The sequence below is a fragment of the Peromyscus eremicus genome, chromosome 19, assembly GCF_949786415.1.
Source record: "Peromyscus eremicus chromosome 19, PerEre_H2_v1, whole genome shotgun sequence".
Classification (NCBI taxonomy): domain Eukaryota; kingdom Metazoa; phylum Chordata; class Mammalia; order Rodentia; family Cricetidae; genus Peromyscus; species Peromyscus eremicus.
The window spans coordinates 4,618,482-4,690,570 of record NC_081435.1 but is presented as its reverse complement, the minus strand read 5'-3'; positions in this window follow the sequence as shown (position 1 = coordinate 4,690,570).

Sequence of the window (72,089 nt, the reverse complement as noted above, 5' to 3'; positions counted from 1 at the left end):
AACAGTAGCAAAAATATATATTCATTATAAATCAATGTAATCACTTCTTTGCAGATTATATACCAAAATGGTCTTTTTCAGATTCATATACAGCAGATTGCAAAATTATAGTTAAAATTGCTAAAAGTTTTTTTATAAAGTTAAGAATTGTGATAAACATATGAAACCTCACCATCAAAATATGATGGAAAACAAAAATTACAATGTAATTGTCACCAAAACAAAACAAGAATAAAGAATCATCCAAGAAAGAAATTAACAGGAAACATGTAAGTTCAACAGTTTAGCCCTTTGCTTAGAGGGAAAAGATAGATATGAAAATCTGGAAGAAAAACCTTGAAAGCGTATAGTTATCTATATTTTCCTAAACTAATTTATAAATTTAACAAAGTCACGGTTATGCTATCATTTGTCAGCTATCCCATACCATTTGGTAAAATAATTCTGTTTCATATCCTTGTACCAAAAAAGAAATAAAAGCCAAAACAAAAATGAACCCTTGAGGTTCACTAAGCCTTGCCTCACAGCCAAGGCATACTGTCTTCAGTCTCTTCCTTTGGGGCGGGGCGGGGCGTGCATATTTGTACACGGGGAGCTTGGGGGTCAACCCTAGCTATTACTCCTCAGGTTCAGGTTCTGTTCATCTTACCTGGGCCTGGAGCATGTCTATTTAGTTAAGCCAGCTGGCCAGTAAGCCAGGACTCTACCTATCTCTGCTCTACCTTCCTGTGTTGATGCTGGGATAGAACTCAGAATCTCAGGCTCATACAGGGAGTGCTTTCCAGCTGTGCCCCAGATCCCTGCCTCTGCTCTCTCTTCAGACCCATCATGGAGTCACCTATTGCCCCCCACCAGCCCTTACCATCCCCGTAATACTACAGCCACTTATAATTCTGCAGAGAGAGCCCTGGAGGTGGAGACAGAGGTTACTCAGAGGAGGCAAGCACACACTGGGACACGCATTTGAGATTTGCTTGTCACTTTCCAAACACGGGAACTTTCTGTGTAATTCCACTTTATTCCTGAAAGTCCCCAGGCAGATACAACAATGGGTCAGGGACTGGCGGAGCCTCTACTGAATTTTTTAGGCTGAAAATGGGAACTGAGGTGAGAGTCCCACTCTCACTTAGAGACTTAGGAAATCCTAGATGGCCCCAGGGTAGATGCGGTCATGACAAGTTTTAGTATAGGAGAAAGAAGTCAGCCTTAAATAAAATTTACAGTGCTGCACTTATTTCTGCAGAAAAATCTTTCAGACCATCCTTAAACCATTTTCCAAAATCTCAGTTTGTTCATAGTTAACAAGGGGCTCCATGAACACAATTCACTGGTCATGAACTTGTCTAGTAAGAAATCTTATGAAAAATTCTTATTAAATTGCATGTTTCCAAACATTTGCCTCTTCCATGTTCTTTGAGCATGAGAAAGCCATAATCTGAAACCACAGCACTGATCAAATGTGGTCACAAAATTAGCCTTCATCATGATTCATCTAGGTACTTTTAAAAGTTCCAGATAGAACGGCAGTGTATTCCAAGTGCTGAAAAACTTTGTCCTCTGCTACCTGCAGTCCTGAACTAAGGAAAAGAGTCTTATTGATAGATAGACAAAAACAGTAGCCAAAAACAGGAGGAAGTAGATAAGTGAGTGTGGGCAGAGTTTTCCTGTGCCGCAGCTGCCGCTTGCAAATAAACATTCAGAGACTTATGATTAATTATAAATGCTCAGTCGGTAGCTAAGTCTGGTTACTAGCTAACTCTTAAACTTAAATTAACCCATTTCTATTCATCTATGTGCTGTCCCAAGGCCCGCGGCTTTTATCTCTCTTGCATGTCCTGCTTCCTTTCCATCTGACTGGCAACTCCTCTGACTCTGCCCTTCTTCTTTCCAGTGTCCTTAGTCTGGTTCCCCTGCCCAATCTCTATCTATCCAGCTATTGGCCAGTCAGCTTCTTTATTAAACTAATCATAATGACATATATTTACACAGTGTAAAAGAACATTCCACATTTCCCCCTTTTTGTCTAATTGAAAAGAAAGGTTTTAACTTTAACATAGCAAAATTATACACAGCAGTTATTGAGTAAGAATTATAGTTACTATATCCAGTCCATTTTTACTTGGCAAATTTACAGAAAATGCTATTTATGTTATCTTTGTGAGTCTAAAGTTTTATACCTAATTTACCTTTTATCATAACTAAGGAAAACTTTAAGTATAATTATTTAGTCTTCAACTCCATCAAAAACCCCAGAAGGGTAAAATGTTACCTAATGACAGGGACATCTAGCTGCCTAGACAGTCACCCAAAGTTCTTCTATAACATTGGGACATCCATCTTTAACTACAGGCCTAGTATATCTGACAGACTTATTTGAGAAGCAGGAAATTTTGAAGGACTGTCCTACCTTGTCTTGGCAAAGTTTGGCAGTCACTTTCTTTTGTGTCCTGCTGGTCCAACTTGGACAGTATAGTGTCAGCAATTGAGGCAAGGGTAGTTTCTTTGCTCAAGTATCTAGCTTTTGCCATAAAGAAAGTAAATTCCATATGGAAATTCTTTGATGCCCATCATCTTGTTTGAAGTAAATTGGTGCTGCCAGGAGCAGACATGTCTCACTGTCATGAAAAGCCTTATGTTATTAAACATTTAAATTCTGTATTCTGTATGTCTTTGAAGTTTTTGAAGACCATTTATCTATCTAAATATATCTGTGTATGTCCTTGAAAACATAGCTACCATGACTCTAAGTTTGACTATTATAGGTAATTATTAATCTATATTTCTTAACTATACATTTCATTTTTAAATGAACTGCATAAACACAATACCCCAAACAAGAGTAGAAACATACATATAGTATAACAAAATTAACTTTAAATTTGTAACAATATGCCAAAACCCATACCAATGTAAAATATTTATAATTAATTTTTTTTGGATTAAAGTAGATTCAATGATCTACCTTTTTAATCTCATCATTTTTACATTATATTTCCTTTTTTTCTTTCAGAAAGAGATCTTTGAATCTAACTCCTTTGTTTAGTTTTTTTTCTTTACCATAACCAATAATAATTCATAACCCCCCCCAACACACACACACATACAAAGACAAACATCCATAATCTATCTTTTGGGAATGGTGTTGTTGTTTTCTCCAGACTGCTTCCTGTTGTTTGGGGGCACTGGCATCTTTGGGGGAACCTTGAGAAAATCAGGATAATTGTTAAGTCTTGGCTGGACTATTTTGTGAGGCTGGATCATCTTAGCCAGCAGTCTTGAAGTTGTTCTGGATGCTGGATCACCTGGGCCATCCATTTTTATTGGTGTCTGGCCTCCTTGCTCTGAAAATACATACACTTTTAAAGGTAACATACATATCTTCAATAATACAAGTATAACCTGCGCATTGTACAAAAGTCAGGCAAAGATGATTTGTTTTGTTGTTTTATGTTTGAGCAGATAAAATACATATCACATGTCTTGTAGTTCTTCTAGGTTTATTTCTTTATGTCTATATTCAGGATTTTCAGGGGGTCTTCCTCAATCAAACTTGATCATCTTTGACCTTGAATGAATCCATAGCCTTTTATTTTCTGTGGAAATAAAAACATAACCTCCCCTCCAAAGCAAGACACATTTTGACTTCCATTTTGAATTCAAGATATTTTTACAATATATAGATTGGTTTAATCTAGCAGCTTTCATAAACCAGTGTCTCTTAGCAGCCAAAAAATTTAAAGACAACACAATAACATACAGGATCTACACTCTCTGTATTTTTATCGTTACATAGCTTTTATTTTATTACTTTACTCCCTTTTTAAGAACATTATTTATTATTTTAAAACTATACACACACACATACACACACACACACACACACACATATATATATATATATATATATATATATATATATATATATATATATATATATATACTCTTTTTCTTCTCTCTCCCAAGCCTTTGTACATTTTTAAACATACCATAACTCATTTAGAGTTTTTTTCTGTCTGGATCTGTCTTTACTGAACGTCTGTAACCTTTTCTGTCTACATGAGCAAAACCTCAAACCCACCATCCAGCACACTGGCGAAGTTCACACTGGTGGCTCAAGCCCATAAGGCAGCAGCTGGGAGACGCCTCTCTGTACCACGGCCCATGTAAGAGACTGCAGGAACCCACCAAGAAGCTTAGCTCAAGGTGTGCTGGCAGCTGCCAGGAGATCTGTCTCTTTACTGTGGCCAGATTGAGAGACACAAAACCAGGAAGCCGGGTTTGGCTCCGTTTGTGTGTGTTTAGGACCTTTTAAAAGCTTTTCCAGATCTTATGTAGATGTAGGTATGCCATGTTGGAATGCCGTTTGTACTCAGACTTTTCTTTCCCACCAGCCAGTTCCCGAATAACCACATAGAAATTTAATATTAATTATAAATGCCCAGTTGATAGCTTAGACTTATTACTAACTGACTCTTACAACTTAAATTAACCCATTTCCATTCATCTATGTGCTTCCCCAAAGCTTGTAGCTTTTATCTCTCCTGCATGTTCTGCTTCTTTTCTGGCTGGCTGGCTACTCTCTGACTCTGTTCTTTTTCTTCTCAGTGTCCTTAGTCTGGTTCTTCTGCTTAACCTGATCCTGTCCAGCCATTGGCCAGTCAGCTTCTTTATTAAACCAATCACAGTGACATATATTTATACAGTGCAAAGGAATACTCCATAGGTGAGTAAGAAGGATCAGGAACTCTATATTAGAAATTTGTTATATGAACACAACAAACAGGCATATGTACCTACCTGAAAAAAATTCATGTGCATGAGCCATACTTTTATCTCACTGGGAAAACAGCATATTCAAAGGCTGTTAATATCGTTACTACCATTTACTAAATATCTTAGTTGTGTTTGAGCTATGCTAGGTGAATAATTTACGCATATTTTGAATATTAAATCTTCACATAAGTATTATTAACACTTTTATTGTGAAAGAGAACAAGGTCTAGAGATTAAAGGACTCACATAGGAAGTAAGTGGCAGGAAGGGCATTTAAACTCAGGAAATTTTGTCTCCAACTTCTTCCTTTTACTCTTGCCCTGTTTATGGAACAACAAAAAAGATGACTCCATTATGATGAATTTAAAGTGTGCAAGATCATGAAAGAGCAAACCAAGACTTAGAAGACATAAGAGGCCAAGAAGGTGGTTTTAGGTCAATTGTCCCCAAAGTTTAGTACCTAGAACATTCCCTTGAGACAGTTTTAAGATAATAATCCCAACACATTTTCTGTCTTCTAATTGTATTGTTTTGTATTTGGTTTTTGAGATGGTACCAAAATATTTTTTTTAAACTAACACTGGAGTGACTTTGGTACAGGCAGCCATTGACTCATCTAAGAGGGACAGGCAGCCACTGACTCAGCTAAGAAGTACAGACAGCCACTGACTCATGTAAGAGGTCCAGGCAGCCACTGACTCGCCTATGAGAAACTCTACTTCTTGCTGTGGACCACAAAGGATAGACCATGCTGCTCTAGCGTTAACACCTTGGCAAGCAAATCAATTAATCATGGAGCTTGCGTCTAAGAGTATATAGCTTCACTCCTTATCTGAGAGGGATATATTTTAAGGACCAAGCCCCAAGGAATGCTTGAAGATGTCGGTGGTGTGTGTGTGTGTGTGTGTGTGTGTGTGTGTGTATGTGTATATTTTATACATTTTTCCCTTAAAATAGTACTAACAATACACAGCAAAATAGAATCATTAAAGCAATAGAGTGTAATAAAAATTAAGAAATAAATTGTTTAGTTCTGGAGTTTTGGGATTGCGGTTGACTATGGGTACCTGAAAGTGTGGAAACTACAGAAAACAGACTTACTATATTTGGGAAAAGAAGGTGGGAAACTGTACAGGAATTTATTTCTCCAACGATCAACAGGTAACAGATGTGAAATTCATTACAGCCCTGGTAAGTGAGCATCAGTGGTGAGAACAGCTCAAAGAGTCATATAGTCAAAACTCAGCAGCCAGGGCTGCTCGCCTGAGTGTTGTGTCATTACCATCACTTTGACATTTGATGCAGCCAAAATAGCTGTTTTCTGGTTTGTATCAGAAAGGTTAAAAAAAAAAGGAGAATTCACCCCAACCCCCACTGTGATGTAATCAGCCAGTATATATTTTCTGAATATCAACTATGCCCTAGAGTCAGCAGAGAGACTAGGACATAAACTGTGCGTTAGATATTCATGTCCTAGAATTCTAGCCAGAGAACATCCAGAAATCCTCACAGCCCAGTGTGACAATTACTATGCATACTTTAAAGGAAGAAAGGAGGGGGGTCAGTGGAGAGATTAGGCAATCCTTGTCTTGTGCTGTAACTGCCAAGGGTCTGAGGCTGCTGATAGGCTTGGACCAGATATTGAGAGACATAGATGTACTTTCCTATAGCCTAAGGCCCATCTATTTAGAGTCTTTGGACCCTGAATATTTTGCTAGATAAATAATTTCAGGGGATCCCTGTAGCATGAATCTTAAAAGTTCTTATTAATAAAATCAAACCTGAGCCAGGTATCGGGGTGAACACTGGAAGATCAGAGACAGAACAAGCCACAGCTAACCTCACCTGGCCAACTTCTCAGCTGGTCTTGTTTCCTCAGACTGGAAGCCTCTGTGTCCTCATATCTGAATGGCTCTCAACTGAACTGCTGCTAGAAGCCTGAAAGCTTAACCTGCCAAATGCTTCTAGTTTCTGGTCCTCATGCCTTATATACCTTTCTGCTTTCTACCACCACTCCCTGGGATTAAAGGCATGAGTCACCATGCTTGGCTGTATCCTTGAACAGATTGATTTCTGCCCCTGGAATGCTAGGATTAAAGGTGTGTGCTACCACTGCCTATCCTGAGTATCTAGTGGCTGTTCTGTTCTCTGACCCCAGATAAGTTTATTAGGGTACACAATATTTTGAGGAACACAATACCACGACAGATCCCTAAATCTCCTGACATTTATTCCTGTACTTCCTTGTACGTTTTTAGGAAGTTCATCCACAGTGTCAAACTTCTGATAGATTTTTGGATCCCCTTCCAAGAAAGTTTGCAAAACTTACAAAGAGTTGACATAGATATGTCAAGAAATTGTGTCATATTTGCCTTTGAAAATACAACTCTGACTGCAGAGTGGTAAAGGGGGCATGTGGAAACAGGCTTTTTAAGTGATATAGGTAGAAGATAAAGAGTACATGTACTAGAGAGCAGAGAAGGACATAAAGAAGAGGAAATGAAGTTGAGAGCCACGTCTATGGACTTGGAACTCATATATTCTACAAAATGGATGGTGAAGAATGAGGAATCAAGGATGAGTTACACACACCTTACTTTAAAATTTAGTAGAAAGTTCTTTAGGAAAAGAAGAAATCAAAGTTTTATCCAATGGACACTATTGGCTACTGAACTCCATTTTATTAAGTTAATGAAGGGAGGTTGTGGGAGGAGGAAAGGAAGAAGATATAAGAAGAGGAAAAGGGGAAAGAGGAAGAGGGGAGGTGAGGAGGAGAAGGAGGAGATGGAGAGGGAGAAGGAGGAGGAAGAGGAAGAAGAAGACAAAGAAGAATGAGAAAGAAGAGGAGGAGGGAGGAATGTTATGAAATATTAGTTTAAGATGTGTTACGTTCATTTATGCTGTGGAATATTTGTTTAATGATGCAATGATGTGTTGCATTCTTTTATGTTGCATTTGTTTAACTCTGTAAAGCTCTTTTACTTTGCCTGCCTAAAACACCTGATTGGTCTAATAAAGAGCTGAAGAACCAATAGCTAGGCAGGAGAGAGAAATAGGCAGGGTTGTTATGCAGAGAGAATAAATAGGAGAAATCTAGGGAAGATAGTAAGGAGTGAGAAAAGAAGAAGGAGAGGAAGACATCAGGGGCCATCCACCCAGCCACACAGCCACACAGCCATCCATGGTGTAAGAAGGAAAGAAAGATATATAGAATAAAGAAAGGTAAAAAGCCCAGAGGCAAAACATTCTTAAAGAGAAACATGAAATTTATGTTAGAAAAGCTGGCTAGAAATATGCCAAGCTAAGACCAGGCATTCATAAGTAGGAATAAGTCTCCATGTATTTATTTGGGAGCTGGTTGGTGGGTCCCCAAAGAGTAAAAAAAAAAGTAACTACAAAAGAAGAAGAAGGAAGGAGGAGGAGGAGGAGGAGGAGGAGGAGGAGGAAGAAGAAGAAGAAGAAGAAGAAGAAGAAGAAGAAGAAGAAGAAGAAGAAAGGGCCTCTCAAGACATTTTTAGGGTAGAAGCTGATAACATGAAATCCATAGGCCACTATAAAACATGTGTTTTTACTCTAGGTGTAGTTGTAAGCCAATTGTAAGGTGTGATGATTAATCTTCATTGGTGGCCCAAATAGATTAGATGCCACCTGGGAGACACACCTCTGGTGCCCCAGATTGAACACAAAAGAAAAAAGAAAGGAAGCCAACTGAATATCAGCAGCATTCATCTGATATCTGATTGCAGAAACAGTCATGCTTTGTCCTTATATTTTCCCTGCTGTCACGGAGTATATCTCCTTTAACCATGAGTCAAATTAAAACTTTGCTTCCTTCCTTAAGTCACTTCATTTTAGTAGGACCATAATGACTGCAATAGAAAATAAACTATAGGTAGATAAAATGGCAAGTAGAGAAAGTGCAGCAATTCTGGTGAGACAGAATGATAGAATGAGTCTAGTGTCATGGAGAGAACAGGTTGGATTCTGAATATATTTTGACGATGGACCTAACCAGAATTCCATTCAGATTGGATTGTAATGGAGGTGTATCAGGAAACACGCGCAGGTTTGCTCATTTTTTGAGTATTAATTATAAAATATCAACTTGTCATTCCAGAATGATGCCAAGAAGTCAGTTGGATGTATGAGTGTGCAATACATTAAAGACTTGAGACTTGTCAATAGATGTGTGTTGTTAAGAGCCATAGGAATGGGTGTGGTTATGTCGTGTGTGTGTGTGTGTGTGTGTGTGTGTGTGTGTGTATGTGTGTGTGTGTGTAAGCAGAAAAGAGGGATCAAGGCATTTTTATATTAAGATCTAGAGAGACAAGAAGTGCTACGGGATGTCTTTCTGTACACTGTGAACATGTGTTGCTCTGATTGGTTGATATAAAGCTGCATTGGCCTATGGCAGGGCAGGATGGAGCCAGGCAGGAAAATCCAAGAGAGATAGTGAGAGGAAAAAGGAGGGTAAAGGGAGACACCAGACTGCCGTCCAAGGAGCAACATGTAATGGGATGCAGGTAAAGCCATGGAACATGTGGCAATACGTAGATTAATAAAAATGGGTTCATTTAAGATGAAAGAGCTATCTAGCAAGAAGCTTGCCATAGGCCATACAGTTGACAGTTAATATAAGCCTCTGAGTGATTATTTTATAAGCAGCTGTAGGACCTCAGGGCCAGTCAGGACACAGGAAAACTTCCAGCTACAAAAAAGAAACTATTCTTTCAATGGTTTCCATCCTTAGACATTGCCCATCATCAATATCAATGTAACATCTAAGAACTGGTGTTTGTGGTGAGAATGCACCAGTTCAGCAAGTCCATCGCCTGTTAATTACCTCATGATTATTTGTTGATTTTCTCATTTTCTGTGTGGAAATAACAAAGTGCCTGCTTCATAGGCTTGTTGAGATTACACAACGTACTTAAGATACCCAGTATGATGTTGACACATATATACAACCAGTAAGTGGTACCTATGGTTACTGATATTTCACCTTTTCTCTTTCCATTGACATGGAGCCAGAGAATACACTTTTTTTAATAGTGATACTCAGAATTGAGCCCAGGGCCTTACACATGCTAGACAAGAGCCCTATCACTGAGCCTCATCCCTAACTCTCCAAACAGATAGTGGTGGTGGGGTGTAGCAGAGTCCCAGTTATTGGTCCACATAAATCACAAAGAACATGAGTAGTTGAGAAGGTTCTAAAATGCCTTCTTCTCCATCATGCAGTTACCTTGCCATTCTCCCAATACACCTTTCCCAACCCATGCTATTCATTGGGCATCAGAGCACGCAACACCAAGGGTTGTATTTGTTGCTTTTATTACCCTGAGGGCAGTTTGCTACTAAATCGACATCTTCTTAATGCTTGGAGGACTATTTTGCTGTCCATGAGAGTAATTTGAAATGCAAAGCCTAAAAATCTGAACAAGGAGCCCTCAGGTAGTAATGGCTGAAGAGTAGCCAGTTGCGGGGCTACCAGCACATGTCTATATTCTTCCTCATGACCCCTTCTCTGCACCAGGCTGGGCAGTCAGAGCTCTGTTTGCCTCTGATGCTCAAGAAGCAAAGACTGAAGTGTGGTAGCACCACACTGCAGATCCTACACAGTCATTCTTGCGCGTCATCATAAAAATAATATATGCATGTGAATTAAAAATAAGTGATGACAAGGAAAGAAATATTGGAAAAATATAATTAAAAATATGCTAACAGCTGACAGATTAGTGGGTTCAGGGAAAAGAATGAGACAGTAAGAAGACAGCTCTGAAAATAATGAAGCAGCTGAGAGTGAAGTTAATGAGATTGAGAAAGTGAAAAAAGAGAGAGAGGGAATTTACAGCACTATCACATACGAAAGATCAAAAATCACAACATGGCTTGAGTCTAATCTCTCCCAATTAAGGTGAGGCACCTCAGCCCCGGGGCCTTGCTTCCAGGCCACTGAACGACTTAGTGCCCCCCACCCACCCAGAAAGCAGATTGAATGGTCCATCCACAGCTCAACACGTCACTCATGTGTGAAGATCAGGCTGTCTTTATATATCCCAGTGGGTCAGATGCAACTTCTGAGCTATAAAGGAGACAACCAAATTTTCTTAAAAAGAAATAAGGCCATGCAATTGTCAACTGTTTATCTCCCAACTGCAAGACCGTGAACCAGAGGGGACTTTCCAGAAATTTCAATGATAGTGTGTTGTCTTATGCATTATTTGGAGGATTTTCAAATTGCTTCTCCTTCAATTTACACTTTATATAATCTAGCATTGGTTCATATTTAATGCCAACAATCTGTTGTCAATTACTGTTTTAGGCATGAGAATACGAAGAGGAACTTAGCATCCTGTCCCCTCAGTGTCCTTGTCCCTTCCACTAGGAGAGGAACATGCACGTGGTGATCACAATATAAAGTGACAGACACAGTACAGATACATGCTGTACAGGTCAAGAGTTCTGATACTGGGGTGTTAGTTGAAGGGGAAACACCAGAGGAGGCCACAGGATGAGGATGAGAGAGTCTGCTGCTTTTTCCAGGGGCCCAACATCTTTGACTTGGGTAAGTGTTACTCAGAGAGTAACACAGAGGAGGCTGGACACCTTCCCAGACCACGAAGGACAGTGAGTACCAAATGAGACATTCACACTTTACTCCTAATGGAGTGAAGCCCTTTGTACAGCATTGAGGGATGATGTGAACAGATTGGAACTTCAGAATGATTATTTTGACTGAAATGCTAAGGGTGGTTCCAAGGGTGTCATAATGCAATTAAAGGGAAGATAAAGTCGAGATAAAAGACAACAGATCCTAAAATTAAGCCAGTGGTGGAGTGGGCAAAAACAAGAAAGGAATGGAACAATTGAAGCCTGTCATGTGATTAGCCAAGTCTGGAGTCCAGTTATAACGAAAGACGAACAAAACAGGCCTGGAGTTGGAGGAGATGTATAAAGATGTGTAAAGTTATTCATGAACATGAGAATTTCAGGAAGAGAGACATGGTATGCCAAAGAACGAGTTTAGAGTTTTCTAATTTATTTATTTGAAAGACGCATTTGAATTAAAGAACAGAATGAATATTTATTAAGTTCTTGAGAAAAATTCAGCCTAGAGCTATAGATCCTAGGAAACTGAATATATTAGTTTGTAGTTAAACCATAGAAGAGAGCGAGGCTTTCCTCAGTGCAGGAGGAGTGAGCAGAAGGGCTGACGACATGACAAGGCCTTTGGGGGCTAGTGGAGGAGGGGACTGCATAGACCAGTGGGGGAGGGGACTGCATAGACCAGTGGAGGAGGGGACTGCATAGACCAGTGGAGGAGGGACTGCATAGACCAGTGGAGGAGAGGAGAGGACTGCATAGACTCCTGGAGGAGAGGACTGCATAGACTCCTGGAGGAGGGGACTGCATAGACTCCTGGAGGAGGGGACTGCAAAGCTGAAACAAACAAGAAAACAGAAGAGTGAGCTTTAGAAGCCAAGATGAGCCCTTGTGGAGAAGTTCAGTAAAACCCCACTTTGTCCCCAAAGAAAGGGTGAAATGGTCTAACGACGTGAAGACAAGTCAGAATGAAACACCTTTGCTTTTACCTGCTTTAAGATAGTGGGGTTCGAGTTTGAAAACGAAAGTTACCTGCCTGGGATACCCGGTAAAGGGACAGAGCTCAATGAGAAAGATGACATGACTAGCAGCGTCCCGGAAGAGAGAACGGGACACATGGCGTGAGCAGAGACAAAGCACCTGAATACAAGAGAGAGAGATGACACTTCTCACCCTGAGTCCAGTAACAAGGCGGGATGGGCCCACCAGTGAAGCTGGTCCAGGGACTCCGAGTGAAAGGTCTACGCATCTACTTACTTTTGTGAAGAAATGGAGGTGGGCTCCATTCCTCTGGGACTGTTGAGGTGGTTATTAGTTCCACAGTAGCCATGAAGAACTGATGAAGTAACACATGTCAGAATCTTGGTGCCCAAAGTCATGCATAATAAGCCATTTTATTATTGTTATAATCAAGAACCTATTTTCTCTTCCTATACTTTTCATTTTTGCTTGAATATTTTCCACTTTGACACCTTGAAACCCGCTCATATCACAACCACTTCCCAGTATTCATCACGTATGTACTATGAGGTCAAGACCAATACACACTTTATGAAGTCTTCAACTATCCCAATCCACAGTTGCACTGAATTCTGAGTACTTTAAAGTTCCACCTTACTCAGGCTAATAGTTAAACTGTGCCATGCACAAAATGAAGATTTTGGTTAGGCTGTGCTAGGTTGTACTGTGATAACAAATCACTCTAAAGCTTCAGTGGCCTAGAACTAACAAAAAATGTTTTCCTAGCTCATGCTGCAGCTCCAAGGGATGCACAGGGAAGTCCTAGACGATCAACACATGCTGATTCAGGCTTTATGCTCTTTCATCTTGAAATCTCCTCCGTCACTGCTGCATTGGACAGGACAGGACAGGATAGGACAGGGCAGGAAAGTGAGATATACTTCAGCTGTCTATCAGAGGCTGGAATCACTCTGTGCTATTCATCCTTTCCGTTTGCAGAGTCAACACAAGTCAATGAATCCAAAGAGCTGAGGAAAGCAGGCAGCTACTCATAAAGGCAGAAAGTCCAGGAATATTGGGGGATATCAGAAATATCTCCCTTAAGGAAAGCGGGCTGGTGGGTTAGATTTGTGGTCACTGTGATAGAACGTCTGACATAAACAATTCAGCGGAGGAAAGATGAACCATGTTCATGGTTTGAGGCCACAGACCATCTCGGCAGGGAGAGTGTGGCCAAGAACAGCTCACATTGCTGGGACTGGGAGGGAGGGGGGTACCTGTGTTACAGTGGAGCTTTCTCCTTTCTTCCCTTTTTATCCCATCTGGACCCCCAAGCTTATCAAGTGGTGCTATACACATTCAGGAAGAGTCTTTCCATCTTAGTATTCTCGGGAACGCCAGCTCAGACACATCCCGGAATGTCCCTTACTGGTCTAGATGCTTCTCAATCCAGTCAAGTCAATCAAAGTTAATTCTCACAAGGGTAGAATTTAAGGCTCTTCCAGATGTTACAGTCATTTCTATGTATTTACCTCTTCTGTCAGGTTTAGAAAAACCTTGAGTGCTGGTACTATGTCAAATACACCTGATTAACCTCAGAGCACAAAGCTTAGAATTAGGCAGGAGACAGTTACCTGACAACTCTCTGTAAGGCATTTAGATTTAACAACAAAATTCACCGTTAGTCATATTGCATCTATGTTGCATCTGCAATGTTTGAGAAATGCACATTAGTTTCTTTGAGAAGGCATAAGAGATGAAGTCCTCATTCTAAAATGAAAATTTTATCTTCTAACTTGATAACCAATTTTCTGAGAACTAAGTGATGTGTAAATACAGGCAAAATAATTTAGCACCCTTGAAGGCAGCTGGGAGTGAGCTTACTTTTTAGAAAATGCTTTTCTCTAATAGAAAGCAAGTTATTTCATGACATTGCATTTCCTGTGGAATGATGTTCGCAGTTTATAGCTGGAAGATGCAATTGGCCTCTTCAGATTGGTTTTGGTCAGAAGTAAAGTCAGAGTGTCATCCCATTGCTAAAGGAAGCCACTAAAAAGTAATGGGTCTGTGAAAGGCTGAGTTTTAAAAGACCAGCATCAATTCTGTCTCTTTATTTTATTTTGTAACTAAAGAAGTCAAAAGGAAAGAATTTATTCATTGGGAACGATTTCCCATGGAAATCTCCAAACTCTGTGTGTGTGTGTGTGTGTGTGTGTGTGTGTGTGTGTGTGTGTGTGTGTCTTACATATGTGTTCATGTAGGTGTACTGAATGCATATGAATATAGAGGCTAGAGATAGTATTAGGTATATTTTCCCAAATCACGTTCTGCCTGTTTTTGTTTTGTTTTGTTTTGTTTTGTTTTGTTTTGTTTTGTTTTGAGATAAGCTTCCTCATTGACCATAGAGCTAATCCGTTTGGCTATACTGACTGGCCAATAAGTTCCAGGGATCTGCCTATCTGTGACCCACTTCCCAGTCATGGGGTTACAGGCATGTCACATCTGTCTTTTACACAAGTTCTGAGGAATGTAAATTAAGGTACTTACATTTATGTAGCAGACACTTTACTGAATGGGCTGTCTCCTCTATCCCCATATCTTCAACCCTCTGATTGAAATTAAAATCTTCTGTTTGTAAACTGACAAATAAGGATAAGTAAACTATAGAACAATCTGGAAAGACTGAGAATGGACACGGCTCTAATGCATAAAATTGGAAAGCGAGGCTGAGACTGAAGGTGATATCCAATTCTATCTTGGACAATCCGCGTCGGATGTGTGAGAACAGGGGGAGGGTTGGAGAGACATGGGTCCACAGACTGGCTCCAGGTGAAGGGTCATCTGAAAGGAACTTGGAGAATAAATCAAGGCTGGGTAATACCCTATAGCCAAACAGAAGGTATCCACCACAATACTCCAGGCCAGTTGCTGCCCCCTTCATGGTAAGGCCATGAGCTTAATAGGTTGATGCACTGCTGTGGAAGATCTGGCTAAAAAGATTCCAGTTGGTCAGACAATAAGACAAGGGGTTGGGGAGGATGTGACCTGGGTCTCAAAATGAAGCTCACAACAGTGAGTTACAGGGGCTTTGCTAACAGAAAAGGAGACAAAGGAAGTTGGTTTCATGAACCCTGTCCCCTGGTCTCTTCATCCTTCAGATACAGAAATAGAAGGATTTTACTCAAGTTTGCATAGCATGGACCTGGCGTGATATGGGCTTACTAGATATCTGTAGAGCCAAGAAACAGATAACTTCCATAAGACATAGCAATGCCTAGGAAGATTTTGTATTATCGTGAAATTTGTTGCCAACTTACCAGTAATCTTCACAAGTCCCTTAGACTGAGATTTTGGTTTCCTTTGGTGATGTGGGCAGGAGAGCCAGCCAGATCATTGACACCCCTTTATGCTCTGTTAGCCTGGGAAGCTGTATGGACATTCAGCCCTCAGGCTTCATCAGGAAGCATGGATTATTCATGGGAAGTCTGAGATGAAGAGCAAACGATTGCCTACTGCATGACGGTTTTTCTGACCTTGTTGAAATAGGGAGTTGAAGGAGAGGAGTGGAGAGGAGTGATCTGTTATCTGGGCCACTGTGGTGACCAGTTTTGAGTTGACCTCTGCTTTTCTTGAGCACAGGGACCCATGTTCATATTTTATGTGGTCAACAACTGGTGCAGTGCTCTTAATGAACACATGTATGTTTACCCATTAAGTAGGACTTAATTACACTATTTCCTGAAGTTTCTTTCCTCAAATGTAAAAGTTGGCCAGGTATTCCTCCTAATTTTCTGTACCTATTACCCAAAGACCCCTAAGTCCCCCACACAAATAAAATCTCATGAATAAAAGATAAAAGATAACTCATCTCATCTTCCTTCCTCTTTGCCACAGGTCCATGTTTACTGATTAAGAGTCATCTGGGATGGCCTACACAGTGTAATAAAATACAGGTTCCCAGGTATTATCCAGAATTATTGAGTTATAAATTTCAGAAGGAATTGGAAAGGATTTTAAGAAGCCCTTCTTGGGTAGATGAGAAGGAAGAAACAGGATACTGGCCCCAGGTTAGTCTCTGGGATGACTGCAAGTCAGAATAACATCTCATCAGTGCAGGACAATACAGGTTAAGATTTGGGCATCTCAGGAGCATCAAGGAGCCGCTGTTGGTTCTTTCCTCCAGTGTCTTTACCATCTTAGGAGACCACTTCAGGTGCCCTGATCTGGTATATAGAATGTTAACAGTGTGTGCGCCACCAGGGTTCTTGGGAGGGTGAACAAATGCGAGCAACACAAATAGCTACATGTGGAATTGGGACATATTTATGCAGTTGAGGATTGTTCATTTTTCATCTCTTCCACAACAGAGTTTCACAGTCAGAAGCACCAGAGTTAACAGTAAGTTTTATTTTCTTGTAATTTTGAAATACACAGAGCAGAGATGAGTCAGCATCCATCTTTATCATTCTACAGAAGGCAGCAACGTCTTTTCCATGTCCTGATTCTTGTCATCTTGCTAGGACCATCTGCAGGGACTGACTGGTAGCTGGAGTATTCCTGTGTCCACCCGGCTCCTGCAGCCACTCAGACCCAACCAAGTAAACACACAGAGACTTATATAACTTATAAACTGTATGGCCATGGCAGGCTTCTTGTTATCTGTTCTTATATCTTAAATTAACCCATTTCTATAAATCTATACCTTTCCACGTGGCTTGTGGGTTACCAGTATCTTACATCATGCTTCTCCCCATGGTGGCTGGCAGCATCTCTCTGCCTCAGCCCTCCTGTTGCCAAAATTCTCCTCTCTCTTTGTCCCACCTGTACTTCCTGCCTGGCTACTGGCCAATCAGAGTTTTATTTATCAATCAATCATAGCAAAGTATATTCACAGCATACAGGACATCCCACAGCACTTCCCCTTTTCTGTTTTTTCAAAAGGAAGATTTTAACTTTAACATAGTAAAATTACATATAACAAAACAATTATCAAGCAAGGATTACAGTTACAATATCTAGGCTATTTATAATACCTACTCTATTTGTATTTGGCAAAATTAAAGCTATTCTATCTGTCCTATATTTGTGAGTCTAAGGTTTCATATCTAACTTATCTTTTATTATAACTAAGAAAATTATATCTAGTCTTCAACTACATCAAAGACCTCAGAAGGATATAATACTATCTGAGAAATGGGAGAAGCAAGAAAGAAACTTTCGGGAGTCTTGCGAGAGTAGACAGAGACAGCTGGCAGCCTGGACAGTCATCCAAAGTTCCTTTGTAAAGTTGGGGCATCTGTCTTTAGTCCACAGGCCTAGAGTCTCTCAGTCACTTTTCTCTGTGTCCTATAGAATGTTTGGCAGTTTCCTCTGTGAGGCAGGAACCTGAAGGACCATTTTGTCAAGCAAAGTTCAGTGGTCACCTTCTTATGGGTTCTGCATGTCCAGTTGATCAAGAACAGTTTCTTGCCCAAATGGCTATTTTTGCCAAGAAAATAAACTCCATATGGAGTGTCTTCGATGCCCATCCTCCTCTCTGAAGTAAATTGGTGCTGCCAAGAGCAGATATGTCTCACTCTCTAGAAAGTCTAAATTTTTAAAGCATTTTAAATATCATATTCTGTATGTCTTTGAAGTATTTAAAGATTACCTACCTAATTGAATTATATCTATGTATACTTAGAAAACTTAACATGACTACAAGTTTGACTATCATAGAAAACTAATTATTAATCTGTATTTTTTAATTATTTATTACAATCCAAATGAGTTACATAAACATAATACCTCAAATGAGAGTAGAAATATATGTACAGTATAACACAATTAAGTTTAAACTTGTATAATAAACTAAAATCCATAGCAATGTAAAACATTTTAAACAAATTGTTGTTCTTTAAAAGCAGGTTCATTAATCTACCCTTTCATCCTACCACATCTACACTATCCCCTTTTCTTCTTTAGAAAGAGATTGCTTTAACTCAACTGCTTTAAATAAAAATATTGGTTTATCTCTGTCACACACCAGAGGGCTCTTCTGATATAGGACACAAGAATCTCTTAACCTTTTGTTTTAGGAATATGCTTGGGATTAGAGAAGGAGTGAGCCAATTTCATCTCCAAAGCTAGCTTGGTATATTTGGGAATTTGGGCATAGCTTCTCATACTACTTCCTGCTGGATGAGGGCACTGTATCTTATGGGGACACAAAGAAAATTTTAGGATCATGGAGTAGTCCATGAGGCTATATTGTCTGAGCCAGTTGCCTTTAAACTGTTTTGGATGTTGGATCATCTGGGCCATGTTGTCACTGGAGACCTTTCAGGGTGTCTTGGGTGGTCAAACCTGATGTATCTTAATCTGGAACAAATCCATAGCCTCTGGCTTTCTATATAAACAAAAGCAGAGCCTCCTTTCCAAAGCAACATATCTTTAGATCCAAATTTTAAAGTCAAGGTATCTTTAAAAATATACATATTGGCTTAACAGCTTTTACAATCAAATGTCTTTCTACAGTTAAAAATCCCAAAGACAACACAATCCAGATTCTCTGTATAATATCCATCTTTACGTAGATTTTTAATACTACCTTTACTGTCTCTTTAAAGAATTTATTTTTAAAAACTGTCTATTTCTTTATATAACTACATATATTTTTTCTCTCTTTCAAGCCTACATACATTTTTACATACATTGTAAACTGTTTAGAGGTTCATCCTATCTGAATCTGTCTTATTGTGAATCTATTGCTTTAAACTGCAGCATTCTAAGACTGAAACAGCAGCTGTGGCTGCTGGCTCTGCCCACCTCAGCTTTTCAACAGAGTGGTGGTATGTTTACCGGCAGCTCTGGGAACCATGCTCCCACTGACTCTGGGAAGCAGTGGGTCTATGATTCCATCCAGAAGCTTGTAGCCCAGAAACCTCTTTTTTTTTTTAACTAGCAAAAGCTATATCCAACACACAGCATAGTGTGCAGCTTGGAGACACCTCTGTGTAACTTAGCGTAGGTCAAGCCTGCACGCATGAACCCGTCATGCTCAAACCTGCAGGCTGCTTCTAACTTGAGAGAGACAACTAGGAAGCTGTTTTTAGCTCCGTTTTAGAATATTTTTTCTCAGGTTTTAGGTGGAAACTCTTGCCCCATGTTGGGCGCCACTTGTAGCTGGAGTATTCCTGTGTCCACCCAGCTCCTGCAGCCACTCAGACCCAACCAAGTAAACACACAGAGACTTATATAACTTATAAACTGTATGGCCATGGCAGGCTTCTTGCTATCTATTCTTATATCTTAAATTAATCCATTTCTATAAATCTATACCTTTCCACGTGGCTTGTGGGTTACCAGTATCTTACATCATGCTTCTCCCCATGGTGACTGGCAGCATCTTTCTGCCTCAGCCCCCCTGTTCCCAGAATTCTCCTCTCTCTTTGTCCCACCTATACTTCCTGCCTGGCTACTGGCCAATCAGAGTTTTATCAATCAATCTTAGCAACATATATTCACAGTATACAGGACATCCCACAGCAGTGACTGGAGCGCAACTATCGTGCATGTTACACATTAAATTCTCTTGAAGTTATTTTGGTTCTGCACAAATACCCTATAAAGGGTCTGGAGCTATTATTTAGATCATGTCTGACACCATGGAAGAGGATTTCCCCTTTGCCAATGCCATTTTCTTCATACTTTTCCTTAGAGGAGGCTCTCCTTCCTGGTTGTTGGAGAAGACAGTTTAGTTCAAGAGATATTTGTGCAGGACATTGGTAAGCTGTTGTGTGTACAGAAGGGACACACAAAGTGACAAGCTAATGACGGTGCTCTCAATGTGACATGACATTGCTTATAAAAGAACAGGGTGCACGTGAGATGCCGATGGGGGTGAGATGAAAGAACAGAACTTATTTCACTAACAGTTTTTGGACTGGGTTGTGTGTTGGTGTTCACAGCCGGGCGATGTTTTATCATCATTATTGACTTAGGATTCATACCTTTCCAACAAGTTTTAACTGAGAAGAAAAGGTCCACTCTAAGTATGACTGGCATCTGCCACTCTAAAATGAGGGCCCTTTGCTTAAATGCAAAGCGGAAAAAGAGAGCAAGAAGAGCACCGGCGTGCATCACTCTGCTCCCAGCTGCTCCACAAGTGACAGATACCTCATGTGACAGTGAGAGCCAAAACTCTTGATTCTTCTCCTTCCTCAACATGATGTCTCACACTGTGGGCCAAAATAAGCCCTTCCTTCCTTAAATTGCTTTTCTCAGATATTTGTCACAGCAATTAGAAAAATAACTAATGAAAGCCTCAAAAGTAAAGGGGGAAGGAGAGACCTGGAGTTGTCTGTTTCATACAATAATAGAGTAGCCATGGAAACCATAAGAAATCACTAACTTGGACATTCAGCACAAGACTCACAAAGCAGCACTCTCTCACACTGAAGGCACATGGAACAGACTGTAAGAATTGCACATCATCAACAGTTTGCAGAGGTTCCCTGTGATCTGTGCTCTGATGGTTCCTCCTCAACTGTGCCTGAATTCAAACATTTTTCTGCTTAGCTGGTAAAGCACGGCAGCTCATGCTCTTGTGAAGCCAATGTGGAAGAATGGGGACAATTTCAGTAGAGTCCAAAGGTCTGTGCAGAATCCAGCAGAGCCAGAGGAGGGGAAAGAAAGATGTTTGTTTTTGGGTTTTGTTTAGGTATTTATTCTAGAGGAGTCTGTAAAATAATGTTCACATCATATTTAGTCCAAGAAAAGTGATTAATAGATATTTCTATTTCTCTTCTGATGATAGACTCAACTAAAAATAATGTCATAATCTATATGGTGAAATTGTGTCTTTCTGTTTCAAAACATCAGGGTGCATGATATCATACACATACACAAATACATGCATATAAATATATGAGTTTTACATAGCTATTCCACACGTTTCCAGTGTGTCCCAGATGTATATGTTCTCTATAAGAAATCTAGCATGAAGTATAAATCTATAATTTCATGTGTATCTGCTCAGTGGATTGCTACAGCTCAAATTTTCATATATTTCTTATATAATATTTCATACACACACACACATACACACATACACACACATAACAAGGGACTATTAACCAAGTTCTAACCCTTGGTCAGGTCAAAAAATTAGCTAAAGAATATGAAATTGCCAATAGTGATACATATTGATTCATCAAAAATGAGTTTGACCAAACTTCTGAAAAGCCAAGTCCTTCTGAGTTAAGTTTAAATTCATTACGCCCTGGCCCAGTGGTACCTGGCAGGGTCGGTCTCACATGTGCAGTTTTAGGCTAGCTCTTCTCCTCAACACTGTCTCTGAAAGGCGTTGTAAACCTGGGTGTCTTTTTCTCCCCCTTTCCCTTCTCACTTCCCTCCTCTTTCTTTCTTTCTTCCTTTCTTCTTTTTTTCTCACAGTTTGATAAGCTTTGGAGGCTGCTCCTGGGGAAGCTAATGGAGTTGCCTTGGGGACTTCAATAAACAGCCCAGGGAGTGCATCATGAATTTCCTTTAGCTGCAGGTAAACCAGAAGTTATGTTAAGTGAGAAAGAAAGGTAACATCTGCTGAATTCTTTCTGCTAGCCCGAGGAGATGTGATAGTGTGTGTTACAGGCTGATTGGCAAGACCTTCACTTCCTCTGACCTGTGAAAAATCAGAAAACTGTCCCAAGAATTGTTTTTCCAAAGGTACAATTCATAGTCTTTAAAGCTATTTTTCAAAGAGAACAGTCTGGTAGTAAAGGAATAAATTGAAAAGAAGTCGGGTAGAAAGGGCCTGGATCCTGGGAATGCCATTTCAGCAGACTGGTTCCCTATCCTCTGTGTTTTTTTCTCTCCTTGAAGGAGATAACTTGATTTTGCACTTTACTGTCTTATTAACAGAATGCATTTTGGAATCCTGCCACTACTAACAGTATCAGAAGGATTTAAGGCCGCTGGAATCCACTTGGAGATTTAATTCTGCTGACTTCAGCTTGGGTCTGAAGTAAAATCTAACCATAGATTAAATGTTTAGCATCGTATATTGTAATTGGTGCTCCTGGTCATAAATACTCACGTCTGTTTCTGTTTCAGACAGCTCTCCATAGGTTTCCTCCCCGGTGCCTCACACAATGCTTGCTTCCCAAATGAGGTTATTTTCTATGAGGGTACCCCTTACATAACTCTTTTTATAGACTCGAGCCCCCACGCTGTTGTGCAATTCATTATAAACTCCCGGTGCGCTCAGCGATCACAAACACAGGGTTTCCAAGAAGAGACTTCTAGAGGGGGAAGCCTGTATTTCCTTCCAGACAATATTTAATCTCATAGCAGCACTGACTAATAAAAGCCAAAGATCAATACAAAGCCATATTGCTGGGATGAAAATTTACTAACATAGTCATTCATATCACAGAACATCTGGTTAAAGCTTCCGGCTCCCTTACTTTCTTCCTTATGATTTTATGGGTCTCTTCAGACTCCTTTTTAGGAGTTTAGCAGGCATTTATAGCTGGCTGGGCATTTTAATCTTTTTAATGTGGTTATCTGATCTACACTTAGCTTTCTCACACTGACTGGTCATCTCCACTTTCCGCTCATTGCACCTGAATCAAGTCCTGATGAGCTCACACTGTAATGGCCCCTAGTCCTAAACGGGCCTAACTTCATGTAAGTGGCCTCCTGAGCTACTATTGATGGTCATTTCTGTGAGACACTGTCTTTAAAACCTTGGCATTTAGTGTGTTCTTTCTACCTCCATGACTTGGACTACCCAAGGACCATCGTAAATCACACAGGCCGGCTTGTAGCTCTAACTCCTTGCTGTAAGAGCTTCCTGAAGCTGGAGGAGCAAGCTGAGGAGTCCAGGTTTATATCTCCAAACTGCACAAGCATGTATGAGGTTAATCAAATGACTCAGGATACCCAAGAAGCCAGTATGACCCCAGCCTGCAGTTGATAGCCTGGTGCAGAGCTTTGGCGGGTAGGGAGTGGGTGTTAATTCACTTCTTTGTTGTATGTGAATCTGAATTTGGTCCCTTTGGAAGTCACATTGATTTGAAAGTGGTAGTTAGATGCGATATCAAAGTGCATAAGATAATTAAGTAAAATATTCTAATGTTTGGGAAGTGTGATTTTACATCTAACGTGTCAATAAGTCTAGTTACCATAATCCTGCAGAGAGATATAAAAAAAAATATTAATGATTCCTACCGTGAGTAGGTCCCTTGCATATTATTATCTGAACTATGACCAGTGTGTTGAACAATTGCTGTAAAACCATCATGGGTCAAGGTGATTAATTTTACGCTGCACTGGCCCCTAAGAATAATTCTATAAAGCAAGACATTTTATAACCCTAACTTGGAAAGTTTGGAAATGGAGTCTTAAAGAAGTAAAGCAATGTTCTTGGTCAAAAAAGAAGACCAAACCTGGGGGCTGAGGAGATGGCTCAGCAGCAAAGAGTACATTCTGCTCCTGCAGGGGACCTCACATCCATATCCCGTAACTCACAGCTATCTCTCACTGTAGTTTCAGGGGGTCTGACACCCTCTTCTGGACTTCGAGGGCACCTGTACTTATATGCATATATCCGCACACAGATGCATATATAATTTTAAAAATAAAAACAAATCTGAGAGAGAGAGAGAGAGATAGAGAGAGAGAGAGAGAGAGAGAGAGAGAGAGAGAGAGAAACCCAACCTGGAATGTCTGGTTGTGCTGTCTTTCTATACAGTATATCATTTTAGTGGTAAAACATATTGTATACATGAGTATGTTGCTGACCTAAAGTATCATAAAATCTCTTTGCTAGCTTTTAATATGTCATCTACTTCTACAGCAACTCAGCATGGAAGATTTGTTGGAAAAGATGTTACCACAGATCCTCAGGCAGAGGAAGTGTCTCATGAATTCACTGAAGAACAGGTTATCCAGAGGTAGAGATGGAGTAACAGCTGTGATTCCTGCATTCTCGTCCAACACTGTGGACCAAGGTCCTTGTTCACACATGCCCAACCCCTTCAGCCCATGTTTTGCATGGGTTGTGAACAAATTCCTCCCCCTCCCCAAGACCCTATGGTTCTAATAAGACGGACACATGGTTGTCCACAGTTGGGAAGGCTTTGTCATGCATCAGTCCCCCAAAGTGGCTGCTTGGCACTGAGGAGGACCAGAGTAAAACTGAATTGTCAAAACAGTAACTTAAGCTGTAGCAGCATGTGCCAAGAGCTGTTAGACCCGGACCCCCAACACCTTCTTGGCCCCCATGAACAACTCCACTTTTCTTTGGTCACATTAATTAGCTCAGTTGTCCTAGACAGAAAGTTTGGATGGGGGCTCCAGCTCTGGCAGCTCAGTCTGTGGCAAACCTCCACAGGCAACATTCTGGAATACTATGGATGATAAATATTTGCAGACCCGGTGTTGACAGAGTGTCTCCCTAGTAGATGACCCTTCTGCCTTTACACAAAGTTTGAGGGACAAAGGAAAAACAGAAAGCCAGTGTGAAGCCAAAGCCACACAGAGCAGAGACACCGGCATTCAGCAGCAGCGGATCACGTGGCCTCCGGTTTCTCTTCCTTTTGAACCTCACCCATTCCTATCACTGTTGAGGCAGTTGGGTGGTGACACATTCCCCAAGGAACAGACCCCAGTTGTTCCAGCAGCTGTGCTCAGACGGCCATCGTCCAGGCCTGGCAGCTGGCAAGCTTCCCACCAACCAACTTCAGCCCTGAAGCAGTTTGCTGTGCCAAAGAGAAGAGCGTGAGGATCGTGTTTCCGAACACTTAAACATGACCATGGTTTCTAACCCTGATTGACAAGAACACACTGAAGGATGGTCTGATGGAATAAACACTGTTTCCATTACGCTTGATTTAGTTTTCGAAAGAATTAGAAAAGTATAAACATCAAAACAAACAAAAAACTGAGTTCTTTTCAGTGAAAGAAGTACCATTTTGCTTTCCCACACCAAAGCCACACTGCTGAAAAGATTCTGTCACCAGTGTGAAAAAGCACGCGGGGAAAAACAGCATCTTGGGCCAACAAGGTGGCCAGTGGGTAAAGGCACTTGCTGCATGAGCTTAATGACCCAAGTACAATCCTAGGAGCCCCCACAATGGTGGAAGGCAAGAAACAACTCCATATAGTTGTCCTCTGGCCTCCACAGACGCACTTTGGCATGCAATGCACTTCTGCAACACACACACACACACACACACACACACACACACACACACACACACACATTGCTTGAAGGATATCTTTTTATTCTTTGTAACTGTTTTCTTTGAGTGAGCGTGGAAGGCAGTAAGGAATAGGAGAAGCGTGATAAATATGCACAACCATGTCACAGGTTTTGATTTCCAGCAACCAAGTAAGGCCTAATAGACTCAGGTCCCGGGAATGACCCTAGAGTCATCCTACAGATCCAAGTGTCCTTACATTCTCTGTGTGTGGCATAGCTCTGGAGTCAGAGAGCCTGGGCACCAAGTTTAACAACGACACTGAAGAACAGTACTGTCTATGGACAAATGCAATAAGTTCTCATAGTCCAAACCAAGTCACCTGAAAAATGGGGTTGATAAAGCCATTGGCGGGCTTGTCATACAGACTGAATAAGATAATGTAGGTAAAGTCCCCAGCGGGGCTTTCCATAATTAATAAGATTAACATGTCGGATTCACAATACTTCTGCACGTGTGAAGTTCTCATTTTAAGGCTTAGAGGGAAGCTGATGCCACAGGGGTCTCTTCAAGTTGTGGAGACAGAAGGCTCCCTTTTCTGAGAATAGTTGAATAGCTTCTTCCCCTTTCTCAGACTCGGTGCCTTGTCAAAACGTCTGGTCCCTTTTGTCTTGGTTTTCCCTGCCCTTAAAGCCACTTCCTGATGACCTAAACTTATTAATTTTTTAATTACTCACCTTAGCATTTCAAGATGATTATTGCAGAAAAGAGAAAGAAAAAAAGATGAAGGTTGAAACTTGATTTTTCCAAAGGCTAATTTAATCCCAATCCCAATTGAAAAACAAAACAATCACAAAAGCCCACCTCTATATTTTTATCTGATAAAACTGAAGAAAGCATCATTTAAAAAATATTATCTCCCTGACTTAAGATTAAGAGTTCAGTAACAAAAGGTTGGTGTCTGGCAAAATATTCTCAGTGGATAAATGCACTCATTCCATTCTTCTAGAACTTTCTTCTGGCCAGGTGCATCCCAGGCCGGTTTAGTCAAGTGCTGCTTGTCTTCTTGCTTAGGAACAGTGGGGCTGTGAGGACGTCGGGGTTCTCCAGCCAATGTGCACATTCTTTCCCACACCTAACCTAGGAGTTTTTCCAAGAGAAACTGCTTCAAGTAAGTGTGTCAGTAAAAGAGTGGGTCTGAATGGGCCCTAAGAACTTCCCTCACGAGGGCGTTTTTTTGTCTACTCAGACTATCCTGTGCTGTGGATTAAGCTACTGCTTATTACAAATTCAAATCCTATCTATATATTGTTCATGGCTCCTTTGTGTCATCAGGAAATTAAAGTTTGCAGCTGGCCCCTTCATCTTGTCTAATCATGCGGACATAAAGTCCTTAAAGGCCCTCTGAGTGGCCCCTGCGGGGTCCCCACTCAGCACTTCTCTTCTGCAGGACATTGTTCTGGTGTTTTCAGCCCATGCCTCCTGGGTATTAAGCCCCTGCTGCTCTTAGCCCCAGTATTAGACTGTCACACATAATTTTACCATCCCCAGACCAATACCTACAGGAAACCGCTCTGATCCTGAGCCCTGCCACCTGCTGGAAATATCTCCTCGGAGGGTGACAGGTGTTTGTCCAGCTTCCGGGGACGGGGGGGACACATACCCACATACCAGGAGCTGGTGGCTGTGTGAGCACCTCACTACCTTAGCCTAGTCAGAGCTCCCCAGTTAAAACAATTTAAACTATTTGGCTTAGTCAGAGAAAGGTCTAGGCTACTCCAGGGCAGCTGCCAATTTGCCGGTTCCTTGAAAATTGATCTGATGCGCTACAAAACTCCTCTTAGAGATCTTTTAATATCCGGCAGAGTTCACACCTGGTTTCTGAGATTCCTTGAATTAATTGAATTCTCATTAGAATGTTTCCTGCGTTCCTCTCTGTGCCTTAACTGTGTGTGACCCGAGGCTCCCCGTAGAGCAAATGGGCCAAAGTCAAGTGCCCTCCTCTTCTGTTTTTTAGCACTCCATCATCCATCAAGGGCTCACCTCCTAGCTGAGTGACCCAGACATGCCACCGCAGAGCGGAGAGCCTGTGTGTTCACATGCTTTCTGGAAGGGGACTTCTTACTAACTTTCCTCGTGTCTCCTGTTTGCACACACCCTTCCCTCCTCTGCTCCCTCCCCTCTTCTCTGTGCTGGGGATTGGAGCCAGGGCCTTGGTGTGCTAGGCAAGCACTCCACCAGCAAGCCAGCCCCTGGGAGGCATCTTCTCTGGCATTATCTTACTGTGTTTCATCTAACATTCTTCCTTTTACATATTTAGTGATACCATTGTTTCCAAATAACTGTATTTTTTGACATCTCACTGGCTTCAGCTATTCTTATTTCTCTTTTCGTTTCTGGTTGTGATCTATTTTATCTTTATTTTTGTTTACTTTGTGAGCTCTGTAGCCCAAGTAGCCTGTGAGTCCCTCCCTCCACAGGATGTCATTCCTCTTCTGAAACTGTTTTCTGCTTTTTCTTTGTCCCTGGAAGTTGCTTATTTAAAGTCCGAATGCAGGACATGACTTCCTCAGGCCCTGCTGTGCTGTGCACTGAGCAGAACTGGCAAATTGGCAGCTGCCCTGGAGAAAGAAAAGAAGGAAGAAAGAAAGGAAGGGAAAGAAGGAGGGAGGAAGAAAGAGAGGGAGGGAGGGAGGGAGGGGAGGAAATAGGCAGCCTTCTTTGCCCAATTCTTGTTATTAATAGTCTCAGTATATACCAAGTGTAGATCTACTTTAGACTTGAGAAAGGAAGAAAACAATGATGATATCTAACTCAAATCCAACTGATTGGAGAAATACAAATTCCAGCTGTGATTCCAGCGCTTGGGAGGCTGAAGGATCGAAAGTTTGATGCCAAGCTGGGCTGCACTGCAAGCCTGGTCTAAGAGATAGAAGGTGGGAATGGAAAGGAAGAGGAGTGGAGAAGGGGACAAGCAGGAGAAGAAAGAGAGAGAGGGGAGAGGGGAGAGGGAGAGGAGAGACAAAGAGGGCGGGGCAGAGAAGAACAAGGGAGGGGAGAACAGGGGAGGAAGGGAGGGGAGAGGAGAGGAGGGGAGAGGAGAGGGGGCAGGTCTAACTCACTTGGATGGTGTGGAACTACCTCTCCAGCCCCTGTGCAGAAGGTGGAACAACTGACATGATCCTAAGGAGACCAGTTAGAAGCAACTGGAAAGTTGAACCCAAGGTTAACAGTGGAGATCTGGAATTGCTGTCATTTGCCTTGGTGGCATGTGACAACCCTTCCTTCTGGAACTTCTCACATGGCATTTGCTCTTTCCGTTGTCACCCACCCTTCTTTGCTGTTATTCACCTTCCCTCGTCACTTTCTTATTCTCCTGTGACTACATGGGACTGGGTCAGTGACTCCCAGCCAACCACTGTTATCTACTTGTCCTTGCCTGCATGGGACAACCCATGTCATTGACCTCTGGAGTGGTCTCACCTTTGCTGGAAAGAAGGCTGAGCACCCTTCCCCAACCATGGAGGAGAACCTCATCTTAATGGTCTATGTCGTTTGGGATCTGAACAAAGAACTTGCAATGCAATCCTCTCAGATTAGACATGACGGATGTCTGTTGGTTTTCTCAAGGTGGCATATAAGATAGGGGGCCTTTGCATTTCCTTCCAGATTATTGTCACCTTTGTATGATTCCCATGACAGTCATATGGGGCCATGGAAGAATGCATACATGGTGGAGAAGAAAATGAGCAAAGAGGAGAAAATCTTATTCGCCGAAGCTGTAGTTTAACCAACTATCCCTGGGCCCATCGGCGATGGTCAGTTAAACTGTCAACTTGACACAACCTAGAATCATTCTAAATGAAGTCACAGTAAGAGACTGTCTGGATTGGGTTGGCCTGTAACATGAATCTTAAAAGGTCTTAATAATAATAGTAATAATAATAATAATAATAATAATAATATAACCCAGAACCAGATACTGGGGTGAAAACTTAAAAATCAGAGAAAGAGAATAAGCCACAGCCAACCTCACCTTGCCAATTCCTCAGTCGACCCTGTTTCCATGAATCCTCAAAACGAAAGCCTCTGAATCCTCACCCCTGAGGGTCTCAGTTGAACTGCTGTTGCCACTAACTCACCTCTTTGAAATCCTCAGTCTAGAGAGCATAAGTTCCTGTTTCCTCATGCCTTATGTACCTTTCTGTGTCCTGCTGTATTACTTCCTGGGATTAAAAGTGTGTGTCTTTTCCAAGCAAAGGCATAATATCTCAAGTGCTGGGATTAGAGGTGAGTGCCACCACTGTCTGACTCTGTTCTTAGTGTGGCCTTGAACTCACAGAGATCCAGAGGGATCTCTGCCTCCAGAGTGATAGGATTAAAGGTGTGTGCCACCACTGTCTGGCTTCTATGTCTAATCTAGTGGCTGACTCTGTTCTCCAATCCCCAGATAAGTTTATTAGGGTCCACAATATATTGGGGTACACAATATATTACCACATTTCCTCTTTTTTGTATACCCCAATAAAGCTTGTCTGGGGCCCAGAGTACAAAGTCAGCCACTAAATAGTCGGCTTTTGCTACTATTAAGTATTTGGGAAGCACACACACCTTTAATCCCAGCACTAGGAAGGAAGTAAGATGGCAGGGCACAGAAAAGTATATAAGGCGTGAGTAAACAGGAAGTCTTGCTCTTGAGACTGAGGATTTCATACAGGTAAGAACCTGGCTGGCTTGTTCTGTTTCTCTGATCTTTCAGCTTTCACCCCAATATCTAGCTCCGGGTTTGTTTGGGTTTTTTTATTAATAAGACCTTTTAAGATTTGTGTTACATTTAGCTCTTACCATTGGGCATTGATCCACACAAACCTGAAAAAGCCTAAAGATTTTGAATGCACAGAAACAGAGCCAAACTGGGCTTCCTAGTCTCACAGTCTCATGCCAGTAGCAGCACAGAGACTCATCTCCCAATAGCTACCTGTGAGATGGAGCTGGTGGCCGGCCACCATAAGCTAACCAGCATGGTAGATTCCTGCCACAGTGCACAGTAGTGTCTCCAAGCCACACAGCATGCTGTGTGTTGGATTTAGCTTTTGGAAGTACAGAGAAAAAATAATAATAAAGAGGTTTCTGGGCTACACACTGCTTGATGGAGGCATAGACCCACTGCTTCCTGGAGTCGGGCAGTGAGCATGACTCCTCCAGAGCTGGCAGTAAAGGTACCTTCGCCATGTTGGGAAGCTGAGGTGGGCAGAGCCAGCAGCCAGGGCTGCGACTTCAGTCCTAGCCACACTGCAGTTTAAATCAATGGTCAAAAAAATGATTACAGATTCACAATAAGACAGATTCAGATGGAATAAAACTCTAAACAATTTACAACGTATGTAAAAACATACATAGGCTTGGAAGACAGAAAAAAGGAATATATACAGTTACATAAAAAATAGCTTTAAAACATAAAGTCTTTAAAGAGAAAATAAGAATAATGATGGGGGAATGTCTTTCTATATGCTGCGAATATGTGTTGCTCTGATTGGTTGATAAATAAAGACTTTGGCCTATGGCAAGGCAGCTTAGAGGAGGAGGGAAATTCCAAAAGAGAGACAGGATAAAGGCCAATAGAGAGACACCAGCCAGCCGCTCAAGGAGCAACATTTAATGGGACGCAGGTAAAGCCACAGAACATGTGGCAATATATAGATTAATAATTATGGGCTAATTTAAGATATAAGAGCTAGCTAGCAAAAGGCTTGAGCCATGACCATACAGTTCATAATTAATATAAGCATCTGTGTTTATTTGGGGGACATGAGTGGGAGAGATTTGTCCCAACCACTGGGACACAGGAAATCTTCCAGCTACAGAATAATATAAAAGTTAAGCCACATAAAGATGAAAATTACACAAAGAATCTGGATACTACAGATTATTATACTGTCTTTGGGATTTTTAACTGGAGAGACACATTTGATTGTAAAGGCTACTCAGTTAAACCAGTATTCTAAAGTTATCTTGACTTTAAAATTTATGTCTAAGGATGCGTTGCTTTGGAAAAGAGGTTCTGCTTTTGTTTCCACAGATGAGAACCTATGGATTACTTCCACGCTAATATGATTTGATCAACCAAGACCCCCTGAAAGGTCAATACAGCCTCACAGACTACTAAAGCCAAAATTTAACTATAATTCTTAATTTTCTCAGAATCCCCATAAAATTGCCAGTGCTCCCAACCAGCAGGAAACAGTATGAGAAGCTACACCCAAATTCCCAAAATACCCAAAATAATTTGATGAATGTTTATTTTTATTTAAAGGGGGGTTGATTATAAATGCAATCTCTTTCTGAAGATAGATATGAAAGTATAAATGATAGATTATTGAAGGTACATTTAAAGAGCAACAACTTATTTGAAATGTTTTCCATTGCTATGGATTTTAGTTTATTGATAAAAATTTAAAGTTAACTTTGTTATACTGTATGTATATTTCTATTCTTTTTTATGGTATTATGCTTATGCAGGTCATATAAAAATGTAATATATAATTAAAAATACAAATTAATGGTCATCTATAATAGTCAAACTTACAGTCATGTTAATTAGGTTTTCTAGATATGCTGAGATATATTTCAGATAGATAGGTAATCTTCAAACACTTCAAAGACCTACAGAATATGACATTTAAAATGTTTTTAAGAACTTAGACTTTTCTGGACAGTGAGACATGTCTGCTCCTAACAGCACCAATTACTTCAAAGAAGATGATGGACATCGAAGAAACGCCATGTGGAGTTTTCTTTCTTTATGGCAAAAGTTAACCATTTGGGCAAGAAACTGCTCTTGCCTAGACTGCTTGATAATATGTTGTATAAACTGGACATTCAGGGCCCAAGGGAAAATGATCACTGAATTTTGCCAAAACAAGACAAGATGGTCCTTCAGGTTCCTGCTTGACAAAGAAGACTGCCAGACAATTCTGCAGAACACAGGAAGAAGTGACTGAGAGACTCTAGGTCTATAAGCTGAAGATGGATGCCCCAACATTGCAATGAAACTTTAGGTGACTGTTCAGAAATTTGAACTTTGGAAATTGCTTACAATGCACTTTCTCTTTACTTAGGTAATATTATATCCTTCTGGGGTCTTTGATGGAGATGAAGACTAGATAGTTATGATTTTCCTTAGTCATGATAAGAGATAAATTAGATATAAAACTTTAGACTCACAAAAGTAGGATAAATGATAGAATATTTTCTAATTTTGCCAAATACAAACAGACTAGATATTGTGACTGTAATTCTTGCTTGATAACTGTTTTGTTATAAGTAATTTTACTATGTTAAATTTAAAATCTTCCTTTTTGATTAGACAGAAAAGGGGAAATGCTGTAGGATGTCTTTCTGTATGCTGTGAATATATGTTGTTCTCATTGGTTAATAAATAAGCTGCTTTGGCGTATAGCAAGGCATCGTAGAGGCAGGTGGGAAATCCAAGGAGAAAGACAGGAAAGAGAAAATCAGAGTGAGGAGAGATGCCAGCTCACTGCCCAAGGAGCAACATTCTAGCAGACTAGTAACACCATAGCCGTGTGACAAAATATAGATTAATAGAAATGGGTTGATTTAAGATGATAGAGCTAGCTAGGAAGAAATTTAAGCCATTGTTTATAATTAATATAAGTCTTTGAGTGATTATTTTATAAGCAGCTGTGGGACTGTGGGGCTGTGTGGGACTGGAGCTACATTGGCCTCTGAGCATGTCTGTGAGGGATTGTCTTGACGATTACGTTAATTGATGTGGGATGACTCAGGCCACTATGGGAGGCACCATTCCCTAGATTTGAGTCCTGGGCTGTATAAGAGTAGAGGAAGCAAGCAAGCAAGTAAGCATTCATGAATTTCTTATCTCTGGTCTTGACTGTAGATAGGACAAGACTAGGAGCTTCTGGTTCCTACAGCTGTGCCTTCCCTGAGGTGATGGGCTCTAACCAAAACTCGTGAGGGAAAGTAAACTCTTTCTCCCCTAAAATGCTTTTCTGTTGGGATATTTTATCACAGAAGCATAAATGAAACTAAAACCATTTAACTTTGGACTTCTCATTATCTACTGAAGCTGCTTCTAGCTGGCTTGACTTGCCCCTGTGTCTTTTAACATCCCCACACATTTGGCCAAAGGTCATCTGGTCCAATCCTTCCTTTATAAAGACAGGAAAATTAAGATTCTAAATGGTAAAAGGATTTCTCCTTTGCTCTGTGAACAGCAGAAGCTGTAAAGTGGAAACTGTAACTTCATGCCCACGCTGTACATCACTCCTTTCTGCGACCTCACCCTATAATGATAGCTGCTAGTTTCTCAGATCTTTCAGAAAAACTTTTAAAAGTATTGCTGAGACTCACTGACTTATTCCCAAATGACAAGACAGGACAATAGAGGGAGCTATTTTTTGAGCAGCTAAGTAATTGAGTGTCTGTCTTACTGGGTAGAGAAAGTGTGTTTCCTCTGCCCCAGTACACGCTGTCTTCTCACTCCATTGGCTCAGTGCACACCGACTTTCCTAGGCACCAAAGTAATGAAGTCAGTAAGGCAGACATTAGGAGCCTAAATATAAAACTTCACCCTGCTCGTTCTGTTTCTGTGGAGTTGAACTTCATCCTAAAAAGGGAAAAGGCTCTCAAGGTCAACCAAAAGAAATGAAGAAAGAAAGATCTACAGCCACGGAGATAGCAAAGTCTATTTGGTCTGAGCCAGTCAGCTGAGTCGAGAGACAAGAAGGCTAAAGGGCTGGTCCCTTCTGATGTGGCTTTGTCCCTAAGGAATATGGGGAGAGGACATTTGAAAGCCTCCACCCCCTGCTAGTGCTCTGTTTGCTCCTTTGGGACAAGGACAATTTGGCTCCATTTTGCAGCATTTAGGGAATAAAATCGCCTTCAGCCTAGCTGGGAAAAGGCATAGCGCAGCAGAAGATGAGGCTGGATTGAATGCCAATGGCAGGGTCCACAGGGAATGGCTCCAAGCTGAAGGTAAACAAGTTCAAAACTTATATTTGGGAACTAGTTCCCTTGGGACTTCAGATTGCCTGCAACTCCACTCAGGGGTGGAATGTACCCAAAGGCGTCCAGGAAGCTCACAGTCCCTCCTCTACTAGTCTCGAAGGACTGGGTGCTGCCAGTGCATTGCTTGAGACCATCTTGGACTCAGACCCAGCTAAATAAAAGACTCTCTTCGCAAATTAACAAAGGGTTTCTTTTGGTTCCATCTGTCTCTTGAGATTTCAAAAACTTAATGCAGTCGTCTTGGGACTTCTTACTGAAAAGTAAGATAAGGCAACCACCTAGATCAGAGTCTTAGCAAAGATAATGTCTAGGCCATCTCCAGGATACTCTAAAACAGAGGTAGCAGCACTCTTGGATCTCAATCTAACATTCCAATAGAGATGAAATTAGAAGAAAGCCAACACTAAATGCAGCCTGAAGCAGAGGCAATTCGTTGAAGAGAAGCAGAGCAGGTTCATTCATAGGTAGAGAGGAATATGCAGTCCACCTGTCTTGCTTTGTAGATGGCATGAGAGGGTGGATGTAGAGGGTGACATGATTGCACATCATAGAGGTCAAGAGCTCAGTGACTCAACCACTTACTAGCATTGACAGATAGACTAGACACCATTGTCTCATAATCCTTGAGCTCCATCACCTCCAAAGAAGGAGGATGAGTTCTGATTTCTTGACTCGTTATGAAAGCTAAACAACTTAACATTAAAAAAAGCCACTTAAACCAATTTTAGTCAGGGACTGCATATGTCATAACTCTTAAAGATTAAAGAATAAAAGATTTCATCCAGCTCATGTTCATCTTCTTTTCCTAAGTCTTTATGAGTGTTAGTCCCTCTGCAGCATCATGGAAGCCACCACTCCAAAGTGTGGGGCCAGGGGACTGATATCCATGTATTACTCTCCAACACAGCTTTAGTTTTGGTACCTGGAGATGACAGAGATGAGGTTGTGGTGGACTCAGACACACTTCTTGACACCTTGGAGACACTCACTAACTATTCCTTGACTGAACCCGGACACCACACTGCTGAAACAAGAGATGTCGCTGCTGTAACCAGAAAAGAGAGATGACACCATGCTTTATAAGGCGGTGCAGCCAGGGACCATCCTCAGACCCATTGGAACTACATATTATTTAATTACTTACAGATATGCCAGGATGAGTGATAGGTAAAGCAGAAGTCACAGGTCAAATGTCTAAAGAAAGCAAAGGCATTGGTATCTAACGTAACAGCTCTGGGTGCCAGTCCATAGGCCAGGCACATTGCATTTTCTGCTTTAATTCTGACACTAATCCTGTCATCTAAGTGCCGCTGCCCAGATTATGTGTAGGTGAAGGTTTTGTCCAAGGTCACTCTGGTGAGGTAAGAATCCTGGACTCTGTCCCACATGTATCTGACTATAAAGCCCTGGAACTTGCTGCTGTGTCTTGCTATCAGGCTTTCATTCTTTCTGCATAAATTGAAGTATTTAGCCAACTGTTCTCGGTGTTGTACAACTGGACAGGATGGCAAACGCACCACAAACATTCTTCTCTTCGCCTCAAGGATTAGTCACAGGGTCTCCAAACTTGGATTCTGGCCTTCCCACCACCACCGGCTTCCTAAGTCCTCAGGTAGACATCCTCCAATTCAAATCCATATGTCAAAAACTTGCTCCTCCTCTGTCAGCCATCATATTTGAAAGCTGAGAGAGAAACAGTGATTGATTTATTTTGTGGTTTTGGTGATATAGCCAAAAACTTAAATTCAGGACCTCATGGCCATCACTGTACCCCCAACTCCTTTTGCATTTTTAGCTTAAAGGATCTCCTTAAATTCTGAGGTATACCTAGGGTTACCTTTGGATTCAGTTAACCCTGTCATACTTAGGGACAAGCACCAACTGAACAGTGTTGCTAAATTCCACCCTTCCCAAGATCATCAGCCAGAAGACTAGATTCAAGAGGAAGGGTGCACACAGAATTGCTCAGATGCAATGCCATAGCCAGGAAGGGTGCAGGAAGGAATGCCATAGCCAGGAAGGGTGCACACAGGAATGAATGTCATAGCCAGGAAGGGTGCACACAGGAATGAATGCCATAGCCAGGAAGGGTGCACACAGGAATGTGTGCCATAGCCAAGAAGGGTGCACATAGGAATGAATGCCATAACCAGGAAAGGTGCACGCAGGACTGATCAGGTGCAATGTCATAGCCAGAAAGGGTGCACATGGGAATGAATGCCATAGCCAGGAAGGGTGCACACAGGAATGAATGCCATAGCCAGGAAGAGTGCACACAGGACTGATCAGGTGTACTGCCATAACCAAGAACACCACATTCAGGGAGAGTGGAGAGTGTTTCCTAAAGACACATGGTTAGAATTAGACCTTTCTATAGTTCTTTCTAGCCATTCTGTCATCTGGAGGCATTATCTTGCCTCACCCCCAGTCTAAATCCAGATGTTTTCCACTTGGCTGTCTTTCAGAACCTTTAAAAAGGCATGGTCGGCGTTGGGACCTGATCAGCACTGCTGGGCCTGGGCGTGTAGAATACAACCAGATGGGTAGAGGATGCCTGAGGTGCCCCCATCTGCAACCACGTGGTGCAGCTGGGCATGAGAGACACTGGAGAGGCCCTCGCTCACAGTCGTGGAGGACAGGCAGGCAGACGACACCCAAGACGCCTCAGTTTGCAGTCACACAGCTCGGGCCAGGTGTGATTGACACAGGAGAGTCCCCTGCCTGCAGCCACGTGGATGATGAGCAAGTAAGTGCTGGAGAGATGGGAGAGAAGACACGCAGAAGTGTTTGTGTACTGCGATGTGAGGGTGGCGAAGAACTGCCTGATATGAGTAGTCTGAGCAGCCACCTGAGGCCATGGAGATGCCCTGGACCACGCTGCCACTGAGAGCCATGTCTGGGTCCATGACCATGAAGCACTAGGGGTTTGAGTTGACATCGGTGGCGCGTGCTACTACCGAAGGCCATGGGTATGTCCCTGGTCTAGGCTTCCTCCTGGGCCATGTTGACGTTCCAGGGCTATGCAGAGCTAGCCCCACCCCTTACCAGCCGCAGCACTCTGGAGAGCTGGCCCTGACTCTTGCCTGGGCAGCACGGTAGAGCTAGCCCTGGTGGTATGGGTGCAGATGAGGCAGCCCAGAGGGTGTGAGCAGGGGAGAGCTAGCCCCACCCTTCACTGGCTACAGCACTTGGGAGAGAGGACCCCACACCTCACCTGGGCAGTACAATAGAGCTGGCCCTGATGGAGTGGGCACTAGAGAGATGGCAACACCCCTTATTGCCTGTGGCACATGGGACAGCTGGCCCTGCCCCCTGCCTGGGCACGTGGGAGAGCTGGCCCCACCCTTTACTGTGTGAGAGAGCTGGCCCTGCTCCTTGCCAATTGCAGCATCTGGGAGTGGGCCCTGCACCTCATGTGAGCAATGTGGTATAGCTGGCCCGTGTGGCGTGGGCACAGGAGAGCCAGCCCTGAGGGCATGAGAGCAGGAGAGCTGGTCCCACCTCTTGCCAGCACAGGCACCCAGGTGAGCTAGTTCTGCTTCTCACTGGGGCAGTGATGGAGAGAAGGCCCTGATGGTGTGGGTGCAGGAGTGTCGGTCCTGCTCTCTGCCAGCTACAGCAGGCAGGAGAGCTGGTCCCACGCCTCATTTAGGCAAAATAGGAGAGCTGGTCCTGGTGGTGCTGGCAGGAACGAGAGTCGGCAGGCTCACCAACTCAGGTACCACCCAGTCCCAGATCCAGGGCTTTGAGGCGTCTCACACCAACATCTACCCCATTCATGAAGTGCATGTGGGGGGCCAACCTGCAGAACCAAAGCAAACCTCCATGACTTGTGGTAACAAGGGGGTATCTGAGAGGATTCCCATTGGGGATGCAGTATTGATGGTGTAGCAGAAGCTGGAGACCTTGAAACAGACTAATGACTCATTGCAATGAACACTTGTAAGTAAAGCTGTTTGGGTAAAGAGATAGACTAGATGACACGCCATGACACACCAAAGCTTCCATGATGAGATGTGGCTTTGTTGTTGTTGTTGTTGTTATTCGTTTGTTTGTTTTTGTTTTTTTTTAATTTTCACCTTTATTTCTTATTTTTAATCATTTTTATTTGGGGGAAGGAGGAGGTTCCAAGGGTGGAGAGTGGTTGTGGAGGGACAGGGAGATGAGTGGGATTAGGGTGCATGATATGAAACTCACAAAGAGTCAATAAAAAGTTTTTTTTTTTTTTTTTTAAGATGTTGTTCGCTTAGCACTCTGCTCTTTGGAATTCTCCAGTGTCACAGGAACACAATAAAGCTCACACCAGCATGTGCTACCACTGTCCCTAGAACATACTAGCCACTCACCAAGCTTGGCTGGTGTCCCAAGTGTGTAAGAATTCAATGAAAGAATGTCATCCCATGATGACCAGAAGTAGGACCTTGGAAGGGCCCACCACCAAATGCTCACAATAGGCTATTTGAGAGCCTCTTCCTCTTGCCTTACAATTATAACCCTTTGTATTACAGAAGTGGAGAGGGGGCTGAGGGCATTTTGCATGAAGAGTCAAGGCTCAACGTCAAACACCGGGTACAGATATTTGACAAATCTATTATTTTGGATTTAATTGGTCTTCATGATTCTCACAGGTCAATGAGAATGAGACATAATCCCTTCTAACCCTCGTGGGTTTCTCTTATCTCACAATGCAATATTGTGTGAGTGCCCAGTCTTTAGCAGAGTCACAGTGAACACCCAGGACTTGGCATAGGCCTCTCACACTGCAGGTCACTGCATAAGCTCGCCAGATTCCATGTGTTGTGTACACATAAGCTTTCCCATCTAGTCTCTTCACTTCTCAAAGTTCCTCTAAGTGTATGCTTGTCCCACCTTTGAGGGGACATTTAAGTGTAATATACAAAAAGCCGCAGTGTTGAGCAGTGTGCTGGCAACTCTGAATAGTGTGGAGAAAATTCATCCTATTACATGAAAATTGCGGTTATTTTACACCAATGCTTGGCTGCCAGCAGATGCTTCTCCTCAAGCTGGGATAAACTCTCCTGAACCCTGAAGTGAGCATCATTCTTTACCTCTCCCCGTAGCTGCCATCTCCACTGGGCTTCCACCAGATGCACACTTCGCTGCTCGTTGAAGCCCACTTATTAACTCTTTACACATGATAATATTTCTTTTATTGGCTGAAACACCCACCTATTATTCCAAAGGAAATTACTCCTCACTGAAGCCACAACAGGCTGCTTCTCCACTGCCTTCCAAGATCAGATTGTTGAATTGGCCATGCTCAGTATCTCTTAACTTTTGCCCTTGGCATCCATACAAGTACTGGATTGTCAAGATGCTTGCCGCTAAACTTCCAGTCTCTATCAATGCGTTCTGGGAGTCTCCCACTCCTCTGGCCTGCTTCTTCCTGCTCCCAGAGCTTCCCTTTCCCTTTCCATACTGAGCAATTATTCTTATTAATTATTCCAGCTAGCAGTAATTATCAGCAGTCCATGCCCCAAGCCACATTACTAACAGAAATCTCTAGGATGCTGAGGAATCAGCTGGGAGGCCCCCTCTGCCTTCTGATTTGCCTGCAGCTGCAAGTTTTATTTCTGCTGCAGCCCACCCCCATGCCTGTGCTCCCCAGGTGGGACATTCTCCAGCCTCTGTGGCCAGCGACAAAGCAGGGGTAGTGTAATCTAGACTAGTGTGGGCCTGAGTTCCAGGGCAACCAGTGGCTGATAAGGCAGTGGCCCCTGGAACAGGCTGCTCTTGATCGGCTCCAACACTGAGTCCTGACCACACCGAACATGCCACTACTCCCTCAGTCCTTGTTTGCTAAAGTTTTTAATTCATGTGTTCTCATTTGTCCTGTCTCCATTTATAAAATACTTGAAAATGATAGCCATAATTGATACTTAAGGTAATTTTCTATTTTATAGAAAAAAAAAATTGAGACCGAGGTTTATACCCCAGGATGGCCTCTGACTGACCATATAGCTGAAGATAACCTTGAACTCATGATCCTTCTGCCCCTACGAATTCAGTGTTGGGGTAATAGATGTCCTGCACCATGCCAGTTTATGCAGTACTGGAGTTCAGGAATATAGGCAAACACTCTCCTAACTGAATTACAGGCACAATACCTTAAAAATAAAACAATCAATTTGGTTTTCACAAAATTTCAGGATAATTCCATAGTTAAAGAAGTTCATTCATATCAACTTGAACAGCTGTGCTAATGGCAGCTTTCTGTTGAACCTAGCTGATTCATTCAAATAGTTTGGGAGAAACAAAAAACAGGGAACCTGTTTAGATCTGTCCATTTTTGTCCATGTACCAAAATGAACGTGTGTGCTTGAGAAATGGCCGGGTGCTTCCTCAGCATAGTTCCCAACAGTGATTCCAAAACCATCTGCCTGTTGAAACATTTTTCTTTTTTAGTCCCAAACAACAAAGTTTGAAACACTTGGATGTAGCATCAACCCTGACTTACTGCAATTGCCCGCCATCAGCAAGTTTCCAGAGAGGCTGCAAAGCAAGGTGCTCCCTTGCAGATGGTACAGCAACAATCCTATTACTTACTCACTGTAGACCACATGTGGCATGGGAAGAGTCAGGTGGAAAGAAAGGGGGAGAAGCCTTCAGTACTGCCAAATGAAAATAAAAAAGATAAGCTAAAATTCTTTTTCTGTTTTCTTGTTTATTTTTTAACAATTATGTTAAGATGAGGTGGAGTATGTGGAGGAATCAAAAAAAGATAAAAAGTTTTAAGTGACACTAACAATATGTCCTTTAAAGATACTTTGAAAACAAGCATCATAGGATGCCTGCTTCAGTCTGACACGTGCTTACTAGTTTACATCATGAAATACTGATGCATAATTGTTGAGGCCAGTAGTAAAAATTCAGTCCTTTGCAAATTTATTTAATTTAAATAAGCTTTCCTAACATTGGGGGAATGCGTTCTCTCAGTGTGCTTCATTAGTGTAGCTTACACCACAAAACTGGCTGTATTGAGAAAGATTGCACCATTATCAAATAATTAGGAATGCCTTAGCAGGTGCATACACTTACCTTAGTAATTAAACCCTTGTTAAAACACCAAAATCCAGAGACTTCACACGGTTACAGCATCCCAGAGGAGGTAGCCCAGAAAGAGATTCTATAAGGCAGCATCATCTGGGAGCAGGGATATTGAACAGAGTCTCTCTACCTCTTGGGATGCTTACTAAGCACATCTGTGCACATCATGAGATGCAATAAAAATCGCAATGGCAGTACTAGACAAACACCCCCGGCACAGAACACTGGGCAGGACCAGGCCATGCTGCGTGGAAGTGGGTCCTCTGTAACTGGGCTTTGTGCAGCCATTGTTTCAAGCATGGTTCATGAGACAAAGGGAAACACAAGTGAGACTCCAAAGTAAGGGCTCAGAACACACTTTCCACAATAGGTGAGTATGGTAGCTGGTACCAGTTTGTCATTGATGTCACCATAAAGTCTGACTTTGTTTCATGAAGTGAAAAGTCAGATGGCTGCTTCCTCTGATGGCATTTGAGGCATACACAGGCCGGTATTAATATAAGGAACCACCAATAAACCAACACTCAAATGCATTAAAATCTTGTGACAAGCACAATGAGTGTTGGAGTGGTCCACATAACTGCAAATCTGGTTCATTTGCTAGGGTATGGTTGCCTAGGAAGGGCTTGTCTTCCATATAGAAATATAATTGTGATAAATCTGGACTCAACAGCCATGGGCCATTCTGAAGATGATATCTAGGGGTTGCCATGACAACTCCCTAGAATTCCTTCAGTCTTTTCATGGTGGAGTTCCCAGGTAAAGCCTGGAAGGTATCTGAAATAAATCATCAAAAGGAAGGACAGCTGGAATTGGTCCATGGAAGAAATCCAAGTGCATGAGCACGTAAGTTCTGTGGTAAGGAGGCTGTCACTTGAGGACAAATTTCCATCACTTTGTAGAATTTAGGCTGAGTATTTGATGCACTGGAATTTTTATGGAGTCTGATGCTCCTGAGGTTGAGCTGAGATGGCACTGATACTAATGGCTTCTGCTAAGCCACCGATGTCATCAATCACTTCCTGGGAAGAAAATATCCCACATGCCTGGGACATGAACATGCCTCACTATGGACCCAATCACGTGGAAAAAGATATTGCCAGCTCCATCACAGGCAACTCACCTGAGGACCATCCTTAGACTTGGGGTGGGATTTAGGATGCTAGCGATGGAGTTAGAATAGTAACCTTTGGATAATTCTTCTCACCAGAGCTTAGGCTGGCTCCCAAGTGAAACCACAAACTTTCTAGAAGACCTTGTAAGGTCACCATAGCATCTCCACATGTATGCAGAGGAGTTACTACTCTCAGCTAGATGCTGAGAGCTGAATAAAACTGACACTTAATGAAATACCTGGCATTTAATCACATTTCCTTTCCTTTCTTCATATAAAAATGTAAAATATGATAAATGTTACATACAGTTTATGTGTGCCTATCCTAGAATCTGCAGATCATCAGGCACCATTGCTAAAGCAGACTAATATCTTCAGTGTTATTGGTACTGACCATAATAATGTAACACTTTGAAAGGGTGAAGGGAATTGGTGGTTGCCATCTCAACAATATTGGTTGACACATAGACGCCATACATGATAAGCAGCTGAAAAGACCAGAGTACTTGAGTCAACCATATCTTCATGTCAGACACTTAGGAAGGGGTTGATTATACCTCTTTCATGCTGCCCTACAGTAAAGGAAATTTGGATGAACAAAAAAGCATATTACTGTTGTATGAAATCGTGTCCTAATCTTGGACCAAGCAGGAGATCTTGCTAACATGTTATGGAACCAATCATTGTTTTCACCTGTACAATAGTACATCTACACTAAAGCAAATGAATCATTCATTTATGTTTTAAAGTTTTAGTGAAATAAAATGCACATCCAGAAAAGTACATAAATCAGAAATGTATAGGTTGATCAATTTTTTTATAGATAGTGATAAAGGTATATTTTATTATCATTTAAACATATGCTATTTGTTAAAACAAATTAAGAATTTCCTTTGAATGTCTTATTAGAATTAGAATTCAACAATGACAGTGTTTATTGTTATTGTTTCTAGTCTCTCCTTATATTTCAAGTTACAATAATTTTCACCCTTCAGTAAACATGTCTAAGACTTTTAATACACACAGACAGCCAGTAACATGATTAGGATTCAAAACAGTCCATCAGCCCTAAGTCTCCCTGTGCTTTCTCTTGATAGCGGCTGCTAAATTCACACTCTGTTCTTCGTCATGCAGTGTTATATTTCCAAGAACATCATAATAAGAATGGAATCATATAGGGAATAACTTTGAAGTCCAGTTTCTGTGTGTGTGTACATGCGCGCATGTGTGTGTGTGTGTGTGTGTGTGTGGTACATATGTGTATTCATATGCAAAGGCATGGGGAAGCCAGAGATCAAACTCAGATGTCTTCTTTGGTTGTTCTCCAACACATTTCTTTTAAAAAGGAGGCTCTCACTGAGCCTAGAGATCACCAATGGGCTTGGCTGTTTTCCAGTGAGCTCCAGAGTCCAGCCTGTCCCTGATTCCTCCCAGCACAGGTGTTACAGGTGTGTGCCACACGAACAGTTTTTATGTGGGTGCTAAGGATCTGAACTCGACTCCTCATATCTTCACAAGTACTTTACCAACTGAGCCGTCTTCCCAGCCCTGGAGTCCGGCTTCATTAACTTTGTATAACGCTTTTGATCTCTGACCATCCTGCTGTATTTATCCATAGTTCACTCTTATTGATTTCCCACTGAATGGGCATGCAGAATCCTTCTAGTCACCCACTGGAGGACTTTTGGTATGTGTCCAATTTCAAATGACTGTGCATAAAATGAAAAAATGATTTTCATGGACTTAAGTTTTCATGCTATTATGGTAAATATGTAGGGGTGAGATTGCAGGTATAAACAATTTCCATGATTTTATCAAATTTATCTATTATCATGCTTTACGTTATCTTGACCCATAAACTATTTCCTTCTTGTAGAAGGCAGAAGCTGAGATTTTTTTTTTTTTTTTGAGACTTGGGAATGGTCAGAAAATGTCGTTTTCATAACTTAACAGTGAAATCTGTGTTTATCATTTTAACAATTTTCTATATTGTTTGGTAGAACCATAACAGATATATTTTTTAATGTATTGGTCAAAAACAGACCCAGGTATATCTAAAAGCTCTGTAGGAGTCGTTTGGACACTGGTCTTCTGATCCTAGCTCATAAAAGCTTGATTTTTTTCCAGCTACAAGGCCATTATCATAGTCAAGACACACCTAGGCTCATTCTATGGTGATCCAAAATCAGACAACTGAGGATTCTTTTCAAGCATCTTCCACCTACACTTCATGGACAGATCTCTCCAGTTATCTTAACATGATCATTTATTATCTTCACAAATCTAGGAAACAAGCAGGTTGTGTTTGATTGCCAGATCTCTCAAGTGTCCTTTAAGTGAAAACAATCCCTCCCTCCCCACATTTTCTATCTTTAAGACCTTGCAAGAGCTCAGGCTCATTGTACTAAATTGGTTTTGTCATTAGAACCAGTTAAACCTGGAAAGGCTATGACACAGTGTCATATACCATACTGTATGCTCTAGGCTTCCCACCGTACCCCACACAAAGAAACACCCACTGACCATTTGTTTAAGGTGGTGATGCTAAATTTGAGATGTATTTGAGATGGATATAGGGTATAGCTATTATAAATAAGCATTTTAATTTTTGTAATTAATAGGAAATTAAGGTGACTCAAGTGTACGGGAATGTCCTCTCCCCCAGCCACCCAGTAGTTTTAGCTCACACTGGCAATGCTTCTGTTCCACTGCAAGTGGTCATTTTCTAATTCTATCATTATCCTATGCCTATTTATTCATTTGCTCTTTTTGTACTTATGTGCTCTCTCTTCCCTCTCTCTTTTTCTAACTCTCTCCTTCCTTCCTTTCTTCCTTCCTTCATCTTCCATGGACTCAAAGACTTCTTTCTTATTACTTACTCATTTATTGTTATGCTCAGTTGTCTCCAATTCAGTCAATGATGTTCTCTTTCCAGTCAGCTCTCCAGGCTCCCTGTGTCCTTTCGACATGATCCCATTAATCTTTGAGCACTTCGTTGCTTTCTGGCATAGGATAGCATCCTAGGTTCACCTTGGGCTTTCTCTGTCCTGGCTTTGGAAATCAACCAAGGCCAAAATGTTGTTTAGAAGCCACTCTCTGATGGCACTGATAATTTGGGGGGTGGGGTATAGTAATTGTGCAGTTTGCCTTACAGCTCTCCAAGACTAAGCCTGTGCCTTCTAAGTCAAGATTTTCAATGTGCTCCATCTACGACTCTCTGTTCCCAATGTACCTTTGATCCCTGTCAGCACGGATTCTGTAGAAACCTCCCACTGGCCCCTTGTGTCAAGGCTCTTCACCTTAAATCCAATGGACTATGGCCATTTCCACGTGGCCAGGAGTCCTCTCAGTCAAAGCCTTGATCCTGGCTCTACTCCCCAGCTGTTCTTGTGACCTTTCTGACTTGGTTTCCTCCTCTGAAACGAAATGGAGCAGCAAGTGCAGGGAGGGAGACTCAGAAGATGTGCATCCGATGACACGATGACATGACCACATCTATAAAAGCTGGCCCAATGACTCACCTTCCAGCCATTTCTAGAGGTTCTGTCTCACTTGTGGGTGCTGAGGAGAATGCCGTGTTTAAGCTGACCCAGGTACCTTACAGCTGCCTGTGCCTGGGTTGGATAATGAGAATTTTAGGAAAGAGACAGATAGACGGGGGGGGGGGGGGGGGGGGGGGGGGGGGGGGGGGGGGGGGGATATTATAGTCAAGTGGTTCTCAATCTGTGGGTCATGCCTTATTCTCAGATAAGACTTTCCAAAACTCTGACCACCAGAATGTTGTCTCTTTTACAGGATCATGTTACTCTGCTTCCACAGAATTGATTTCTACATTACCCTTTTCCCAAGCTATTTCTACTCATAGAATCCTGACTCTATCCCTTACACTCCCATTTGTACTGTGAATTCCTATGAAGGCAAGGACATCCAGATATCAGCCAACCAAGATGCTCAAGTCACTCAAGTCTAGCAGGTGACACTGCCCTCCGAGGAAAACCCAAATCCATTGTTAGCTTGTGGGTCACAGCCTGCACCCCTCTTCTCCTCTCCCACCCTGCTGAGTTTCTTCCCACCCCCCACTCACACACAGCCTATCTGTCTGGCATGTAAAAAAGACTGTCCACTGTGCCTAGATTCTTCTTGGTTTCCCCAAGGCAGCAGCTGCTCCCAGGCAACACCTCAGATGGCATCCTGTAGCACACAGGGAACGCCTTGCACTCCGTAGCTTCTCTATCTCTCCTGTAGACTTTGGAATCGAACCGCCAAGAGTTTGACTTCAGCTTCTCCTGCTTGGCAGTTTACGATCTTAGTCAGATTTATGCTCCTGTGCCTTAGTTCCCTCACCTATAAAATGAGAGTGATAATGCCACCCTCGCAAAGTTGTTGAGTCATAGATGAAGCTGAGGCCTGGCTCCAAGTGTTGAAAATATTCAAATAGTAAGTGTTTTTAAATTGGTAGCAGTAGATATTTTTTGTTTTGTGGCACACCACTGCTGATGCTATTAGCACTGCGTCTTCTGCGTGACATCTGGGGTCCAAAAGGCCTCGGAAGTGCTGTATTTCTTATAATATTAAGCAAACAATCGCACAAACAAGCAAAGAAAGTTATTTAGTCTAGCTCTACATTCTCCAGATTTATCTGCCACCACTTTCCCTGTAACACCGTTGTGTTTCAGCCAACCTGGACTCCCTCGGAGATCTTCTGCCCCAGGCTTTGTTTGCTCATCACAGCTAGACCTTTCTTATATTTTACATCCTTCTTTTCTTGTCTCCCAGATTAAAGCTTGCATGGTCTCTCCAGTATCCAGGTTCGTGTTCAGGAAAGTTCAACCCATCATCTTGCATGTCAGAAAACCCTCAAGCTCAGGGGTTTAAACACAGAACACCCCATCTTAGCCAGTCATTGTATTTCTCTTTTGGTGTCAGAAGCTTCAGTGCGGGGCCAGCGGGATGGCTCAGCAGGTAAAGGTACTCGCTGCCAATCCTGATGGCCTGAGTTCAATCCCTAAAACCCGCATCTCCTTCCTCAAGTTATTATCCTCTAATCTCAATGTTCAGGCTGGGACATACGCATGTGTATGTGCACACAGATTGAGGTGGGGGGGTGGCTATTTATATATATATATATATATATATATATTTATATTTATATATATAATATATATAAATAATTTAGTCTTTATTATATATTATATATTAATATATAAATAATCTATAAATAATAGATATATATAATTTATTTATTTATTTATAATATGTTTTAAAGACAATAAACCTTAGTGGAAATATTACAAACCATGTGAAAATGTTTTGATGAGAAACCAAAGCATTGACTGAGGCCACTTTTCTGCCACCCCCTAGCCATTCACTGAATCTCCAGGAGGTTATTGGTGAAAGCTGATTTGTTTGCTTTTAAGTTTTGGTCACCCTCTCTTCCTTCACCATTTACCCTTGGGCTCCCTGTGGGCTCCTGCTCTCTGTCTGCAGTGTGAGGTTCTGGAATGGATTCTGGCCATCTCCATCTGCCTTCTGCTCCACACCTGTTAGGGACTCGTTATGCACAGAAGCCAGCCGGAACTCCTTAGCTCTGCGAACACAGGCAGAACTGCCCCCTCTCAGCTTTCCCCAGAAACGCACTGCTGTCTCCTCTCCAGTGTGCCTAAGCTAGCCTGTTACACTGCATCCTCTCGCCAAGACATCTTGTCCAGCTTTATTTGCACAAATCACTCACCTGAAGAACCGTTGCGGGGTCTGAAGAGATAGCTTGGTGACTAAGAGCACACATCCTGTTCTTATAGACCACCCGTGTTTGCCTCCCAGCATCCATGTTAGAGAACCCCTAACTGCAGATCCAGGGGATGTGACATTCTCTTCTGGCCTCTGTAGGCATCTGCATTTATGTACACATACTTACACACACATATACACATGACAAAAACAAAGAAAACATTTTTTATTTTCCCTTATATAATGATGATATTTTAATTTTACAGAAACTAGGAAATTCAAATAAGTAAAAGCAATAGTGTGAAGACTGAAACAGCTTCCTGCTGTATTGTCACATTAAGACAAGTAATGTTGACTTTTTTCTAAACTTACAAAAGTTTTTATGAAAATGGGAATTGCTTTGCATGTCGTTTAATAACTCAATTGCATTTAATCACAAATAAATTCTGATACCATTTAATATCATCCTGCAATGTGGCGTGCAGGACAGCATGGATGTCTCCTGTGAGGCAATATCATGACTTATTCAACCCACCCCCTGCTGCTGGGTATTTACACTGCTTTTTACTTGACATAGTTGTGAGCAGTGCCATGGTGAATGTCCTTGCTGGTGGACTTATTTGAACAAAAATTTCAATTCTCTTCATATAATTTCCTGAAGGTATATTTGCTAAATTAAAAAAAAAAGTGACCTTTTGAGGCTTTTGATGGAAAGGCCATAGCAATAATTAGATGAAATGTCTTCCAATTTAGTGAGTGCAGAAGGGATTTTGTTTTCCTTTTGTTTCTTGTTAGTGGGGTTAAATAGTTCTACATACTTGGAAATAATTTAATTCTCTTTTATGAATTTCCTATTAGTGTTCTATTCATTTTTCTACAAGTGTTTACTTTTTTAAAATAACCAAAAAAATGTTACTATTAACATTGAAAACATTTCTCCAGATAACTGCCTTCCAAGATTCTGGGAGGTTTATTTTGAGTTCTACTAGCTTACCACCTGCTCCTAGAACCAGCTTCCTGGGCATGAGACTGAATTCCCACCCTTACAGTTTGTGTGACCTTGGAAAGGTCATTTATATGTGTGTTGGTTTTCTTATTGGCTAATGGAGATACCAACAATAACCACCTTATAGGATTGCTGTGAGGAGATGAGAGGAGGGCCTGGGCATCCATACTGAAATCTGGGTGGGGAGGTGCATGTCAGTAATTCTAGGACTAAGAGGCCGAGACAGAAGGATCCTTGGGGTCAGTTTGCTCACCATCATCACCAAATTAGTGAGCTCCATATTCCAGACAGAGACCTTGTCACAAAAAATTATGGAAGCAATCAAAGAAAACACTCGGTGTCAGCCTCTAACTCTGCACACGGGTGCACACACACGCAAGCATACATCCACACACCACCCAATAATAAAAGGATAAAAGAGCATCTATGGATACAGTCCACAGCAATGTTTGGTACCTGCTAAATGCTACATGATCAACAAGGGCTCAGCTTTGGGGTTGTCCCCTCGGGGAGCCACCATGAAGCTCCATTTGGGGAAAATGCTCACCTCATCTCCTATGACATTTTTATTAATTGTGCTCATTTAGGGCTTGCAAAATGGCTCAAGAGTGAAGGTGGTTGCCACTGAGGCTGACAACCTGAGGCCAATCCCTGGGGCCAGCATGGTGGGAAGACACTGTGACTCCTGCAATTGTCCTTTCTCCACCACACGTGCTGCGTGGCACCCACGTGCCCACGCATATGCGCAAATGCATGCACACACACTAAATGTGATAAATAAATTTTAAAGTATTATTCATTTTATGACAATATGTTTACATACCTCTTCCTCGAGAGGCTGGGGACTAATCTACTGGTCAGGGATGCTGCTTTATTTATCGTTACATTCCCAGTACCCAACACATGCCTTCTTTAGCTGGATGCCCACAAAACATCTGAGAACTGAATTTACAGCCCCTTGGGGCCTCTCTCAGGGCGATTTCTCATATAGAATCCTCTCAAGTATAATCACATGTACACTTAATTATTCCTCCCAACAAGAACATATATTTCTTAAGAGCACATACTCACGTTTGAGGACCTGCCTTGGGAGATCTTCCCTCTGGTTACCTAGTGTGGTCTAGTCAAATCAATACAGCTATGCCCCGGATAGAATACCAAACTCGGAAGCTGTGGGTCTAGCCAGCTGTGGACAGCCACTCAGGCCTCTGTCCTGTTTATTGACCAGACATGACCCAGGGCATCATGCCAGCTCTGACAAGTCCTTCCTTCCTTGTACAGATGGTTGGATTGTGGGGGAATATTATTTTAAGTGTGTTACTTTTGTTTATGTTACATTTGTATAACTCTGTGAAGCTGTGTTACTGTGCCTGTCTAAAATAGATGATGGTCTAATGAAGAGCTGAATGGCCAATAGCAAGGCAGGAGAAAGAACAGGTGGGGCTGGCAGGCAGAGAGAATAAATAGGAGAAAAAAAGAGAAGAGAGAGAGGCAGTCAGAGAAGGAGGACACCAGGGGTCAGCCACCCAGCTACACAGCAAGTCACAGAGTAAGAGTAGGATTTGCAGAAATAAGAGAACGGGAAAAGCCCAGAGGCAAAAGGTAGATGGGATAAGTTAAGCTAAGAAAAGCTGGCTAGAAGCTAAGCCAAACTAAGGCCGGGCATTTACAATTAAAAATAAGCCTTCATGTGATTTACTTGGGAGCTGGGAGTTAGGGCTCCCCAAAAGATTAAAAAAAAAACCCAAAGAACAACATCGAATGACTGAACCCGAAGGGAACCATTGGTCTGAGCATCTCTGGGTGGCACACACAGAGCCCTGGTTAAAGGTGTGTGATGCCACACAGCATTCAGTGCACTTGGAGTCTCAAGCTAGTTACTAACCAAGTCCAAACAGATGTGAGTCCCCTATTCAAATCACCAAAACTAAATTCAACATAATTTTAGTCAAATTGACCCATTGATTGATAAACTTTCCGTTTATCTTGTGATGGTATTTTTTACTTTGACTATTCTGATAGATAAAGTTAGTACATATGATTAAGTGTCCTGACTGTTCTTGAACCGTGCCATAATTCATTCATTTAGTTAACGAGTCATTCAATAAAGAGCTAAAGCACTTACAAAAGCAATCGGGAGAGGTGTGGTTGCCTGGGCTCTCAGACCACATGTGGCAAGTGACAAGAAGTCATCATTAGAGTATGTCCTATAAGCATTTTGATAGAATTATGTCCTAGCTCTTATTGAAACACCAAGGGGGGGGCTATCAAAGGTGAAACAGGGAATTCATGAAGTCCATGGAGGAGATGAAGCTCTTCTGAATTTGGGAATGGTCATTCATTCATTAACTATTTACTGGTATAAAGTTAAAAAGCTGCATTCCATCGAGGCATTGAGTTCATTTGTTAGTAGCAAATAAGATGAAGTTTCTGAACACATGGAACTAATTACTAACACATCAAAAAGGGATATGTAGAAAAACAAAGAGGGTGTGATGTGATCAGGAGTGACGGGGGATAGGGAGGCCAGGTCACTAATGCTCAATGTGAGAGCTAATCCATTCCAAGGCAAACACCACCATTATGTACACAGCACTCCACCCACCACCTAAGGGTCAAGCTGGGCTAGTAAGTACAGGAGACAGAAGGAGAAAATAAAGCTAGTTAGATTGTGGAGGAAGAGGCAGCCTGGCTTCAGGAGGACATTGCTGAGACAGGTTTGAATAGAAGAGTGTTTCCAACAAGAGGAAGGGAGCTGTGAGAAGAACCTGGCTTGAGGAAAAAGGTTCTAGTGCTAAGAAGAAAAAAGAGCACACTTAATAAGCACTCCAAAACAGGGAATGTGTGTATGCACATATGTATATGTGCATAGACAAATGAATGGGGGAATGATATGGTGAGGGGCACACAGAAAATCGAAATGGCTACCATTTTCCTTTACACCCACCATGTCTTGGATTCAACACAGAGCAAGTCAAGAAACCTGTATGATTTCTTGACATTTTTATCTCCCACTAAACTAAGCCTCCTTAAGAGAAACAATTATGTTGTCCCCCTAGGGCCTGGAGCCAGCCTGACCTCCCAGCTTTCGAAACAGCAGCTGTTGATTGCAGACTCGGCTGCCCTTCCTTCTCACCGACCACAATTTGCTGCCCCTTCACAACTGCCAAAGAGGGCTCTACATTCACAAGGCTAGAGAAGTCTGCTTTTTTCCAGGGTCCATCACTGATTCTTGCCTCCTTCGCTGACATGTCTTTCCTCTTAATCTCACAGGCACTGGGGCCTAGCTGTCAAAACGGAGAACCTGGATTCATCATGGTGTCTACCGTTCGGGTTAGAAGGAGCCCATTTAGAAACTGCCAGCATACACAGCTGAGTGCACAAATCCAGTCATTGGGCCAGAGTGAGTACCAGTGGCTTAGCTGAGGCTATAGCTGTCCCGTGGAACTGGGCAAACTGTGGTCTGTTAAGCCAGCTTCTATCCTAGCAACACCTGTTAGTGCAGCGACAGTTATGGACCTGTCACTTTTCCCGTTGTAAGGCCCTGTCGCTGAGGCTTTTGGCTGCCACCAAAATGCACCTCTGCTGGAAACTTGACACATGAGTGTGCCTGTAGCCTTTGGGTCTATTTTGAAAATAAGAATAAAATTTAAGTGATGGGATTGTTTCCCTGAGCTGTGTGGCCTCTGTTTGCTATTCTGCAAGGAGGATACTGTAATAAGCCAAACTCACCCAGGTGGTGGACTGTGGCTGACATGACAGATAGTCACACTTTAACACTTTTCTCATTGTCATTACATCCATCTTGTCAGTAATCTCCTGGTTAGAGAGCACCTGGTGTCATGATGGGCTAATGGCTGCCTGGCCAGCTTTATGCTGTCACAAAGTAACACAAGGTTTAGAAGTTCCTCTACACTGCACGTAAATGACTGTGGGAAAGGTTGTGGAAGCATTTTTGATAGTACAAAGGTCTAATCGGCCGCTCTGGTAATGGGCTCCATGGCTATAACACTGTCTGTTCCCTGGGTCTTGGGCTTGTGTAAGAGCAGTGAAATAAGTGTCCCTGAGATTGTTGACTCAGAATTAGGTCCCTGCTGCCAGCAGATGGCCTGTGGTACCCTAGTTAGTGCCATGTGGTCTAAACCATACACTTTCTGTTAGAAGAGGGTAATGGAGAGTTAGTTAACCCACCTTTCAACCCTGCCCGTAAGCTAGAGTAAGTACTGATGTGCAAGTAGGATAAGATATAAGACATGAACACCTAGGAAGTGGGGCATGTCTCAGTGGGTAAAACTTGTCCTGCAAGCAAGAGGATCAGAATTCAGATCCCAGCACCCCCGTAAGTATTGGATGAGCATGGCAAGCTATACCATTTAGCTAGTTACAATAGTCAAATCAGTGGGCTCTGGGTTCAAATGAGACCCTGACTCAATAGGTCAGGGGGTGATCAATCAAGGAAAACCCAGTGTTAACCTCTGGCCTCCACATATGAGTACACATGGATCCATACATATGCAAACAAACATACATTTATACTTATCATACACACTCACATATAAACACAAGTATTTAAAAAATCATGTGCCACTATGCTAAAATATTATGCATATTATAATACTAGACAAAAATAATTTCAAAAAGTAGAGGAACATATTTTTAAAATATTTTATTCTACTTTGTTAATACAAAACACATTTTTCTACTCAGGGAAAGTCATTACTATACTTAAATAACATCTCATATTATCATATTCATCTAATATTTTTATAAAAGCAATATGCTCTAAATGGTTCATTTAAAAAACATAGGCAACACATTAATGAAGAACAGACACATTTTATAGCAGAAGAAAACACCAAATTTTGAACCTACATTTTATGTTTTAAAATTGTGTGACTATTTTTAAGTTTAACAACTCGATGTGTCCAGACGTTAATTGAGACCCTCTGTGTAGCTCCAGACATGTCACAGTCACACCTTGTCATTACACAGTGAAGACAATTCTCCTCTTTAGAGAGGATGCATGTTTTCTTTCACGTGCAGAATCTAGATTTAACAATATGTGGTACACATACACGGATGTATATGACTTGTAAGAAGACAGGGGCTGTTTGGAGAGTGAAGGAGAGTGGTGGGAGGTGGAGCAGATGGAGATGGAGAGGCAAATAGGAGCAAAGTACAGTGATATGCGTGTGTGCAAACGTCGTTATGTTATGAACAAAGGAATACAGGGTACAAGCAATCTCACTAATTTTGCTGCATGTAAGTTACATGTCACAATAAACTAAAAAATGAATAAATGCATGATGGAGTCATTGTCAAATTTCCCTATACATTGTTGATTCTCTCCATTTCTTCAAGACCCCTTATGCTAATACATAAGTTGAAAGGGCACTGGTGTGAAGTTCAGAAACACTCAGCTCACTTTCTCCTTTGCTTAGCAGGCCATCTTGCTTATTTGATGAATGTACTGATTGGGCTCTTGGCCCAGCACTTCTCTGGGACAAGCAAGCATGAAGTCTTCATCAGGAATGCTATTGTCATTTCCTATGTGCATTAGTTTTCTGGGTCAGTGAGTGTAAGTGTGTGTCCTCCTACATTTGGTGCTTATGTTGGTTACTTGTCTGTTGCCATGGCTACATACTTGACAAGAAGCATCTTAAGGGATGAAGGTCTTATTTTGGCTCATGGTTTAACAAGGGCTGTAGCCCATCACAGAAGGGAAGGCGGCCGGAGTGTGAGGTGGTAGTCACATCCTGTTCATTGTCAGGAAGCAGAGAGCAGCCAGGAAGTAGGCTGGTATCAGGAAGCAGAGAGTAGCCAGGAAGTAGGCTGGTGTCAGGAAGCAGAGAGCAGCCAGGAAGTAGGCTGGTGTCAGGTAGCAGACAGTAGTCAAGAAGTAGGCTGGGCTATTAAACCCAAGGCCCACCTGCACTTCATCCAACAAGGCTCCAGGACCTAAAATTTCCACAACCCTCCAAAAATGGCGCCACTAGCTTAGGATCAAGTATTCAAGGACATGAGCTTATGGTAGCATTTCTCTTCAAACTACAACAGTGCCAGAAAAAGTCATGGTTTTATATCTTCATAAAGCTATCATGTGCCTCTTGCATTCCTTCCTGATATCCCTGCCTTGAATTTCTATAATGTTCCATGACCTTTTATTTCCTATACGAAGTTGCAGATAGAGGCTATTGCTAAAATTCCTTCTCAGGGGAAGGCATAAGTAACATCTGCCTATCTTTCTAAGGTCCCAATTATAAACTGAGGAATAAGTCTGCCAAAGTTCTCTCTAGGAAACCAATGGGCTTATTGGGACTCCTTACAGAACATAGGTGAGTGTTACTTATAGGAATGTGGGTGCTCCTCCACCAGTGGGCTTCATTTGAAAGCCTTTACCCAGCAGGGATGATGGCTTCTCTACCCACATAGATGAAGCCCACCTCCTCTCCTCTTCCTTGGCATTTATACTCTAGCTCCTCCCCAAGGCCACATGCAGTTAGGGTAGAATTCCATACAACAGGTTATAGGGAACAACTGGATACCTTCCCCATTCCTCTGTGAGGGGGTTTAAACTGTCAACAAGACCTGATGAGATACTCTCTTTACAAAAGGGCACAGCTGAGCACCCCAACATGCAGTTGCTTGGCTCAGAGGTTAGTTTCATACAACACAGAAGTCTCTCTAAAACAGAAGAAAAAATACTGATCACTTCTCAGTGCATCTCTGAATCAAATCCCAGAGCTACACGAACGTTTTGTTACAGATGGGCATGTGAGTTATCCATGTCAGTGTGTATTTAAGAGAGTTACTGGGTTTTTAAATATGACTACTTTTCTCTCTACCTTCCCCCAAACAAAACCCTTCTCAGACCACCTTCTTAGACAACCTTCTTTCTGAGGTGGATTATAACACCGACTGAAGGAAGGCAGAAGAGACCCAGGTAACTTTTAGCTTTTGAAATTCAAAGTAAAGCAGGCTGCTATCTAGAGAGAAGATTTCCCACATCCCCTTATCTGCCAGTATCAGAAGAGCCAACTCCACAGTTAGTCAAGGGACTGGGAAACTCCTTTCTAGCTTGAGGCATGATAAGAAGAATAGGGAGAAGGGGCAGAGCGGGAGAACAGCTCAGAGTTGGCCAGATAGAGAGGACTTCCATCTTCAGAATGTTCAGACACCCACGGTTCCAGTGTGGCATAGGGTGGGTGAGTCTAGATGTTCACATCAATTCCATTCCTTGACTGTAATACTAGCTCAGTTGTGGGTCAAGTCTGCAGGGGTAATTCACCATGTTCTGAGAACACTAACAAATCTTGACTCAGTCCAGCTGCAGATTTTAGATTTGAAAGCCATCAGGGCAAGTGGCCCTGATGAACAAGGAAGAACACAGAAGGACAGAGGAAGCTGAAAAGATTTTGTTTGCAAAAATGGACTCTTTCCAATTACCAGAGAGTCTACACGGTTAATCACTTCCACATGCCCCAGCATCTTAGAAGAAAAGTCCTAAGGAAAGAGCGCAGCTGAAAGCCTGGTCAGCCGTGTCTGAGGAGCATGCTCTGTTTGTCTTAGGGATTTGACTATGCATTAAGCTGGACTGACCATTTCCTTAACAGTGTTCTCTCCAGCCAGAGGTAGGTGAGTGCACAGGAGGTACTGGAGAGTGGATGGAACAGGTCGTGGGGGCGGGGGAAAGGCCAGATAAGTCACACACTGACCCACACAGAGATACAACAGAAACTCAGCTTTGGGCCTCTGCAAGTGAGCTCTGTCCACTGCATATGAGTCCCACTAACTGCAGAATTACATAGGGTGAGGCCCATGTCACAGTTGCTCTCTAACTTCTAAGCATTCACAAAAGCATGTCGGTACTATAGTAATTACTAACTTCAAGATAGAAAAACTAAAAGCTGTCTCCCACTAATGTAATTGACAGGCCCAGAAAATGCTTCCATTTTAATCCTACTTAAAAATATTGGTTTCCTAACGTGTCTCCCGGTTGATAACAAAAGACTTGGCTAATTTCTGCTTATGTTATTGAATTCCTTTGGAAACTAGCCTGCTATGCCATGCATGACCATACAGACCTATAATCCCAGCATTTGGAAGATGAAGGCACGAAGATCAGAAGTCCAACAAACTCAGGTTTGTGACAAAATCGTGGCTAACATGGGCTACATGAGAACCTGTCTCAAAACTGGGGTGGGCAGCAACTACTATATGTGCAAAATGAACCTACTGTCCCAAATTCCCTCATTTCCTAGTAGTTTAGCACATCCGAGGTCACACAGAGAGGCCATCACAGGCTATGGCATGGTGTGTAGGTTAAAGCCCGTTGTTGGGAGCCCAGAACATGAGTGGATGGATAGTCACAGAGCCTGGTGGCCTTGCCTTCTGTCACCATCTCTATTAAGATTCCCAAGCCCTAACGTTTTAGCATTAATTTTTCATTAGAATTAGACATAGCTGTGGAGTCGTTTTTAATGAGCTTTAATGGCAAATAGCCAAAACATCAGGCCTCTCCCTCTGCATGTGACCTGAGGGGATTCTCTTCTGATACATCTCTTTATCTGTAATGAAAATCCCCTTAACCCTTGATATCCCAGCAGGATTAGTCTACAGCCTGCTGGTGCCAGAGATGCTTCCTAAATGGACAAGATGGGGAGGAGAAAGTATGCATAAGAAGCTAAAAAGAAATGAGAAAGTAATACTTAGAGGAAAACCATACCAGAAGCCCCACAAATAACAAGCCTACTAGAAATCAAGTGAACTCTGATTAAGGTTTTCCTCCCTCTCTGAATTTCCCAATTCAAAATCTTCCTGATAAAATATACTATTGCTTAATATTTGCATATACAACTTTCTTTGAGGTACACACATGCTCAAATGCATACGTGGTAGCTAAATGGACAGATTTAAGCAATAGGACTAACATTTTCAGGAGCACACCATAGCCTGTATTCCAGGTTATCATTTATAAAAAAACATGTACAGTGGAATAATCTCTACCTTTAATTTATTTATGTCCCTTTCTAGTAAAATTACCTACAAGAGAAAGGGTGAACTTGTCAGGACTCTATAGTACATTTCCTGTAAAGCCCTCTTTGGTCCCCCAAAGTTGAAGTGAATGCTTCTCCAAACACACGGATGACTTTGTGAAAGTGGCTTACGCACCTGGGGAGAAGCAGAGTGCTTGTTTGAAAGTGTCTGGCCAGACAGCGTCGCAGGGCAAGCCTAGCAGAGCTGGCTCCGCGAAGCCGGAGGCTTGGACGCTCTCTTTATGTCTTGGTTGGACTGCAGTACTGGCAGGCAGCAAGGAGGCAGAAGTTGTTGCTATGACTCTGTGAACAGAAACAAGGGATATAACCATTTTAAAATCACGCTTGCTTTCCCAGATCAGCATCGTGTGCGCAAATAGAACTTGGAGGGCCAGAGCGCTAAAGAGATAAATACTCTTCCAGTTGCCAGATGTCTGGCTATAGAACTTTTTGGCATTTTACGCAACATAGAGACAGATCTATGGATTGAGTCTATGAACATTACGGCTACCATCTGACAACCGCTCAGTGGCTCCAGTCCAGATTCTAGTGGACAGGTGTTTGAATTACCCCCACACATCAAAATGCCCTCACAATTGGAGCTACTAATTGATATGCTTGCCGGAACACTCGGCAGCAAGGCCAATACTGAACGGGCATGAAAACAACAATGTCCCTGTTTGCTCATGGTCTCTCCCATCTGAGCTGGAGACATTTGAGGAGCCTTGGGGAGAGATTAACTTGGCTGTTATAGAAGATTTTGATTCCACAGTATCCATTCCCACTACTGGACTGGAGGTCTTTCTCCAGCCCTTTCCTAACTCTCCAGCCTGTTAAAGATCACAGGACTCCTTTACCCTTCCAGACCAGCTACAGTCATTTCTCTGCTGCCTTGACTGGTTCACAAACTTGAACTTATCAATAATGGACAACTTATGTTTTGTTGACAATTCGGAATACTTAGTTAATTGCTGATACTGTCTCTTTAAGGATACTGGACAGAGGAACTGTGTGGCTATGAGGATCCACCCAATTCTGGACATCTTGAAGACATTTGTGTCCCTCACACTGGCAGAGACAGAACACTAGGCCTAATGGACCAAAGCAAAGATCCGAGGAAGCATGTGAGGGAGCTATACATGTAATGGCACAGGAGCACATCTGAATTTCTACAACTCTGTCTGCCCTGGCAAGGGGCTGAGTGGGATGGAGAATGAGTTATTTTGCCCTGTGCCAGCACAGCTTTAAAGAACAAAGAGACCTCACCCTCCTTTGAAACACGGGCACTCCAAGAGCTGGTCCCAGTTTTAGCTGTCTGATAAGTTTCTTCCTCACCACATTTCCAAGTGAGTGTGGCTCTGAATCACAGTCAAAACAGTGGAGAACCCTGGGAGCAGCATCGACCCCAGGGTGCTTCTCACTTTGCTGGGGTTCCTGCTCTGTCCAACCACTGTGAAGGTGATTTTAATGGTAAGAGGTGATGGGGAACTCATTCCCTGTTAACCTTTTCTTCACTGTAAATATCAGTGTCAGACTTAAGAACATCTGGCTGTAACGTTTCCATGAAGGAGAATTACAGTGGATAAGAGACCTTGAACAAAAGAGAAAAGTAGACAGGAAGTGTAAAAGTTGACTGACTTTTTAAAAAAGTTGACTGACTTTAAGAGCATCATCATTGACTTTCGATAAATGCAGTACATTTAGGCTGTAATGATTAATTTCTATTAAAAAATCAAATAATGTAAATTGCTGCCAACAACAGTATTTACTTTCAAAAGAACTTGCACTGAAGAGTCAATGATGTGGACACTTTCCTACGAGCTTGACTGACTGGGCTGGATCTTTTTGTTGGGTAGATAATTAACTAGTTTGTTGTGCTGGTCATTTCTTAGCAACGCAACATAAATTACCTGGGAAGAAGGAACCTCAGTTGAAAAACTGCCTCCATCAGATAGGTCTGCAAGCATGTGTAGGGGGCTGTTTTCTTGATTACTGGTTGACGGCAGAGTCCAGCCCCCTGTGGGTGCTGCCACTCCAGGGCAGGTGGCCTTGGAGTGTATAAAAAGGCAGACTGAGCAAGCCATGGAGTGTAAGTCAGTAAGCATGGTTCCTCCATGGTCTCTGCTCCAGTTCCTGCCTCTAGTTCCTGTCATGACTTCTCTTGATGTTACCCTGTATCCTGTAAACTACACAAACCCTTCCCTCCCCCAGCCTGCTTTAGGCTAGCGTGTTATGACAGCCACAGTGACCTAAGGAAGAGACTTGTCAACTCTGTTAAACTACCAAACCGAGTGACTCATGTAAGATGTTGAACCAGAGTATAACATAGCTGATTTCAACCAACTATTCCCTGTAAATTGTCAAATAAGCAGTGTGTGGAGGCTAAGACCCAGGTTATATGTGGAGGCTCTTCCTCTTGACTTCTCTGCTTCTCTCTGGAGTGGCCACAGACAGAGGGCCAGAAAGAACAGTGGTTGGAGTCTCTAGTTTTCATCACTATAGTTCAGTGTGCTACATACCTGGGTGAAGATATATTTCGGGATGGTGGTCTTTCCAGAAAATTCAAAATGTTTTAAAGGCCGCATTGCTTAAAATGCAATGTGAAATATTCTACCGAGTCCAGGAAGAAACATTTTATACATTATTTTTAATATAGAAAAATTTGAAATACTCACATTTACCAACTCATGTGTTGGTTGTGACATCTCTTATAAACTGGTAGTTAGACTTGAGTTTCCATGAGTCCAAGGTGGGCTCTCTGGCAACATGCCAGACTATTCCAGCACCACTCCGCAGGTGTGGTCAGGTGCCTCCACTGGGAAGAGTGTTGTACCTGTTTGTTTCTCTTTGTGATGTTAGCAACAGCTAACGGTACCCAGGTAGGTCAGCTAATATTAATCCATCCGTGCATTGAGGCTTGCACAGCGGTGCCTCTGTCTTTCTTGGGTTGTTGGGATGCTTCTGTGAAGGGTACCTTCCCCTCAGCTACATGGCACTTTTCTCACAGGAGAGCCAGAGTTCCTGCTGGGATCTCTGCCTTTGCTTACCAGTTTTGAAAGAAACACATCCTCCAAAGTGCTCTGAAGGTGAGCCATAATTCTTAATTTTCAGCTGTCACTGAGAAATGATGGATTTAAACAGATCCAATACATTTTGTTCATCCTTTTCATTTTCTTACTCCTGACCAGATTGCTCCGCCTTTGCCTGAGGAGAACTCTTTTAATTGGCTCCTGGGTCTGTTTGATGGAGCTCCAATAACTTTGGTGGCTGTCTTAGATAATTCCAGTGTCAGGTTGTCCATTTCCTGCTGAGACGTGGATCTGAAATCTCTCCAAAAAGTCTCAGTTCCTTGTGTGGTTGAGAGGTGTGTGGGGACTTCAGTGGAAGGTGGAAGCTGAAAACAGTCCTGTGCTTTGTTCCTGGACTCATCACTTTGATTCTCTATCCTATCAACCAATAGAGCCAGAGTAGATAGTCTTCTATTGTCTACTATGAAATATGTGTGCTTTTCCTAATACAAAGTTTGGAATAATGAAAATCCTCCCACTCTTCTCTCAACTTCAAAAATTAACTCATATGCACATGAAAATGCATACAAATGCACAAATTTCTATATAAAAATATATTATCCGGCAAGGAAATAGATTCAGCCTAGATGTCCATCAACAGATGAACAGATAATGAAAATGTGGTACATACACACAATGGGAATTTATTCAGCCATAAAGAAAATGAAATTATGAAATTCACAGGGAAATGGATGGATCTGGAAATTATTTTGTTAAGCAAAGAAACTCAGACTCAGAAAGACAAAAAGCACATGTTCTCCCAAATGTAGATCCTAGCTTTTAATGTTTATGTGATGTATGTGTGGATGTGAGTGTGAGTGTAAATCAGGAAACTAGAAAGTGGACCACAGGAAAGAAAGGATGCTGAGGAGAGAAAGATTGAGTACTAGAAAACCAAAAAAAAAAAAAAAAAAAAAAAAGAAAGGAAAAAGGAGGCTATCGGTGTGGGAGGACACCCGGGGAGGACACGGAGGAGGACACGGGACGGCACAGGAGAAGACACACGGGAGGTGAGCACAGAGGGATGAGGAAGAAGAGGTGGTCAGAAGATTAACAAAAACAGACAATGTTTGAAATTACCATAATGAAACAATCCTTTATGTGCCAACTAAAATGGACTATATTGTCAATTCTTATTAATATTAGAATATAATTCATATTAATATTATATACTTTAATTTAGCTTCAACACTAAATGGTTTTCTTAACTTGAAAATCACAGCTGTTGTTAATGTCAATGGTATCAACTGCTTAATCCCACAGGTCTCAGGAGGACAGCCGGTCTTACTGCTGGCCGATGTTGGTAGTTCTCTTCTCTTTACCATACATCGTAATAAACCTATACTATTAAACAACTATATATTTTTAATTTCCTGGACACTTTGCTAGGTGTTTTGTGCCCCCAGCTGGCACCAGGTTTTATGCATGCTAATGTTGCTGTCCCGGGATCATTCTTGTGCTGTACTAGCTCTGTGTCCACAGCTTGAAGTCTGAGCCAGTCTCCACTAGATGGAGGTAAGCAGAGTTGTTGGGTCAAGGGGTAAATTCATATGTGATTTGGGGGATTTTCAGACTCTCCCTCGTAGAAGGTGCACACATTCCATCCCCTCCTATACTCTGTGAGGACAGCTGCTCCCAGCAGCCTTGGAAGTGGGTGGGTTGTCTAGTTGTGGGGTTTGTTTAATCTGATGGGAGAAAGGGTATTTTGGTATAGTTTGAATTTGCATTTGTTTTATCGTAGATAAATCTTAACCTACCTGTGTTTAAAAGTTACTTGTACTTCTTGTCCTGTGTGTTTTCTTATTCCACATCTGTAGCCCACATTCAGGCTGTTGACCTGTGATTTATATTTAGAAGCCCTCTGTATAGACGGAAAAGTGGCGGGAATAACGGCAATGCTAGTGTAAACACAAAGCATTGGCCTGGCGTCATCCGTCTTTTTCAGATGTGTTGTGTGGCCATGTGCCTGGGTGCAAACATTTTAATTTATAGATCCTGATGTACTTTTTGCTCTTATTCATTCTGCATTGTGGGTCTTAGGCAAGTTTTCTTTATTTCTGGCTGTAGACGAGTTCACTCATGTTTGCTGTGGGTGCTCTGCGATTTGGTTACTTGCTTTTAAATTACTATTCATTTAGACTTCATCCTGGCATACCCTGTGAGGGACAGATCTAATGACATCTTTTTCTGTATGGTGATCTCGTTATCTCAATATTAGTCCTTAAATAGTCTGTCTTTTCCCCTGTGACTTGACATCCGCTTTATCATAGGATATTATACACACTCAGCACACTTGCTTCCTATGAGCCTCACACGTATGTGGCTTTGTGTCTGGAGCTCCTCCCCCTTCTCAATGCTCTCTGTATTAATATGACACTGTCCTAATGTTTTATTTACAAAAGCTTTACTGTCTATTTGTGTATCTAAAACACTTTGGCCCTTGCTTCTTTTTCTTGTGATTTTGATTATTCTTGTTTATTTGTTATTTTACTTTGGCTTTATAAAAAAACTTCTTTAAACTCAAAATTTAAAAATCCTAAAGAGGCAGGTACCACCATTCACTTGCTCTTCCAGGTACCTTCCGGTGAGCCATCGGTGCATGAGGTGATGTTAAAAGGCCGCATCTTAATCTTTGCATCTCAGGGAGTTGTGAAGAAATTTGACTCCGTGAGGAAGGAGCAGTTGTGGAAGTTGGAAACTGCACCTGCATGGATGTGTTTTTAGGAATAAAGTGTGGGCACGAAATGAATTCCAAAACAAATCTTAGTGGTATTCTCTCTCTCTCTCTCTCTCTCTCTCTCTCTCTCTCTCTCTCTCTCTCTCTCTTTACTTTTCTTTTTGCAGTTCTAGATACCAAATCTGAAACCTTTCACATCCTAGGCAAATATTCTACCAAAAAGGTACACCTCAGACCCTCAATTGTATTTTTATTAGGAATTCTTTTATCTAAGCTCTCTCTCTCGCTCTCTCTCTCTCTCTCTCTCTCTCTCTCTCTCTCTCTCTCTCTCTCTCTCTCTGTGTGTGTGTGTATGTGTGTGTGTGTGACATGTGTGCACCACATGGATGCAGTTGCCTCCAGAGGCCAGAATAGGGCACCAGATCCTCTGGAGCTAGAGCTTCAGGTGGTTGCCAACCATCATAAGTGGATGCTGGGAATGGAACTTGAATCTTCTGAAAGGTCACCAAACACCCTTAAGTGCTGAGCCATCTTTCCAGCCCATCTTATGGGAATTCTTAAGTTTATACGTTAACTTGAAGCTGACACCTTCCTTGTATTGTAGTCTCTTATTCAGGCTAATGGTAATGACCCATCGTCCTTGTGTGTTTTGTCTCTTTCAGAAGTGTTTGGACATTTCCTGTTCACTTCATATTTATTTTTTTTCTTTTTGCCAGTTTTATTATATACACAGTATTATATCCAACTAGAATAGTTTTATCACACTCTTCTTGTAGTTTTCCTTTGCTAATGAATACAGAACCGTGTTAAATAGTATTTAGATCCTATCTATCTATTATAGTCAAAAGTTTTCTCCAGTCCTGCCTGGCCCTGTGGTCAGGATGAATCTCTCCCAATAGCGTCTCACAGCTGATTGACCCCAAGTAAACACACAGAGGCTTATATTAATTATAACTGCTCGTTCATTAGCTCAGGCTTATTACTCACTAGTTCTTACACTTAAATTAACCCATGATTCTTGTCTATGTTTAGCCATATGGCTTGGTACCTTTTCTCAGTTCTGCCTTGTCATCTTGCTTCCTCTATGTCTGGCTAGCAACTCCTCACTCCACCCTTCCTTTTCCTAGAATTCTCCTAGTCTGCTCGCCCAGCTTATACTTCCTGCCTGGCTACTGGCCAATCAGCGTTTTATTAAGCCAGTATACAAGAGCATTATCCCATAGTATTTCCCCTTTTTTGTTTAATTAAAAGGAGAAGTTTTAACTTTAACATAGTAAAATTATATATAGCAAACAGTTATCAAGCAACAATTGCAGTTATAATATTTAGTCTATTTGTATTTGGCAAAATTAAAGAAAATATTTTATCTATCCTATATTTGTAAGTCTAAGGTTTCATATCTAATTTACCTTTTATCAACCAAGAAAAATTATAATTATAACTATATAGTCTTCAACTACATCAAAGGCCTCAGAAATAAACAAGAAGTGCATTGTAAGCAATTTCCAACAATCTAGAATGACAGAAACAGCTGGCTGCCTGAACAGTCACCCCAAGTTCCTCTGTAACTTTGGGGCGTCCATCTTCAACCTATAGGCCTAGAGTTTCTCAGTTGCTTCTCTTTGTGTCCTGTAGAATTCTGACAGTCTCCTCTGCAAAGCAGGAACCTGAAGGATCATCTTGCTTTGTTTTGGCAAAATTTAGTGGGTCCTACATGTCCAGTCGATACAACGTTTTGTCAATCAGTCTAGGTAAGAACAGTTTCTTGCCCAAATGCCCAGTTCTGCCAAGAAGAAGATAAACTCCATTTGGAGTGTCTTCAATGCCTATTTTCCTCTTTGAAGTAAATCTGTGCTGCCAGGAGCAGACGTGCCTCATTGTCCAGGAAAGTCTAAGTTTTTAAAACATTTTAATTGCCATGTTCTGTAGGTCTTTGTAGTGTTTGAAGATTACCTACCTTATTGAAATATATCTATGTACACCTAGAAAACTTAGCTAACATGACTATAAGTTTGATTATCATGTATGATTAATTATTAAATCTGTATTTCTTAATTATACATTACAATTTCAAATGAGCTGCACAAACATAATACCTTAAACAAGAGTAGAAACATACATACAGTATAACAAAATTAACTTTAAATTTTTAATAAACTAAAAATCTATATCTATCTATTTATGTGTCTATTAACTATCTATCTATCTGTCTATCATCTATCATCTATCATATTTACCTACGTCTGTATACTTAGTTTGGTTACTTACACTTAAATCAAACATCTGGCTATTACTGTTTATTCTAACCTATGAAGTAAGAAATGCATCTAATTTTGGCCTTTCCTACATGGTCATCCACTCGTCCTAACACCTCAGACTTTCAGCCATTTGGTCACATTAATGAAATGAGAAGGATATATTCTTACTTTGTAAATCAGGATATTGTATCTTTGTATGGCTCCATTAGCTTAGCACATTGAGGCCAGAGACCTGCCGCATTCTACTCACATGTTTCCACATACATCCAGGACTCATGCAGGACCTGCATCTCCTGTGTTTGTCCCTTCTCATTAGGGATAACTGTTGGGAGTTGGTAACTTATCAAGTGATTTCTTTTGGGGCTAGCTGCCCAAGCTGAGGTGGCAAGGTTCTTGTAGAGCACAGAACTGTATGCCGAACCAGGTGCTCTTTGTTCCTAGAAAACCTCATTTGATGGCAAATGGCTGTAGAGTATGCCTGCTTGGGAATCCTTCTTTTTCAATAGAGAGGTACCTGCCCAGCATGCTCAGTTTTGTCCAATGGCATCAGTTCCTGAAAGATTTACTATCTGGCCCTTCACAAAATACCCAACCTCTGCTGTAGATTTTATAATGGATTGGGTTCTTTTAATGGCAAGCATGTTATATTTTTCAATGCTACTTTCCATTATTTATTTCTATGAATGTAAAAGTTCATTCTTATTTGTCAACTTCTGCTTATACCCAATTCCTACAGTACATACTCCTTGTAGACTGAAAATTACTTATTCTGTATCTGCTCACTGAAATGACCTAAGTGCTAAAGGCAGCTGCTGTATTAAGTTGACTTGTGTTTTCATAAAACTACCCAACTATTTCCCATGTCAGTGTAAGTCTTTATTCTCCCTTACTATTCGTTTCCATATTGTTCCACACTATTGTTGCTTTCCCCAAGTCAAACCCACCTGTGGTCTGGTCGTCGTCACTGCTTATTGATTTAGTAGGACTTCTGCCTTTGTCCCCTGTTCCCAACTTCTTCACAGCTGTAATTAATCCACTCCCAACATCAGACTCAGTAGCTTTGTAACCTCCCTTCTCCTTCACTTCGTGGAAAAGGTGATTATACATTACCAGCCTTAAAACGTAAAAGGAAAAGAAATTTCATGCTCACTGAGACACTGTTTTCAAAGAAGTGGACTGTAGGCTTCTAGGAAAAATCTCTACTTTATACTGTTGAGCACAACAGAGTTTTCTAATAATGACTCAGTGTTTCAACACTGAAGTAGGTCACCCCGAATTTCTGGTTATAGTATGGAGCACTCTCACAGCATGTGTCATGCCTGCTTATATAATTTGCTGAATTTCTACAACAGGTCAGGTGTCAAGGTAGACTTTTGATGAAGTTTAAGGTTAAGAAGGATTTTCTAAGTCAATGTATTGACGCCGTTAAGTCAGAAGCTGCCATGAACCCGACAAGGGGGATGCAATAGCAGGCAGGTACCTGAGTCCTGCTTCTCAGCTTCCTTACAGGAAACTCTTTGCACAAATTGCCTGTCTTTCTCCTGGAGTGAAACTCTACCTTGTTACCCTGTGGTGGGACCCCTGTGTAGCTGTCATTCCCTGATGCTGTTGGCCATGGTCAAAGTTTGGCCCTTGGCCCAAGTACTCCAGATCATAGAGCTGCTGTGCTTTGACCATGCTTCTGATGCCTCTGTGACTCACTTTGCACATCTCAGATTTGACAATGGCTAGCCTCATTGTTCATTGCTGATTGAATTTGGCATGGTCCTACTGAGTGCACTGAATTCCAAGACTGTTTTCTAGTGACATTTATTAAAATTTAGCTCCTGTCACCCACCTAGTTCTCAACTTCCCAACCTGCCATTCATGGTGGTCAAACATTACCATTGATCTGTAAATTCAACAGGACACAGTGCCATTTAATTGACCTAGTGTCCTTGTCCCCCTGTGAAGCTGACAATCCCAGTACTCAGTAAGTTTTGACACCTGTTCAGCAAGCACTACTCACCTCACATTACTTGTGTGGATTTTCCGGCTGTAAGAAAACATTTTCTAGAGTAATAAACTGTGCCATCAGAGGAGCTGGGAGGGTTGAAGAGACCCCTAGGAGTATCTTCTGTAATTCACTTTTTGCCTGAGGTCCAGTGAGGTCACAGGAACTGCCCAAGGTCACAGAGCAATGACAGCAGGAGAGGGTTTGTCCTGAGTCTCCACCTTCTCTGTGCAACACTGTTTCACCACACAGGGCAATAGCTCCTCCTGATTGAGCAGCTCTTCCTCTCGACAATATAAACCTGAAAGCAAAAGTCTAAATGTGCTACATTATTTAAAATTAAATTTGCACAATCACCACCCACTCAATTCAGGAAACTTTGAACTTTAATTCACATGAGTCATATTTTTGCATTTTGCAGAATTTTGGCCACAGAGAATTCTAAGTTCTGAAGATGAGCTGAGCATGTAGACACCTCTCAAGATGTCCATTCCTAAAGAGAATTCAGCAAACAGTGAGTAAGCGCCTCTCTGTCCCCAGGCATTCCAGTTTGGCTCAGAGTCTGGCCACTCAACAAGATCTGTTTTCAACATTATCACTTGCAGGACTGATGATCTTACATCCGTAAGACATTGACGGTGAAGCAGACTTACATTCCAGTTGGAGCCTTTGTGATTCCTCTGTGGAAGAGTTCAGCCTCTATGTTAGTCATTTAAAATGTTTTGACTTGGGCTGGTGAAGTGGCCTGGTGGGTGGTAGTGCTTGCCACAAGGCCTGACAAAGAGAACTGACTCCAGCAAAACGTCCTCTGAGCTCTACATGTCTCCCATGGCACACACTAGACAGACAGATGACAGACAGACAGACAGACACACACACACATACATATATATACATATATATATATATATATATATATATATATATATATATATTTAAGATAAAATGTTTTGACTTAGTATTCTCTTCTCCTAACCTGGTGCTGATTCAGAAATGAGAACCAGTAGACTCCACTGTTGAGGAGACTCTGATGCTTCGCCATGGCACATGCTAAGATTACTAACTACCAATATTTAGTTTCTGTCTTTCTATATTTTTCTCATCCACTTTAATGGATTTGTAATTTTGAAATATTTCTTTTCATAATTTCACATCAGGAACCTTCAGAGCATCCTCCAAAGCACTGTAATTTCACACCTCATGTTTTAATTTGAGAATGAATAATTTAAATTATTTTAATAAACCAACAGGTCCCTTGTGATACCTCTAATCAAGATGAAATGGGGAAAAGTATGTATTTCCAATAATTACATTACAGTGTGAATTGGATCTGACACACCCAGTTCTTTAAAAATATTGTTGAAATTGGCAGATTAGATTTAGCAAACTATGTAGACTGTATTTTGAAAAAGAACTAAAATCAATACTTTTTATTACATTTTTAAGCTTAAAAGGAATGTGGTGAGGGGAGAGACTCAATCAATATGAAGACTTTTTAAAGATTGGCTTCAATATTGGGTCTATAGGGTTGGCCCTAAAGCAACTCTCCATGAAGGACACGGGTTTTGCAGACGTCTGTGAATAACTTGCTTTGCAAATAGCAATGGTGAAGAAGGCAGATGAGTCTTGATTTAAACTAAAATTTTGTTCTAGTTGGAAAGCAGGAATATTGAACAGTGGTGGCATAAAAGACATCCTGTGTAACTCAAAAAGAAAAAGAGAAAGGAAGGAGGGAAGGAAGAGAAGGAAGGAGGGAGGAGCAAGTGAGCAAGACCAAATAAAGCAACATTACAGCAGGGGTAAGTGAAGGGAAATGCCCTTTGTAGGTCACACTATGGGACAAGGCACACAGTAGAGCCTGCAGATGCTTCGGATGTGGTGGTGAATGTGAGAGAGAGCTTGGCCGGCACGTGAGAGGAGCTGGAGGGGGAAAGAAAAGGAGGAATTATGTAATTGTGTCTTAATTTTTGAAATAATAATTTTTTAAAAACTATTCTAATATGTAGAAGTGTTCTTGTGTCTAAACCACTACTCTCACGAAGGGACCAGAGCAAGGATCACAAAGACCTCAGGAGTCACAGGGCATCCTGCAGACACTTACATTGTGGAGCATCCAGTTACCTACTACCTGCATATAGTTTAGAGCTCTCATTCATCTACTTGAAAGTGTTTGGACCCCTTGGAGGTGCGCATCCATGTGACTTCATCAGTACCTTACAGTAGCATCTACTAGCCTTTCGCACCAAGATGAGAGGATAAAGGAGCTTGGGAAGGTGAGGAGAGCACGTATTCGGAGTGAAGAACATTCCTGGAAAGACTAAGTAAGGAGTTTGTCTTCTGGCATGAGAATAAGGAGTGTAGAGTTTCAGGGAAAACAGAAAAGAGTGAGCATGGATCCCTGAGTCCAGTATAGAGACACATGGATCCCTGAGTCCGGTGTAGAGATACATGGATCCCTGAGTCCGGTGTAGAGACACGTGGATCCCTGAGTCTGGTATAGAGACACGTGGATGCCTGAGTCCGGTGTAGAGACACGTGGATCCCTGAGTCCGGTATAGAGACACGTGGATCCCTGAGTCCGGTGTAGAGATACATGGATCCCTGAGTCCGGTGTAGAGACACGTGGATCCCTGAGCCCGGTGTAGAGACACATGGATCCCTGAGTCAGGTATAGAGACACATGGATCTCTGAGTCCGGTGTAGAGACACGTGGATCCCTGAGTCAGGTATAGAGACACGTGGATCCCTGAGTCCTGTGTAGAGACACGTGGATCCCTGAGTCCAGTATAGAGACACGTGGATCCCTGAGTCCTGTGTAGAGACACGTGGATCCCTGAGTCCAGTATAGAGACACGTGGATCCCTGAGTTCTGGAGAGACAGAAGAGTTGCCAGGATTCATCCGATCTGGCATAAGGGTTTTTCCTCTATATGGTACCAACTAAGGGACTAGTGAGAAAGTCCAGAGAGTAAAAGAGCTTGCTACTAAACCTGGTGACCCAAGTTCAATCCCTGGAAAACAAATAGCAGAAAAAGAGGATCAACTCCTGCAAGTTGTCACCTGATTTCCATACTTATGTCACACACACATGCACAATCAACTGTAAAACACCCATCAAGCCTTACATAGCACTTACATTTTATAACACACACACACACACACACACACACACACACACACATACACCACTGTGCCTTCATGAGAATCCAGAAGAGTACTACTATCCCAATTTTACAAACAACTAAGAAGTTGACACTCAAAACTTTAGCCAATGTGCCTCTTAGTCCTGTCTACCCAGCAGCCCTGGGATTTGAAGTGGGATCTATGAATCACTTATATGAAATTAGGCAATGTTATCTTAGTCCAAGTCTTGGGCTTGGGCCTTAATTGCAAGCCGGGTATGCAGGAGAAAATAAAAGGCCTTCAGAGCACAGGTCTCAAAAGTTCAAACCTGTAAACCTTAAAGTGACGGGGAATGTAGCCCTTTCGAGGCTTACAATAGTTCTTTGTTCTTTGGAGGCAAATTACACAGGGTATCCTGGACTCAGGCAAATACATCCCAGTCGTCTC